The sequence below is a fragment of the Populus trichocarpa genome, chromosome 7 (assembly GCF_000002775.5).
Source record: "Populus trichocarpa isolate Nisqually-1 chromosome 7, P.trichocarpa_v4.1, whole genome shotgun sequence".
Lineage (NCBI taxonomy): Eukaryota > Viridiplantae > Streptophyta > Magnoliopsida > Malpighiales > Salicaceae > Populus > Populus trichocarpa.
Window position 1 is genome coordinate 9,939,962 of NC_037291.2, and position 70,750 is coordinate 10,010,711.

The 70,750-nt window shown below is 35.1% G+C and overlaps 7 protein-coding genes and 1 pseudogene across 13 annotated transcripts; 3 read left to right on the top strand and 5 right to left on the bottom strand.

Annotated features, from left to right (window-relative positions):
• The first annotated feature begins 1,241 nt into the window (after positions 1-1,241).
• LOC7457161 (GEM-like protein 4) lies at positions 1,242-4,842 on the top strand. Of its 2 annotated transcripts, XR_002982847.2 has the most exons (5): positions 1,242-1,605; positions 1,692-1,772; positions 1,873-2,147; positions 2,234-2,513; positions 4,201-4,842. XR_002982847.2 is itself a non-coding variant. In XM_002310018.4 (4 exons), exons 1-4 carry the CDS (start codon positions 1,461-1,463, stop codon positions 2,438-2,440), a joined length of 708 nt encoding a protein of 235 aa, XP_002310054.2. In that variant the 5' UTR covers positions 1,243-1,460; the 3' UTR covers positions 2,441-2,581. The 2 variants fall into 2 exon arrangements, 1 of the variants encoding a protein (XP_002310054.2); XM_002310018.4 differs by lacking the exon at positions 4,201-4,842 and having other exon boundaries at positions 1,243-1,605; positions 2,234-2,581.
• A 7,459-nt stretch (positions 4,843-12,301) lies between these two features.
• On the top strand, positions 12,302-13,770 carry LOC18100999 (senescence-specific cysteine protease SAG39). The gene is made up of 2 exons (XM_006380431.3): positions 12,302-12,871; positions 12,963-13,770. The coding sequence occupies exons 1-2, from the start codon at positions 12,379-12,381 to the stop codon at positions 13,550-13,552; spliced, it is 1,083 nt and encodes a 360-aa protein (XP_006380493.2). The 5' UTR covers positions 12,302-12,378; the 3' UTR covers positions 13,553-13,770.
• Positions 13,771-14,151: 381 nt separating this feature from the next.
• On the bottom strand, positions 14,152-18,895 carry LOC7456290 (uncharacterized). Of its 2 annotated transcripts, none has more exons than XM_002310020.4 (6): positions 18,705-18,874; positions 16,789-16,916; positions 15,754-16,506; positions 15,545-15,650; positions 14,776-14,981; positions 14,152-14,636 (listed from the first exon to the last, which is right to left on the bottom strand). In XM_002310020.4, exons 3-6 carry the CDS (start codon positions 16,503-16,505, stop codon positions 14,369-14,371), a joined length of 1,332 nt encoding a protein of 443 aa, XP_002310056.4. In that variant the 5' UTR covers position 16,506; positions 16,789-16,916; positions 18,705-18,874; the 3' UTR covers positions 14,152-14,368. The 2 variants fall into 2 exon arrangements, with proteins under 2 accessions (XP_002310056.4, XP_052310723.1); XM_052454763.1 differs by having other exon boundaries at positions 14,488-14,636; positions 14,714-14,981; positions 18,705-18,895.
• Positions 18,896-19,542: 647 nt separating this feature from the next.
• On the bottom strand, positions 19,543-22,499 carry LOC7457162 (FAD synthetase 2, chloroplastic). 5 transcript variants are annotated; one of them, XM_024605115.2, is made up of 5 exons: positions 22,154-22,499; positions 21,600-21,648; positions 21,353-21,488; positions 20,316-20,491; positions 19,543-20,199 (listed from the first exon to the last, which is right to left on the bottom strand). In XM_024605115.2, the coding sequence occupies exons 1-5, from the start codon at positions 22,430-22,432 to the stop codon at positions 19,673-19,675; spliced, it is 1,167 nt and encodes a 388-aa protein (XP_024460883.1). In that variant the 5' UTR covers positions 22,433-22,499; the 3' UTR covers positions 19,543-19,672. The 5 variants fall into 5 exon arrangements, with proteins under 5 accessions (XP_024460883.1, XP_024460882.1, XP_002310055.2 ...); XM_024605114.2 differs by having other exon boundaries at positions 21,600-21,678; XM_002310019.4 differs by having other exon boundaries at positions 21,600-21,652; positions 22,149-22,498.
• Positions 22,500-32,130: 9,631 nt separating this feature from the next.
• LOC18101000 (F-box/LRR-repeat protein 3-like) lies at positions 32,131-34,575 on the top strand (annotated as a pseudogene).
• Positions 34,576-36,279: 1,704 nt separating this feature from the next.
• On the bottom strand, positions 36,280-37,588 carry LOC18100997 (GEM-like protein 4). The gene is made up of 4 exons (XM_024605872.2): positions 37,248-37,588; positions 37,081-37,161; positions 36,707-36,981; positions 36,280-36,620 (listed from the first exon to the last, which is right to left on the bottom strand). Exons 1-4 carry the CDS (start codon positions 37,390-37,392, stop codon positions 36,417-36,419), a joined length of 705 nt encoding a protein of 234 aa, XP_024461640.1. The 5' UTR covers positions 37,393-37,588; the 3' UTR covers positions 36,280-36,416.
• A 16,124-nt stretch (positions 37,589-53,712) lies between these two features.
• Positions 53,713-55,024, bottom strand: LOC7456287 (senescence-specific cysteine protease SAG39). The gene is made up of 2 exons (XM_002310017.4): positions 54,516-55,024; positions 53,713-54,424 (listed from the first exon to the last, which is right to left on the bottom strand). The coding sequence occupies exons 1-2, from the start codon at positions 55,006-55,008 to the stop codon at positions 53,835-53,837; spliced, it is 1,083 nt and encodes a 360-aa protein (XP_002310053.2). The 5' UTR covers positions 55,009-55,024; the 3' UTR covers positions 53,713-53,834.
• Positions 55,025-67,342: 12,318 nt separating this feature from the next.
• LOC18100996 (senescence-specific cysteine protease SAG39) lies at positions 67,343-68,595 on the bottom strand. Its single transcript, XM_006380428.3, has 2 exons — positions 68,124-68,595; positions 67,343-68,032 (listed from the first exon to the last, which is right to left on the bottom strand). Exons 1-2 carry the CDS (start codon positions 68,554-68,556, stop codon positions 67,443-67,445), a joined length of 1,023 nt encoding a protein of 340 aa, XP_006380490.2. The 5' UTR covers positions 68,557-68,595; the 3' UTR covers positions 67,343-67,442.
• Between the last annotated feature and the right edge of the window lie 2,155 nt (positions 68,596-70,750).

The window sequence follows — 70,750 nt, forward strand, 5'->3', positions numbered from 1 at the left end:
GAGATAAATAAAGTGCTGATGGATCTGTGCTCTTGTCATTTCCCAACTGTTTGATTTCCAGGCAGAGAAGTCTTCTACCCTTTCCCTCTCTTCTTTCTTGCTGTAGTCAGCTTTGTGCTACGCTTGAAAGAAGACATTTTTTAAGTTAAATACTTCCATTGACAAAGTGAGAAATGAAGGCAGCTGATGTGGATATGATATGGCAGTTGCCTTTCCTCAAACGTGAAGGCAATACATATAAAGGTAAAAATTGTATAGAATGCCATATGAATTTTGAAATAATAAAAAATATTACAGTCAAAGAAATACATTATCCACTCACTAACACCTCAGCATTCAAGAGTAGAGGTAGGTAAGAAGAATGGAGAAAAAGAATCCATTCCCGATAAGAACAAGCTAGAGAGGAGTCTTATTCCATTTGATCAATTCACTTTTCCTTTGCTGGTTTTTTAGGGTTTTTCTTATCCTTGCAAGTCATCAACTTCCACGATCAAAGAAAAAGTGGCAGCCCATCTTGGTCGTCTGATGTTACAATTGACATGCTATCCAACAGCTTTTAAGATTGTAGTGACCACCTTACAATTTGGTTGATCCAAGACAAATGACATGTCTTTTTAGTTATAATAAAAAAGAGAGGGATGGCATCAGAAAGCTATCATTCCATCTCAAAAAGCTTTATTGGCATACCCACACACAGTCAGCATATTGAAGGAAAGAAGCCATATGGTGCTTGTCGGGATTTGTGACTAAGAAATGTCCCAACTAATCAGGAGAATTTTCTTTATTTCCTTCGTCCCACTTGAAAAAGACGAAAGATTTTCCAAATATTTCAAAGGAATATATTCTGTGGAAGCAAACTAATTAAGCAAAACAGGAAGAGACCTTTCACCTCCCTGAAACCAGTTTATTCATGAGTTTAATTTACATGTTCTGTGAATAGTTCTGTCATTTTTAATGATACTGTAACAGAATGATCCCATTCCCAGTTTATTGTAGAAGAAAACGCCTTGATCCATGATCAGCTAGCATATTTGAAAAATGGATTTCAGGAAATTTAAAATTTGACAGTCAAAAATATATTGTTATAGTTACTCAACAGAAAATCAAAATTAGGACCCCACGATATCTTTTCTTAAAGCAATCGAACATGCCATCATTTCTCCATCTTCCCTTAAAATATATATATATATATATATATATTTATTTATGAGCCCATTTGTATGCCATAGTCCTTGTCGATCATGAGCCATAGGTGAGTCATGCAACCAAAAAGTTAAAAGGTTCACCAACTATTGACACCTCTTTATATACACTTGCGGAATGCTAGATTTGATCAATCTAAGCATCCTCTACATATCTCACAGCGAAATACACTAGTCTGCAGAAGTTTGCAGCTGCACCGAAAAGACAGTTCGAGTCATTAAGTCCAGAAGTTATCAAATCTTCCCTGCGCATAAATTATGAAGACTTCACAGAAACAAGTTATTGGAATTCCAATCAGAACAGCATCATATGCAGTTGAGAAGATGCCGAGACTGTTACTTGAAAATGCTGAGCAGCGCTATATTCCAAGTCCTGCAAATAAAGCTCTCGCATGCAAGCAAAGTATATCATTCTTTTCCTCCTTTCCACTCTTTCTCAACCATAAATGACATGAGGTTGTTTTACTAATCAGCTAGTCTAATTTGCAGATAAAATAGATTCGATGCTTAAAAGGATGAACAAGCTAGGGAAAAAAGCTGACAAATTTGCTCATGGAATCCGAGAGCATAGTAAGTTATTCAAAGTTTGATTTGTGATTAAGAAACGTCAAATTTCTTCTCAATCAACGCTGGAAGGATGCTAAATTCATCTCAATTTTTGTAACTGCAGTGAGGTTGGGGACCAAGATCACTGAAACTCTTGTAGGGAAGCTGAGCTTGGGGGCTAGGATCCTTCAAGTAGGAGGGGTGAAGAAAGTTTTTAGGCAGTTATTTAGTGTTAGTGAAGGAGAAAGATTGTTGAGAGTTTGTCAATGTTATTTGTCAACCACAGCTGGTCCTATTGCAGGCCTCCTCTTTATCTCTACTGAAAAGCTTGCCTTCTGCAGTGAGAGATCAATTAAGTTGTCTTCTCCAGAAGGAAAATTGGTCAGAATTCATTATAAGGTAACAAACAAAATAACATGACGTCTCTCTCTCCTTCCCCTCCCTCTCTGGCATCTCTGATCTCTAAATAATATCAATTTATGCAGGTAGTTGTCCCATTAAGAAAGATAAGGACAGCCAACCAGAGTGAGAATGCGAAGAAGCCATCAGAGAAGTACATAGAAATAGTTACTGTAGATGATTTTGATTTCTGGTTTATGGGTTTCTTCAGCTACCAGAAAGCTTTCAAGTCTCTTCAGCAGGCAATAACGCAAACTCAGACGAATACAAGTCATTCAGCTCCTCATTTGTAATCAAAATATAGGTTTTTCTTTGCACTTTCAGAAGTGGCAGCCATGATGGAAGGAATCTCTCAGCTAATAACTGGTATATTGTTCTCCCTCTTAGAGCAAGAGCTTGTTGATTGCAACATCAAAGGTGAAAATCAAGGCTGTAATGGTCAATAGGACTAGGAGGACTTGTCCAACATCAACAGGCGTGGTTCTCACCTGTAATGGAAGTGGTTTTCACCTCAACATCAACAGGCGGAGACACCTCGGATGGAAGGTGTGAGGACCATGATATGAGTCCAAGTTCAGACCGTCTCATGACGACAGGCGGAGACACCTCGGATGGAAGGTGTGAGGACCATGATATGAGTCCAAGTTCAGACCGTCTCATGACGACAGGCAGAGACACCTCAGGAGAAGGTGTGAGGGTCATGATAGGAGCCCAATTTCAGAACGCCCTAAAGACCGATGTGATGGCTGGATATAAGTAGACAAGTGTATAGCCAATGAAGAGGCTATGATAAGTATGGAGACAAATGCAGGATTGACTTTCATGGATATTGCCCCCATGCTAAAGATCAATGAGCTAGAAGACATTTGCCTTGGACAATAAGTGGATGACTTGTGGAACATTAAGTCGCGACTGCTATGAAGGAGCAGAGGGCATGCGCAGGTTCCAGGAACAAGTTGACTCTTGTCAAGGTGGTGAGCTCAGTAATGACATTGTAATACTCAGAGTATGAAGATAGAGATGGATCAACCTTTAATGGGTTGTCCCCATGGTTGAAAGGGAGAGCCACCTGGACTCTTGAGACTAAGAGCGGGAGACTCACGGAAAAGTAAGGCGTGGTTCCTAGGGAGGAACAAAGGGCAGACGCAACTCCGGGATGAGTAGACTCTTGGAAGAGTGGTGAGCTCGTGATCACATTAAAATATTCAATGACTGTCGCACTTGGAAATATCCGTTTGAGGGGGTGTTGTAAGCCTTGGTGTAAGGCTTGATAAATCATTCCGGGCCAAGCATGGTTGATATGCTTGAAGGGGGATGTTGTTCCAGAGACAAGCGTTAAACACTCTTCAGATGAGATATGACAAACCATCTGGTTGAAGTGATCCTTTGGAGTGAGCAAAGGGGTGCTTGGATGACTCTGGTGATTGAAAGGTTTGGCAAGTACCTGGAAACTTGGCCAAAGACGCTCTCGGAATGGTAAGCTTGGAAGAGCTGCAGAATGCAAGCCTGTGCTGAAGAAGCAAGAGGACAGTTGCCCCACATGAATGGCAAAGGGGGTGATTGTTGGGTTGTTGCCATTGCATGTGCAGCAAATGGTTGGCACCAACCATTGACTATTGGCAGCCACCATTGTTGAATGAGCTGGAGACGGTGGCCACCATTATTGACCAAAGAACAAGTGGAGCAGCACCATGGATGCCTATAAATAGAGGCATACGGTTGAGAGCAAAATGAGAGAGTTAAGAGAAGGAAAGTAGAGCCAAAGATGTGAGAGATGTAGGAGAGAGTGGGCTGCCAAGGCAGCCAGCAGTAGCTGCCATTGCAGCACTGAGAAGAGAGAAATAGAGTGAGGTTGAGAGTTGCTAAAGAGGGGATAATTCCTCCTCCTCTATTGTTGTAAATCTTGTTCTCTCCCTATATAATCAAATGGCTTCTCCCGTGGATGTAGGCGGTTTGCCGAACCACGTTAAATATTGTGTCAGTGTGCTTAGCCTCTAATGGGCAAATATCAGAACATCACCGATCGGAATCCCCAACAGTTTTGATTGATTAGGCTTTTAAATTCATTGAGAAAAACAATGGCCTAACTGCTGAGGCCAACTACCCAAACAAGGGAACGGATAGCACTTGCCACGCCAACATGGAAGCTAGCCATGCAGCAAAGATAACCCGGTTTGAAGATGTGACTGCAAACGGTGAAGCTGCATTGTGAAGGCTTTTGCTAAACAACAAGTTTCCGTTTCCATTCATGCTGGGGGATTTTGAGTGCCAATTCTACTTAAGTGGCATCTTTACTGAGAACGTGGCACTCAACTTGACCATGGTGTTACAGTCGTTGGTCATGGAGTTAGCGAGCGAATAAGGTATTTGTTGCTGATGAACTCGTAGGGTGTAAAATAGGCGGAGAGGGATACATCCGAATGCAGTGTGATGTATCTGCCAGGGAAGGACTTCGTGGCATGGCCATACAAGCCTCTTACCCTACTTCCTGAAGTTTCCATATCTCAAAACATGCCATCACCTGCTGTTGGTTATTTCTATCACCTATCAAACGTGTATGCTTGTTTTCCACATTTTCTTCTTTTTTTGCAAAATATCCCAGGAAGAACTCATAATAGCATCTCAAACGAGTCTGTAATTCTGTACATGGTGTCTATTTATGTTATAATATAACTTTCTCGCATTGTTCCAGAAACTTGCATAATGCTTATCCTAGCTTCTATCAAGGGATCACCATTATACTATGATGCAATGTCGCTCTAGACTCGAGAGATTTGTATATAATCAGAATCTTAGGAGAGAGATCACATTTGCTTTTGATCCGAATAATATATGTTGCCAATATTACCTCCATACAATGTAATGCAAGATTTAAGAAGGTCAAGATTCAAGCTTAAGTAGAGTATTAAAAAGACTGCAGCTTTCAATGAACTGTATGCTACTTTGAAAACACAGTATGTTCCAGGAATTCCTAAGGACCGGTACTCGAAGCGGAAGATGGTGATATTAAAGCAGTTGAAGCAGCTATGTTTATTGTTGCAGTTGCAGAAGCAGCACTTTTAGACTTTTAGTTTGTGGCATGCAAATTATACTTCAGCTTACGAAACGAAAGCAAAGAAAGTTCCTGACTGGGAGATATCATTAATTTCATAATTTATGAGCTAGAAAGCAGGACTAAAAGATGCAGCTACAAGGATTCCTAAATTTTTCAAACTGGGTTTTTTTTTTTTTTAATTGCCGAAGAAACTCTAATCTAGTTTAACCAAGGATACATTCCCCATTCAGGATTTCATACCTATGCGAATTCAAATTTATATACGAACTTATTCTTTAAATAATTCAATTAGAGTTCAACACAACACTAATAACAAAATTAACTTCATAATATAATTTGATTGTCTTGATACAAGAGTTAATACAAACCTCTGTAATTATGGAGCATTAACTAGACATAACATAATAATGTTAATTACAACAAAAAAACAAATTCTAAAGATCCAACAAAAATGACCTACTAACAAGCTATAAACCTGGAAAAAAAAACGAGATGATAAGTTCAATATACATACACGAGGTAACACAACAATGAGGAATATATATACAAATATGGCTTTAGGTTCTTATAGAAAAGTTTCTCAAATAGACCCGTAACAAGAATATCATAAGGTAAAGCTCGTCAAAAAATCAAAATGCAATGAGTATGAGGCTCCATACTGTGGGATGATCAGTTCACACAGATTGGTGACTCCCCCGACCAACTAGGGTTTCAAATATGATGTGCATAAAGACTAACACTACCATGTTATCATAGGAATTCTGACTGGAATACCATAGATTCATATCATAATCAAACAGACAGATTCATATCTCAAGACTTAACTCGTGACATCAATAAATAAGAGCTATCAATTGAAATGTACATAATAGTTCATATCAAAGATTTAGTTTCAATAAGTTAACATGTTTAATCATAAATAAGAAATAAATAACAATATAAGAATTACTAAGAAGCACAATCAATTCCATATTATAATAATTCAAGTATTTATATTAATTCTCTAGTATATGAAAAATTATCCACTCACCTGACTCAAAAATGAAAGATCTCAAAAGCAGATGTTCAAAGGAAACCTACTAATGTCTCGCATGTAAAATATCAAGATTATTTGAATACAAAAGATGACATATTCAAAAATGACTCGAAAGGAATGTACAATCTATTTAATATACTTAACTTTTACATTTAGGAATAAAACGTAATTATAAATTGGAATTAGTCTACCCGATTGATCCCAAACATAACCTAAATTGATTCAGCCTAAAAGAATTATCTAACCGGTCTATTGGTTCAACCCAACCCGTCAACCAAAATCATCCAGGATAAAGTGTCTACCAAAATACAACACACCAACTGCTCTACAAGTTCTACCTAACCGGTGGACCAAAATCAGATAAACCAAATGGTCGACCAGTTCATTGGGATTCTAGATACCCGATCACCATCCTCTAAATGACAGATCTCCAAATCAACTCATAATCTTACACTACCAGAAATTCGCTTAACACCAATAGAATTATCGACAGAATAATTCTGTCGGTAACTTGCTGTGATAATTACCGATGGACACTATTCCGTTCATAATTCAGTCGGTATATACCGACGGAATACTGCGGTCAATATATCCGATGGAATTACAGACAAAATATTCAGAATTTAAAAAAAAAAAGGCGGTTCGCGTGGAACTTTTTACAGGCGATTTTACCAATGGAATCACTGAGGGATTCAAACCTGAATCTCCATGCAGTGACGTGACCAATTCTCCATCAGAATTGTCGATGGAATCACCGACAGAAATAGTCCGTCAGTGATTCCATCTACAAAAGTGAATATATCACCACTTAGCCGACTCTCTCCTCTCCAATTTCTCCTTCTTCTTCCCCGTCCCAACTCTCCCATCCCAAACTGCAAACAACCACCCCCAAAAAAAAAATCCCTCTCTTCTCAACACAAGGTATATTTCTTTAAGTTTTGTGGTCACAGCATCCGTATTTTGATTTATTATGGATTTTATCATTTTCTGTAAGTAAATCTATCTTTTTTAATTTTAACATTTAAATGTCAATTTTATTGTTTTTTTTAGTATATGTATTTTGTTAGTGTATGTACATGTTTATTGTTATTTCTCAAACAAACTTGTAGTATGAATGTATAATTTTGTACTTGTTATGGTTTGTTTTAGATTTTGTAAAATTGTATTTGTTTGTAACTTGTTGAAACTTTGTTGAATTACCGAATTACATGTGTTGTGGTGAAATAATTAATAGTTTGTTTAACGAGTTCGTTTTAATTTTTATCAATGTTATTGCGGAGTTGTAATTTCTATAAATTTATATGTATAAATTTGTATGGATGTTGATAATTGATAATGAATATTTATGAGAAGTTGTAATTAGCTTGTTGGATAATCTCGAGGTAAACCAATATTTTTGCAAATTTATTTACCTAACATAGTTAATTAATACATGTTGTCATCATAATTTTATAGAGGTTCAATAGAAGTCATGGATGATCGTTCATGGATGTAACGAGATTCACCCTAAGGATTGCGGAGGATGGATTATTGTAACGGAGTTCAGGGTTTTATTAATTTCGCAACATCTATTCCCAGAAATTTTACTGGAGGCAGTATTAGGTGTCCATGCAGGAAGTGTCAAAATAAAAAGTATTTGCATCCAAATGTTGTAATGATGCATCTTCTACACAAAGGGTTTATGGAGAATTACATGTGTTGGTATGCACACGGAGAACTATTTGCTCGTAATAATAGTATGGGAGAAAGGGTGGTTGGGTCAACTTCTAGTGCTAGCAACGTGCATGGAGTTGCAAATGACAACAGTAATCATTACAGGAATATGGTTATGGATGCAATGACAATGAATCAAGGTAATGTCAGTCAATGTCCAATCGAAGAAGAAGAACCTAATGCAGATGCAGCTAGGTTTTTTGATCTGTTGAAAGATTTTGACGAACCATTATAGGATTGTTGCACGAACCACAGTAAATTATCGGTTGTAGCACAGGTGTTCACCATCAAGTCAAATCACGGGTTGAGTGAGACCGGTTATGACAAAATTATCAAATGGCCGTAGCACAGTTGCTCCTTCGATTGACTTGGAAGAAAATTCAAATTTTCATGTTTTCGATGATAGTCTTGTTGATGTTAACACAGAGGAGTTGAATGTTGTTTTGAGCTCTAGCGGACAAGCAAATGTCGATGAAGATGATATCTATATTGAAGATTGCGATGAAGTTGATGACTATTCAATTGACGACGAAGAAGAAGAAAATTCTGACTAACTATCATAATGAAGCAATGTGTAAAGCTTTTTTTTCATGTAATATATATTATGGATGATATTTTGTAACATGAAATATTTAATTTATTTGTTAATTGTTTTTATTGTTTTTTGCGATAAACAGTTTGTAATTTAAGTGTTTAGAGAAAGGTAAATAGGCAATACAAACATAATCTTTCATGCACAGAGCACGATCATCGACGTCCATACCGACGGATTACATGTCCGTCGGCACTTCATAGAGAGTTGAAAAATATTTACTGGAAATGTCACAATCATCGATGACACTACCAACGGATGAAGTCTGTCGGCATTTCATAGAGAGTTGCATTTACTGGAAATGCCACAATCACCGACGACTCTACAAACAGATACAGTTCGTCGGCATTTCACAGAGAGTTTCAAAAATATTTACTGGAAATGCATCACTGACGTTGATACCGACGGATACAGTCCATCGGTATTTTTCAGCGGTCCAAAATTACCGATGGATGGTGTGAATTCTAAAGGGCGGACATTAATGCATCTCTATCCTCGTGCACTTGCCGATGGAATTACCAACGGACTGCGAAAAATATGGAGGGTAATTAAAAAATTCTGGTGCGAAATTCAAACTTTACCGAAAGATTTTCGAAAAATCACCGACGGAATAATTCAAATTAATATTATTTAAATGTCCATCGGTGAATCCGTCGGGAAAACTGCGCTATAAATCCCAACGACCGCCCCTTCAGTTTATTTTTTCATCTCCTTCGTTTCAAAGCTTTACTTTTCATTTTTGTTTTCCTCTCATTTCCTTCAAATCTTTTGTTTTTTTAGCTTGTAATCTCTACTTGAATCTTCAGCAAATTAAAAGGTATGTATTTCCATTTAATATGCTTAATGATTTTATTTTTTTATATTTTCTTTGTTTTAGCTATTGTTATTTTTGTTGTGTTTTTTATTTTGGTGTATTTTTATAATGTAGATAAAGTCTTAAAATAAACACATTATTAAGGTAAGCATTTTTCATTCCTAAAGTCTATAGTTTTTTTTTTTAATTTGTTCAATATATTTTATTGTTTGTATTGCCATCATAATTGAATACTTTTTGAATTTCAATTGTTATTGTTGATTTTATTTTTTTATATTTCTTTGTTTTAGCTATTGTTATTTTTGTTGTGTTTTTTGTTTTGGTGTATTTTTATAATGTAGATAAAGTCTTGAAATAAACACATTATTAAGGTAAGCATTTTTCATTACTAAAGTTTAAAGGTTTTTTTTTTAATTTGTTCAATATATTTTATTGTTTGTATTGCCATAATAATTGAATACTTTTTTGAATTTTAATTGTTATTGTTGAATTTACCTTGTAATTAGTAATTGAATATATAGGAATAAATTTAATTATTTTATCTCAATTTTACTCTATTATTGCATGATATGTGCTTAATTATTTCCATTAATTTTAATTGTTATTTGTATAGATGTTAGGTTATATACAAGATTTTTGAATGGGGTCAAGTGGTTGTGGCTATTGTTAATATTTGCAGGTTTGAAAACTTTGGATAGTCTCTAGTATAGGGGAGGTGCTGCTAAAAATTTTTTTAACAATCGAATTTAATTATATAATTATTCGTATAAAAATGTGTAGATGCGTAGAACGAAATCAACAGCTCGTCGCTCACATATGGTCGCAGCTAGTTCTTCTAGCAACGAGGATAACATGTCCTTAGGTGTCAATCAAGAAGAGGTACCTGCGCCGCCTACTGATGCTGCCTCTTCCAGCACGGTTTCATAGTGCAAAGGTGGTGTGCCTTCACAGCGGAATCAATTCACCCGCAAGTACGAGGCACAGTGGAAGGATGACCTTTCAATGTAAGTTTGTTTCGGTTTTAGTTTTTTTTTTAATTATAACATAATTTATGAACAACTAATCAATATTTCATTAATTTAATTTATTTTCATGTTCACAAACATTGAGGCCGCCCGAGTACTATCATCGGCGTTTAAATCATCGATGGAGATTTCATTATTTCAATGGAGTCAGGTATCCAGATATCATGAATGGATACCGAATATCGACGCATGGTTTGACAAATTTGAGGTTGGTGTTAATTTCTAATTTCCAGCTTATTTTTAATAAATTATTAATATAATAGTAAATAAATTATTATTTTTATTTTAAATAAATTATTTATACATAACACAAATTCGAGTGGGATAACGCGTTTGACAATGTTGTGAGGAGGGTGTGGGAAAATCACGCGACAACTTGGTAACATCGAAAACAATACGATATTGTTTTTTTAAAAAATTATGTTTTAAAATCTAATTTGTCACTATGGAAGTAGGTTGCGTGATTTTTGGTATGAAGTACAAAAAAAGGCAAAAAAAAAAACGATAGAAATAACGATCTCCAAGGCTAAAACGACGTGGCGGTTTGGAGGGATTTCAAACTGCTAGACATCCTGGGAGATATATGGCCACAATATATTGAGCACGTGATGTTTGAGCGGTTCACACGATGCTCACAGTTCGGTGCTGGCAACCGGAACCGGCAAATTCATGGTTTGGTGACAATGCACACCGGCAGCTTCGTTCCGTTTGCTGCACATGCAAAGCGGATGGTAAGATTAATTTAAATGAAATATATCATTTAATTTTTTGTTACTTAATTAATTTTTTTTCTTACAGGCTACGTCTCTTGGATGTGAGTCGAGCCCAATGGAGCTGTTTGTAGAGACGCACGTGCGAAGTCAAAACTGCCAAAAGTGGGTGCAACAGTTTGTTGACAACCGCGCTCAACACTTTGTGGTATGTTCGTTCAACCATTTTATTTCGTAAGTTATTATTTTTATTGAATTAAATATGATGATTTCTTTTTTCATTTTCAGGAGACCTATAATAGTCAGTTGAGGGAGAGATATGGGGATATGATCCTTCGACCCATCCGGATTTCGATCCGGATTTGTGGATGGAGGTAGGATCATCTGGTGGACCCGATAAAATTCGGTTGTACGGGCTCTCCAACACTACGGCCGAGAACTTGCGGGCGACTCGTAGTGTCTCAGCCGTTGGGAGCTCCCAATCAGTATCGAGCAATTTATCAAAGGAGTTCGTGGCTTTGCAGCAACACACAGCTCATCTCACCGAAAAATACAAGCAACTATTGGCGAATTATGAACATAACATAGCTCACACAGCTCATCTCACCGAGAAATATGAGCAACTCTCAGCGAATTATGAACAACTTTGCTAAATGGTCATGATCATAACATCACAGAGTGGTGATACATGTGCGACCCCTTTTTGGTTGTATGGTCCCGGGAACAACCAGCCTCCTCTTCCTCCAGCTCCGTCATTGTGCTAATTTAATATTTTTTTGGAAACACATTCAATTTTTTTAATTTTTTTATTTAACATTTAATTTTTTTTATTTCCAATGGCATCAGACTACCATTTTTTTAGTTTTTTCTCCGATGCAGTATTAGGCCGACTCTTGTTACAATCTGAAAGTTTATTTAACGTATGCAAACTATTCACTTTGTGAATCTAACGGCACGGCAAGAGTATTTCTGTCTGCTTCTAAAATTATAGGGCATCTGATGCCATAAGATGGGACTAAAATCACTGCACGAAAACCATTTATTAGCTTACTAAATACAATACTCATCAGCCATTAGAAAATATACTCATGAAGGGAAAGTTTGAACTGTCTGAATTCATGCTGGCTAAAAAACACAACACTATGTCAATTAAAATCAGTTAATCATAGGGGTCAAAATTAGAACATTTTGAAGGGCACGCATAGTTGGAAGGCCTGTCTTGTGGAGCATACGTATTGACAGGAGCAGAGTCCCTATAAAAACCTCAAAGGGTGCGTGAAGATAGTATGCCTACCAGCTTACTCATTGCTTCCCTAATATACCTGCTACTAATACCAAAGGCTGCCATGAGATTCACTAAACAATTCCAATTTGGTTGTTTGGCCTTGCTCTTCATTTTGGGAGCTTGGCCTTCTAAATCCACAGCTCGAACCCTCCTGGATGCACCCATGTATGAGAGGCATGAGCAATGGATGACTCAGTATGGGCGTGTATACAAGGATGACACCGAGAGGGCGACCCGTTACAGCATATTCAAGGAAAATGTTGCACGCATAGATGCTTTTAACAGTCAAACCGGCAAATCTTACAAACTTGGTGTCAATCAATTTGCAGATCTTACAAATGAAGAGTTCAAAGCTTCACGCAATAGGTTCAAGGGCCATATGTGCTCTCCACAAGCAGGTCCTTTCAGATATGAAAACGTTTCTGCAGTGCCTTCTACCATGGACTGGAGAAAGGAAGGAGCTGTAACCCCTGTCAAGGACCAAGGACAGTGTGGTAAGTGCCTATCCTTGTGTTTATAAGAATGAGATCTTACAGAGGGATACTTTTCTAACCTTTGTTTTGTTTGTGCTGAATCAAAACGTAGGTTGTTGTTGGGCATTTTCGGCAGTGGCAGCCATGGAAGGAATCAATAAGCTTACAACTGGTAAATTGATCTCCCTTTCAGAGCAAGAGGTTGTTGATTGTGACACTAAGGGTGAGGATCAAGGCTGCAACGGTGGTTTGATGGATGATGCCTTCAAATTCATTGAACAAAACAAGGGTCTAACAACTGAAGCTAACTACCCATACAAGGGAACAGATGGGACTTGCAACACTAACAAGGCAGCCATCCACGCAGCAAAGATTACCGGGTTTGAAGATGTGCCAGCAAACAGTGAAGCTGCACTGATGAAGGCTGTTGCCAAGCAACCAGTTTCTGTTGCTATTGACGCTGGTGGATCTGATTTCCAATTCTACTCGAGTGGCATCTTTACAGGAAGTTGCGACACTCAACTAGACCATGGTGTCACTGCTGTTGGATATGGAGTCAGCGATGGATCAAAGTATTGGCTAGTGAAGAACTCATGGGGTGCACAATGGGGGGAAGAGGGATACATACGAATGCAGAAAGATATATCTGCAAAGGAAGGACTATGTGGCATAGCTATGCAAGCCTCTTACCCCACTGCCTGATCAGATGTTCCAATATCTAAACACATGTGTCGTCTACTGCTGTTGATGGCTATTTCTACCATGAATTATAACGTGTATGCTTGCTCCCTGTAATTTCTCCTTTGGCTATGTACTATCTCAGAAAGAACTCGTAGAAGCCTCCGATGCTAATAACGAGTCTGTATATGATATTGTTACTGTGTAACATATACATGAAAACTATCTGATTTTATGTCTTAGCATAATTTCTTCAAGGGAACCATCCTTTACATTCTCTACCTTTTTCACTTTGTTCTACAAACTTGCACTTCCATAAATAACAAACAAATAATTGAAAATCCTAAACCATACAGACAAACAAGACTTGCATTGATATACACCTAAGCAAGCATAATGAAATTCTTAAATCTTGTACATAATTTGCCAGAATGAAATGAAGATGGACTAGCTACCAAAACAGCATATAGAAGACAATTTGATCTCTGTAAAAGTTGTAGCTTAGTGGTGTACTATAACAAGATGTTGAATTGTCGCTTGTAACCAATTCTATATTGTAAGAAACGAGATCATAGAAAATGTGAAAAGTGAAGCAGCAAAAACTTCCATTCAGACCAAAACCAGAAAGCAAACTTGTATTTAGTATTGAATAACCTTTTTTAACAGTTTGTATAACATTGATTGTATGTAAAGAACAAGTACAGATGAAAAAATGAAAGTAACTATTTTCCGGCTGTATTTGACATCTATTGAATAAAAATGAATTAATTCTATGAGCTGTATAATGTGATTCATGGAGAAAAATAAGCTGGGCTAAAATAATTGCCTCCATGGTTTCAGTTAAGAATGCTTGCAATGAGTAAGCACATAGTCATCTAAAAACTGGCTGAGCTGAGTAGTATACAGTTTTGGATCATTTCTGAAATGATCAACATGAGGTGTGAACACAAAGTTGCAGGCCCTAACCTCATGCCCAGCTCTTCGCTGCTTCTCTATAAATGATTCCACAGACCCTGCAGGAATGACTCTATCTGCAGAGCTATATATATACAACTGTGGACAGCTTGGTTGTCCTGATGATAATAAGCTTAGCACATCCGAGAGCCTCCTGCAATGTAATAATGAAAAGTTATATAAGCTTCCAGTCATGGAGAATCTATCAATGGTAATAATGATAAGAATTACATTATTAAGCATTTATCAACGTATGGTTTCAGATGTTTCTTTTTTTGGTGAGAGGGTATAACCTGTTCACCATAGGAATGTTCAAAATCACATCAAAGAACTTCTCCAGAACAGCTAATAAAGCTGATTCAGCTATGGCAGGCTTGGGTTCCATGAATGTTTTGCTGCCAACTAATACCTCCATATCTGACTCTTTTGAGCTTGCATGCACTTTCGTAGCAACACTATGCTTTTTCAGAAAAGCTGCAGAGAAACCTGATGCCCAAACCTAAACAAAGGGGAAAAAAACCTTATGGACTCAGACCCGGAAGACTACAGAAGGAGAAAGAGAGTATCCCAAATAATGATTTAAACTGAACATGAATAACATTTTCATCATATATTTGAATTTTGATCACCAATAACATGGTCACATGAAGGAAAGCACAGACCCTGCAGATAATATATAATCAGCCAAATGATAGTTCAATAACTATACAAAAAGGCTACTGATAAATTAGTCTGCAAATCAAAACACCATCTCCTACCCACAAAGCAAAGATGGAGGTGGTACAGAGCGTGTGATTATCGGTAGCATGGCTGTAAAGTGTAAAATGACAGTTAATTCATGAACTTAATGAGTAAAAAGAAACGATTCAAGGTTTTCAAAGGTTTGCCAGCTACAACAACCATAATCACAGCCAACAGTTTCATTAAGCGCAGCTAAACATGCTTGAAATAATACAAGACATGCAGAGAGGATAAAAATAAGAATTCCATCCCCTTCCTGATACCAATAATATGTTCTTGTTACTGTCAAAAACAACAAAGACAACTGCAACCAGCATTTACCTGAGGGTCAGGGGCAGCAACAGGGGCAGAATCCACGATGCAGCCCCTGATCCTTCCCATTAAAGAAAGATCCTGCTTCTGAAACTTCTCAAGTATAGCTCCATAACTGCAAAAAAGTGCATCACACCAAGCATGTCAAGCCAAATGGTTTCACAAGGAACAAAGAAAACAAAATGGTTAGTGCAGAAGCCTGAGAGAGAGAGCTTTACGTTAACCATCCAGTATTGCTGAAAGTGTGGAAAACTAAGTTCTTTCCATCCTCTTCCAACCAATCAGCCAGGTGGGTCGCAAGCAAGTCAATGTCCTGTTCTGTTTTCCCACCAACTTGGTAACTAAGAATCTCGGCCAGTGGAAAAGTAAAAGTAATGACATGGAATCCCCTCGAAGTATACCACTCAGCATATTTATTTAGATGTTTCTGCTTTGATCCTAACCACCCTAGCAAAACTACCACTGTCCTAGACTTTTCTGATGAACAATCAGATGATCCAGAAACATCAATAGTACTCAGCTCGGGCAAATGCCATCTATATAATATATCAGGAGAGGATGGAGGAATAGTGGTGGTTTTAAATGCACTTGATTTTGGCCCTTTGGCCAACTCCGCAGACCGATACAAATTAACAAGAAAAGGAGAGGAAGCAACAGAAGAGCCTAAAGTATTGGGAACAAAATTTTGGCTCACATCCAGAACTGGGAAGCTAACATTAGGAACAGGCACCCGATTCCTAGTTACGAATGACAAATTTGCAAGCTTAGAAACTGAAATGTGAGAAACCCAAGAAAATTTTGAATCCTGAACTGAATTAGACAATAAAGAACTTGACTGTTCGGAGGTAGAACAAGTATCAGATGATCTAAAAGATTGGAGTTCATCGGAAAATTCAACAGAAACAGAAGCTAAAGCTGCCACAGCTGCTGCGATCACTGGTCTTTGAATGATTCCAGACAAGGAGCCCATACTGAATACACAAGAAGAAAATCTCTCGTAAACAAACAATCCTATATCACAACGATCTAAACAAAACAAGGCCAGGAATTCAGTTAAGGAACTGAATTTCAATTTTGGTCACAACCCAGATAACCAAACATAGAATGTTAAACAATCAATCACCTGCACAATACTTAGAGCAATTCAATGAAAACCAAAACCAACAATACCGAACACAGATATAAATATCCACATTCAAATTCACGAGAAAAACATGGAAGCAGACAAAGATGGAATATTCTATGTTGTTTACCTTATTCTTTGTAAAGGGTCTTTGAATTTTTTTCTCGGGCTGTCAAAAATTGTTCTCTTTTGACAGCCCGAAAGATCAAACGTTAGACACCAGCCAAGAAGCTTCCTTTACCAATACAAAACGCGTTCCTGCTAGCACAAAATAGACAATTTCAACATGTTAATTATTACCTTAAACCAATTAGCAAAACACTAATAAGTGACAGCATGACCAGATGGGACTAAACTATGTTTCCAAATTTGGACAGACCAATAAGAGCATGCCACGAGGTACTACATCGTGTCTTTTTGCAGAGATGGTGATTGATAGATAAGTAGTGATAGATTCCTTCCGGTGGTCTATGAGACCAGGGATTTTAAAAAAAATTATAACAGTAAGTTAAAAAATTCAGTAAAATAGTTATATTTGAAAAAAAAATTATTAAAAACCACTATTTTTAAATGCAACAGGATATAATTATTGTATTTCAGAATACTAATATTTAAACTTGTAACCTCACTGTCACATCTGACTCAACCGATTAGTTAGTTAATTTAATTATATAAATCAATTCACCATTTCATATCCAAATCCAAATATATATATATATTTTATGAGTGACAAAGATATAGTCAGAGTTGCGATAACGGATGATTTTGAATAATCAGATATAAATTTGTTATAACTAGATGAAAATCTATCCAGATATATTACATGGATATTTAACAGATGTATTTATAAACTAATGGAACATATTTAAATCCAAGAGAAGATCTAATTGTGTCATACTAAAATTATAACTAAAAAATATCATAATTTTTTATGTAACCGTTGAATTACTCTCAAATTTAAGTTTCTGGAGGTCAGACGCCGTTTTATTTATAATAACTATGAAATTACTACAACCATCAAATCTTTAGATTTCAAAAATATCACCATTTTGACAATTTTATAATTTTTTTTATTATTTTTAATTGATAAACCAGTTTAATTAATTATTACGAAACAGTTAATTGGATAGTCCTAAATGTAATTAATATCAGGATTTAGAACAACGAAATTCAAAAATATAATATTTTACCAAAATAATTTGTTACTGTGTTAATTCATTATTATTTTTTATTTTGTATGTTAACTCTCCAATATGTGCACCAAAATGAGAATGATGAGAATGATTAGGGCATTATTTGAAATTACATTTTAAATGGTATTTCATTAAAATTTTAAAACAAATTAAATTTATTTTTTTAAAATTATTTTAATACAGTAATATTAAAAATAATTTTTAAAAATTAAAAATATATATTATTTTAATATAATTTCAAATTAACTGCTCATAAACTTTGTAAGATATATTTTTATCTCTATAAGAATCGGAGAAGGGGAGGGTGAGAGGTAATAAGGGTGATGCGTCTGGGGTAGGATTGGAAAATGAATTAACTTCCGCCGGTGGACCTAAAAGGCGCTAAGGAACACGAGGATGCCATATAAAATGACAGGTCAAGACTCAGAAGACAAAGAGACCAGAACATGAAAACGACTCTTTTGCCCTTAATTAGCGTAATTGAAAGCAAGTCAACTCGGCCTGACTCGGATGAATAACTCAGAATTCTTGTTTAAAACGAACTCAGAATTCTTGTTTAAAACGGAACTTTCTTTCAATTAAAGAAAACAATAAAAACCCAATTGGAAATACAATAAATAAATAAAAAACTTTAGTTCTTTTGCTAAAATCAAAAGCCAATGCAGGGCCATTGAAAGTGATGATTAATTTTTTAAAAAAAATACGAAAACAGATTGAAATGTTAGTTTTCTTCGTTGGATTTGCTAAATTTTGCTCAAATTTTAATAAAGATCCAAACATTCAAAAAAAAAAAACCAATCAACACAAACAAGAAAAATAAAAGAAAGAAATAGTATAGAGAGAGAAAACTGACCTGAGAGAGGCAATACGAACGGCAATTTAGTTTCCTTCTTGTTTTATATAAAAGGGAGAGAAGAGAGGAACGAGTGCCCTTCCGTGAGAGATTTCTTGTTTTTATTTTTCCAGATGTTTTTGATTTATGGGGATGTTGGTGGCTTTGCTTTAAATATGTTTTTATTGGATGCTTTGAGGTGGGTGGAGGCTTGTAAGATGGGAATGGTCCATAGAATATCCAAATTGGATATTCCAACAAAAGATTCTGAATGGAAAGATGAATTGGAATATGAAAGGAGGAGAAGGTTCTTTTCTTTTTTGCCTTTTTATTAGTTCCCATTAATTTCTTGGAATCCATTCCTTCCTGTCTTGTAGGAGTCGGATGACAATAAATTTTATTACTCTTCTACCTTTCAACAACCATATATTTTTGTGTTTTTAAAAAAATTAAAAATATTTTTTTATATTTTAATATATTAATATCAAAAATAATTTTTAAAAAATAAAAAAATATTATTTTATTATATTTAAAAATAAATATTTTAAAAAATAATCATTACTACATTCTCAATCACTTCTAAAATTAATATAAAATTTCTAAAATTAATATAAAATTTAAAATTTCAATAATTTCTTTCGACATTTAAAAATAAAACAAATATCTTAAAACATGTTTGTTTTTATATTTTAAAAATTATCTTTTTTATTTTAAATTGATATTTTTTAATATTTTCATATTATTATTCGAATATATACTGATATTAAAAATAATTTTTTAAAAAGCAATATCATCACTCAAAATCCTCTTAGCCATGTCCTGGAATCAGCAAATAGAATTCCAGTTTTTAGCTAAAGAATGGAATTAACATTATGTATGTATATGTAAATTATTAAGCAAATGTGAACTAATGAATAGTTACAAAGGGCTCCAACTCGATTGGATGAAACTACTTCAATGAACAAAAACTAATGCGAGGACTGATATGCTTAATCTTTATCAGGTCTGGAATCACCAAATTCAATGCCCAAGAGATGCTGCTCTTGATCGGTCTCGAAATCAAAAGGATCTGCCTCGTCCGTTTCTAAATGGATATGCGTTGTATCCATGAATACTCTACATGTTACTGGATTCTTATTACCGAATAGGAGAGAACAGTTCTCGTAGAAACCATCCTTTGGGGGTAGATTCAATAGATAAGACTTTGGAGCTGAGACCCTCCATCCACTGCTAGTTTTAGCACGTTCTTCCTGGTCTTTCAACATCAATATGAGACGATGATGACGACCTAGAAGTTCTGACACATATTTCATATCCCCTACAGCTAAAGCTTGACGAACACGGGTAGATGAGACTTGTCCTCTATCTTTTAGATCATTTGAGTTCATGCTTCTGTAATCTTGATTGTTGTCCATCACAGAACTTATAATGTAAGCCCCCATACCATGCTCCTTGCACAGTCTCACCAGCTCGGAGGCATCACCAGCAGCTTTATATCCAAATCTGTAGTTTTCCCCTGACAGAGTCAGTCATTAAGATTTGAGACTTCAATTCCATAAAAATCAAATGCAGGAATTTACATCAGTGACAGGAAAAAAAAAAAAGATGGGCAGCAAATTGATTTTAGTTTACCTGCCACAACCCCAATTACTCCAAGCTCCTTAGATAACTTCTCAACAAATTGTCGTGGGGTGAGATGTCGAACGCATGAAAATTCAATTTGGACCTCTTCTGGGACCAGATTGCCACAGTATGGGGCCCAAGAAGAAAGAACTCTACTTCGGTCACATTTGGCAACTATGGGAGCCCTGTCCAGGAAAGTGAAAATTGTCACTTAAATCAGAAAAAACAACGTGTCTTCAACTGATCGAACACCATTGAAAATTTCTTCTGCAACAGAAGTGGTGAAGTTTATTCTCAAAAAGTTGAGACATCTGAGAAAGAAGAATTGTAATATGTATATAGCTGGCAGACTTATGAAAATATGTCAATTTCACATGTAAGCAACTGATCTTCATTCTGCAAGAGAATAATTCTCTTAACCACAATAAGACAAGTCAATAACACATCTGCACAATGAGTTACCAACCATCATTTTTCATAAAATCCTCCAGCTTATGCATGTTTCAGCAAAGTTTACCAATACTCTCTCCTTCACTAGTACATTGATTCCAAGCAACATGTGGCAAAAAATTCACCCCAGAACACCATGGTACATCATGTGCATATTGGACACTAATTCATAAACTATTTATGAGCTTCACTTTAGACTTAGTTTTAACTCAAACTTGCTTTGCTTCAAATTATCCTAGACTTCTTTAAAGATGGAGAAATTTAAGACACCAAGCATATCCTAATAAGATTAAAAAAGTACAGAGTACAGGAAGGAGACATGTTGTTGGCTCCATAAGATTCATTCTACAGTACAAACAAGACAGCCATGATGAAGATTGCAACCTTCAAACTGTCAAAGAACTGTAATGCTTTGGAAAAAGCAAATAGAATTCCTTGTAAAAAAGCAACCAACTTAATTCACAAGGCACAAAAATAAAGAGAAAGCCTCTCGAACTCAACAGGTAGATGGATGCAAAATTGAAAGGATTGGAAAAGTTTCCATATATCCAAACACACAAGTAAATGTGCACTCAAACAAAAGAATAAACTGTTACCTAGGCTCCCAACCAAGTATTTCTGCCATTCCCACAAATGATAGAAGACTTGGGGCTCCAACCTTTGATGCTTGAATTGCAAGTTCTCGATGGCCAATGTGAAGGGCGTCAAACTTTCCTAGTGCTACTATTCCTCCTGCAAAAATCATGAAAAAGCAATCAATAATCAACAAGCACGTAAGGCAGTCTAAAAATAAATTTTTTGATGTATTCAGCATCAAATCTAATAAAGGACAGGCAAAGAAACCTGCTACTGAGGCCAATCCTTCAGAGGGAAGCTCACAATCGTTATCTCGCTGGCTTTTGCACAAAGAAAAACTCATCAGCTAATTGAACAAAAATGAGATGTATTAGACACACATATTGAATGACAAACAAATATTAGTTCATCTGAATTTTTAACATTATAAAAAAAGTGTTGATATGTACATTACATCAATCAAACATCTGGTTCCAATAAGAGAGTAAATAACTGAACCCGATTAAATTAAGCGTTCCAATCATAAGAATTCACAAGAATTTTGATCTTTTTCGTGAAATCTCTGAAATTTTCACCTAAACCAATCACTTAGCAAGTAATTAACCAGCAAACATTAAACTCTTAGCAACCAAAAGGATTGAAATTGCACGAATTGTATAATTAAGCTTCCGCTGAACTTTCATTCATGCATGATCCTAAAACACAAACAAAACCCATATAAACAAAAAGCACAAAACTTTACAGTATTTTCACTTTCTTTCCTAGAAACCAATGAGAACCCGGAAAATGAGAACTTTAAAGAACAGAATTACAAACCTTACACAATCAGAAAGAATGGGAGTTTCTCCTGAGGATGATTTTGATTGAAGACTTGATAAAGAAACAAACCCATGCTTACAATGACTATAATTATTATGCCTATAATTATCACCACCAAATATCGTTACAAAAGAGGGAGGTTTCAACATGAAAAGAGAGAAAGAAAGGTAGGAAATTTTGTGAATTTTTGTGTTGCAAAACCCTAACCCTAAATGGGTTTTCTGATTGTAGTGACAATTTGCCAAGTGCTGTGAAATACGAGAGCCACTACTAGCTAACATTATCAAGGTTTTAAGTGAAGAAAAGGAAATAACTTCGGCTTGGTGCTTTCTTTTTATCTTCTTAACAATACAAATTACAATATGATGAAGTGTGTTTGGTACTTCTTGAATAATACATGTATTTTAAAGTATTTTTTATTTAAAAATATATTAAAATAATAATATTTTTTATTTATAAAATTTATTTTTTATATTAATACATCAAAATAATTTAAAAATATTTAAAAAATCATTTAAAATAAAAAAATCATTTTTTAACAAAAATTCAATTCAACCTCAATATCAAATTACCCTTAAAATAATTTGTTTTGAAGGTACCAGCCCATGCTTCCCTTCTAATACCATAAGGTATTCTTGGATTGTTTTTCATTTTTATTTTCTTCACTAAATTCTTCTGAGTAGGATGTCAGATGGCATCTACAGCTAGATTGGTGCAAAGTTTTTTTAATTCTCTCATAACCTCTACTTATAACGTCAAATTAAATTGGTCATCTAATTTTGTAAAAATTACTCTAACCTCCAAAGCGGAAACAATTAACAGAATAATTTGAAAAAAATTATAATTGCCATTAAAATTGAATTAATAACTAAAAAAACTCTTATATATTATAATTTTTCCAACTAATTAAAAAAATAAAAAACATTGTCATCACCGTGATCATTTTTTCCTTGCTGAAATTCAGTCATCCAAACCTAACAAATTACACCGAAAACTAAAAGGGTCTCGTGTTACACAATAGACACATTATGTCTTATGAACGAGAACACAATGAAATCACACAATGTTTTATCTCTCTTTTTTTCAATTTGGTTATCAAAAAAATTCCTTCAATTTCATCATTTAATGTTGTGTTGATTGGTATTTGGGGTTAATTATTTTTTATTAACATTTTCTATTGTTGGGGCAGACTTGGAAAAAATATATATATTAATATTGGGTTGGTGCTCGATTTCTCAAAAAAGAGCTCAATTTTGTTTTTATTTTAGGAGTTAAAAGTGAGAGGACCACAATGAAACAAAGAAATGACGGCATGCCTTTTAAAAAATAGGGTGTCAATTTCAGTCCTCTTTCTTTTTCTTTTTCTTTTTCTTTTTCTTTAGCCATTAGTTAACTCACAAGTAGTTGCGGCCATAGATCGATAATTCGCTTCTGCGGATGAACGAGCTACTGTAACTTGCTTCTTGCTTTTCCAGGACACCAACGAGTTTCCAAGGAAGATATAATAATCAGTCACTGATCGACGTGTGATAGGGCAATGAGCCCAATCTGTGTCACAGTAACCAATTAAATGTAATTCACTTTGGGAAGTAAACATCAAACCTTGCCCAAGAGCTCCTTTGAGGTATCGAAGAAGCCGATACGCTGCATCAAGATGATGTCGTTGTGAATCTTGCATGAACTGACTCAATGTGTTGACAATATATGTTATTTATGGTCTTATGATGGTCAAATAGATCAATTTTCCAACTAAATGTCTATACCTCACAAGTTCGTGAAGTGAACTGTTACCTGCAAGTGTTGGTACCAAATCTGCCTCAATTGGAATCTTTGTGGGTTTAACACCAAATAATCCAGTCTCCTCTAATATGTCCAATGTATATTTTTGTTGGCAAATTATGATTCCAACTTTTGAACGTGTGACCTCGACTCCAAGAAAATACTTCAAAGGTCCGAGATTTTTAATTTGAAATTGACTGCTAAAGAAAGCCTTTAGATTCTTAATTTCTACCTCATTATTATCTGTAATCACCATGTCATCAACATATAACAATACTTATGAGTGAAGTGCCTTAGACTTGAGTGAACAAAGAGTAATCTGCCTTAGATTGGCAGAAACTAATGGTATGTATTGCTCAAGAGAACTCTCAAAATTAACTTCTGGACATCTATTTAAGACATATGAAGATTTATGGAGTTGACACATGATATTCTCCCCCGTCGACGACAACCCAGGGGAGGCAACATATAAACTTCCTCTTGAAGTTTTCCATAAAGAAAAACATTTTGGACGTCCATTTGATGTAAGGGTCAATTGCGGATAGCAACCACAGTCAATAGGCAATGCACAGTAATGAGTTTGGCCACTGGTGCGAAGATCTCCTTATAGTCAATACCTTTATGTTGGGGTGAAACCTTTGGTAATGAGACATGTTTTGTAGCATTCAAGAGTGCCATCGAATCTGTACTTAAGTTTGAAAACCCATGTGTAGCCGATAGGTCATTATCTAGGCGGAAGAGGAACAAAACTCCAGGTTTTATTTTCTGCTAGGACCATGATTTTGGCCTGCATCACGGCAATCCAGTAGGAATTTTGACAGGCCTACTCATAGGTAGTAGGCTCCACAAAAAAAAAAGATATGAGAAATAAAATGTTGATATCCAAAAGATAAGCATGAATAAAAAACATATTAATATAGTGGATGGCGTATGCTGAACATGGCCCGCGAGAGGGCCTTCATAGGCATGAGTAAGGTGGAGTGATAAGCCACATAATCTTTAAAGTGAGAAGGTGGTTTGGTGCAATGAGTAGAATGGTGGAGTAGGGATTGATGAGAAATGGGTGGTGCAGATGGTTGAGGAAGAGAGGTGTTAGAAATGACAGGTTCAGGCGGTGTGTTGGTGATGACAGGTGCGATGGGAAGGCTGGAGGTGTGTGAGGAAGGCTCGAAAATAGGAGAAATGGGGACCATTGTGTGTGGTAAATCAAGCACCATTTGATGTGGACTAAGATTGGAGTTGATGTGGTCATGAAAGTTGGAGTCGCATGTTGGATAAATAATATGCATGTCAGTTTGGTCTATAGTTGGTGAGGAAGTGTAAGGAAAGATATGCTCATGAAATATGTCATCACATAAGGTAAAAAATTTATGTGTGGCTAGATCATATACCTTATAACCTTTCTGGCCAAAAGGATAACCAAAGAAAACACAATGATGAGCATGAACATCATGTATGAAGATTTATGAGAGAGCAAGGGTGTAGGTAGACGATTGATGAGATAACATGCAGTATGGATACTTTCCCCTTAAAATTTAAAAGGTAAGTTGGCCTGAAACCTGAGAGCACGACCAATATTTAAAAGGTGCCTATGTTTACGTTCAACCACCCCGTTTTGTTGTGGTGTGTAAGGACAAGAATGTAGGAAGGAGGTTTCATATTAGTCTAAGTAAGGACGCATGGAAAGAAATTCACTACCATTATCCGCACGAAGAGTTTTAATATCACATTGAAATTGTGTTTCGACCCAAGAGAAAAAGGATTTCAAAATTATTTGTGTGTCAGATTTGAAATTCATAAAATGCACCCAAGTAAAACGAGTGAAATCATCCATAATAGTAAGAAAATATCGTGCCACATAATGTATTTAGTTCCTATGAGGTCCCCAAATATCACAATGGATTAAGTTAAATGGTGTGGAAGTTTTAATTTCACTATGATGAAAGGGTAAACGAGTTTGTTTTGCTAAAGAGTAAATGTCACAAATGTGTTTGGAATCAAACATTATTTCAACATTATTCTTGGCTAATGAAAGTAAAAAATACAGATGATGGGTGCCTAAGGTGCCGATGTCATAAGCTAGTGGTATGATGGATGTGGTTGGTGAGGTGAGGGTTTTGTTTTGGTGTAAGATAGTAGAGCCCATCAAAATGCTTTCTTAGGCCAATCACCCTCCTTGTATCCATGAAAATCCGGATAAAATGTCAACATACAACGCAAAGCTCTTGTCAATTTACTAATAGATAACAAATTAACACGAAACTTTGGTACATAAAAAACTTTATCAAGAGATAGATCATATGACAATTTTATAGAGCCAATATTTTTTATTTCTGTTTGCCCCCATTTGGTAAACCAACGGAGTTATACTAAGCATCAATGATATTGTGTGTTGGTGGTTAATGCGATATATGGTTAGTTGCTTTGCTTTCAACAATCCAATATAAAGTTGAGTGTGGATTTGTTTATGCTATATTGTATGTAGGCAAGAAGATACCTGTTGCATTTGCAAGTGGTTATATATTACCATTGCAGAGCATGACAATGATATGATTATACTTCTTGGTAGTGAACATAGAACAGTTAGAAGCATGAGGCTTGGTGGTTGTAGCAAAGTTGATAGCCTCAACATTGTTGACTACCGATCTCTTATTCTTGGGCTTCATGTTCTTGCCATACCATTTATGTGCTTCTGGAAACCCAATAATGTAGTAGCAATGGTCCACCAAGTGTCCATTTCCATCGCAGTAGGTACATTTAAGTGACTTACATGAAGATATGTTGGAGGGCTGCTTGTTGAATGACAGCAGCATTGGGGTTTGCTGCACTTGTATTGTGTGAGAGTTTGTCCCCATACCTCGGTGGCTAGCCACATCTATCTGCCTTTAATGTTGGAGAATATGAACTCATTGTGTGTCAAGGAACAGACTCATCATCAGAATCGAGCTTCGTATAGTCAGGTATGAGTTGTTCAATCCCATAAAAAAATTGCATAGTTCTTTCCTTTTCTTCCTATTCAGCCAGTCCTCTCAAGCCTGCATAAGTGCAAGTAAGTGGGTTATGGAAAAATGCTAACTTAACCCATAGGGCTTTCATTTAGGTGTAATAGGAAGAAACCAAAAGCTACCCTTGATGATTTTCGACGATTTCTTATCGAATCTGGTAGATCCTTGAGTCACTGCTTTGTGAAAATATGTCCTTGATATCATTCCAAATTGTAGCAGCAAATTCAGTGTACATGATGTTGCTAGCAATGTTTAAGTGGAATGAGTTCACAATCCACAGTGTTACCATATCGTTGCATCTTTTCCAAGCTGTATATTTTACGTCCAGGAGTGATGAAGTTGTAATGGTTCCATCAATGAACCCAATCTTGTTATTTGCATTGAGACCCATGCACATGGCATAACTCAATTGCCCATAATTGTTCCCATCAAATGATTTGAAAGCTATGATAAGTCTAGTATGATCCAAGTGGTGTATGACATATGGATATGAGAATTCCATGGAATTCTTATTTGGTTTCATGTTTTTAGTTGGTTCTATCATGATGTTTGTTCCCATCAAATGATTTGGAAGCTATGATAAGTCTAGTATGATACGAGTGGTGTATGACATATGGATATGAGAATTCCATGGAATTCTTATTTGGTTTCATGTTTTTAGTTGGTTCTATCATGATGTTTGTTCCCATCAAATGATTTGGAAGCTATGATAAGTCTAGTATGATACGAGTGGTGTATGACATATGGATATGAGAATTCCATGGAATTCTTATTTGGTTTCATGTTTTTAGTTGGTTCTATCATGATGTTTGTGAGAGATTTGTGGTGGTTATGGGAGGACTACAATGGTTATGGTGGTGGAAGTGTGATAAAGTCACCAAGATCGGTACTTTGATACCAACTTGAATTGAAAATTTAGATATTGTATTATATTGAATATTGGTACATAAATAAGAATTTATACAGAACTTATGTGCTATTCTAATTAAACAAATCTTAAAATAAAACTAATTACATTTACATCCCATAATCACTATATTCCAAGAGTTGGCAATTTTAGAAGCTATAATCACTCTTAATCAAATTGTGTAATTACTTTTCTTTTAACAGAAAGCACTTTAGTAACTGAATCTCCTACCTGAGTTCCATATCACTTGAGCTTTATAAATTTCATCATAAGATTGGGTCTTGTCCAGATCTACAAATGACAATGTTTATCTAAAAAGATGAACCAGTGATTGTTTTAGTCATCTTACTTCTTGATGGTTTCAGTTTTGATTTTGCTTTTATTTGTGTTTGATTTTTGTTAGTAGAGAAGTAGAGAAGAAAATTGAAATTTGTGAAATGATAGATTGATTTGTTGTTTGGGTAATTGTGTGATATTATTTAAAAAAATATTTTGTGATTTTATCTGATTTTAAATTTTAGATTAATTAGGTATGTGAAATTATGGAGTGAAAGTATTTATAATGCGAATATTGAAAAGCTCAAAGTAATTTTTTTTTATTTTAATACCTTCAAGATTTTATATAAAATCTGTGAAATGATATATTAATTTGTTGTTTAAGGTGATATTATATAAGAGAGTATTTTTTTCATCCTTATTTGATATTAAATTTAATGTTAACTAGATATGTAAGTTGTAATTTATGAAACAACACAAGGAAAGTATTATAGAGTACAAACCTTAGAGTCTCTAGAGTAATTTTATTTTTAATTTAATATCTTATAGCAATTTTATATATGAGTGGAGGAGAAGGGCAATTAGCAAAAATTAGATGCCTTGAATTAAAGAAGTAAGGTGTCGAACATCTACCTGGTATTCCGATCACGCGAGCTTCTTGTACAAAAGTTCTAGCTACAAATGCATCTCCTCATTAACGATAGGTATCCTTTCATTATACTAGCAAACTCATTCCATGAATTTATAACCATGCAAACAATATCATCCATATTCAACATTCTATAATTCCTAACACTCCAATTTCAAACTTTAACACAATCAATCAACTTGACATGTAATTTCTTTAACTTGCATGCTTAATTTAACTGAATCACATTCGTAATTACCATCATATATCAAACATTTAAGACAATGCCATTGTAATCAATTAACCATGGTTATCTTTTTAAATCTTCCTAAATTCACTAAATTAGAAATTTGACTAATTTTAGCAAAACTCATAATTTGTCATATCTACCCCTAATTTATTACTTGAACATATTAATTTTCAATGGAAAAAAATATAACACACAAACCATCTCAACAATTGATCACTAAAATGAAAAAAAAATCTCTAATTTCCATAAATGACCGAGCACTTATAAATCATGAAACCCTATGTCCTTCTTTCAATTTTTGCTTCATTTCATCAATTTTCTTTATTGTTAACACAATTTAACCCTTATCTCTATCTTGTTAAATTCATATTTACACATTAATGTCTAAAGTTCAAAAAATATAATATACAAACCATATCAACAATTGATCACCAAAATGAAAAAAAAAATCCCTAATTTCCATAAATAATTGAGCACTTATAAATCATGAAACCCTATGTCCTTCTTTCAATTTTTGCTTCATTTCATCAGTTTCCTTTATTGTTAACACAATTTAACCATTATCTCTATCTTGTTAAATCCATACTTACACATTAATGTCTAAAGTTAAAAAAATATAATATACAAACCATATCAACAATTGATCACCAAAATGAAAAAAAATCCCTAATTTCCATAAATAATTGAGCACTTATAAATCATGAAACCCTATATCATTCTTTCAATTTTTGCTTCATTTTATCAGTTTCCATTATTGTTAACACAATTTAACCCTTATCTCTATCTTGTTAAATCTATATTTACACATTAATGTCTAAAGTTCAAAAAATATAAAATACAAACCATATCGACAATTGATCACCAAAATGAAAAAAAATCCCTAATTTTCTTAAATAACTGACCACTTATAAATCATGAAACCCTATGTCCTTCTTCCAATTTTTGCTTCATTTTATCAGTTTTCTTTATTGTTAACACAATTTAACCCTTATCTCTATCTTGTTAAATCCATATTTTCACATTAATGTCCTAAAGTTCATTTCTTATACTTTCCATGATGTAAACCTAACATGAAAATCACACATCATACTAAAAATCTCATTCAATCCCCATCCACACATAAATTATTGAAACAATACAATTTAACCAATTTATCAAGGTTATCTTTCTAATTTTCTTCCAAAATTCTTTAACTAACCATCTGACTACTTTTGTTGACACCCTTAAATTTTTCATACCTCTCTTACTTTTATTTTTCAAGTGCATTTATTCAATACCAAATCCTACTGAAACACCACATACACAATCAAATCTTAATCATCATTTATACCTTTTAAACAACAAAAATCTTAACTTCCATACATGCCATTCATTTCTTCAACCACAATTCTATTGGCATTTAGGTAATAGGAGCGATCATTTTCGGTTCGGTTCAGTTTTCAACCACAATTTCATCCCACAATATTTAATTTTTATAAACATCAACAAACCCTAAAATTCTAAAAATTGGAGTTTTCTTTACCTTTTCAATAAAACTCAATTAAATGAAGTAAAATAATATATTTTATCAACAATCAAACTCACTTAATGAGTTAGAAAGCAAATTCTCTCACAAATCTACCTTTTCCTTTAAATCCCTAACAATAAAATTTCCATCTTAATTTATTATTTTTCAATTGGAGATTTTCCTATTTAACGCTATTTTGTAATTTTAAGCCGGAAGTTTACACTTTTCATCAAAAGGAGCACATTTACATCAAATTTAGCTTTTTTTTATTAACAAAATTTGAGCAACTAACCTCTTTCTCTCTCCTCCATTATTTTTTGGTCTCTCTCTCTCCTATCTCAAACTTAGGGAATAAAACGTGAACTAAATGAAGTTTTGAACTAAAATGTAAAAATTTAAACTAAAAAGACCAAAAAGAAAATTTTTTAGCCAAATATTTTATAATGGCACCCCAGGAACATTGTTTGAAAAAAAAAAGCCTTCATTTTTTCCTAACTCTCAATTTTGATCCCTGTATTTTTATTTTTTCACAAGCAATAAAAGTGTTTTTTTTTTTTTTTTTGCAAAATCAAGAATCAACCCCATATTGAAAAAGTTTTTTGACACCACCATCAATTTTGTATAAGGCGAATTGAAACAAATTATTAAATTAAAATCTCAATCAATATAATATTGAAAGATAAAATTTAATAATAGAAAGTTCGATGACGAAAGTTAAAAAAACATAAAGAACAAAGAAATAAAAATAAAAAAATGAACATACTATTGAAATCCATAATATTATCTCTCACATTGAATAGTGAACAACATAAAAAAACTAACACATCTATTAGTTTTTTGTTTTAATTTAATACGAGGATATTAGTAGAAGCATGAAAGCCAAATAATTTATAAAATAACGTGTGATCTGTAACAAATAAATTTTAATAACTTATAATTATTCAAATCTTTGAATATCTAAAATGTTTATAAGCTCCGTCCATAAGTTAATATTATATTAACAAAACCTACAAGTAATTAATTTTCTAATATACATTAAGATATAATTATTATAAATTAAAATAATAAAATGATTTTTTTAAAAAAATATCATTAAACTTGTTGTAGAGGATAATATAGTTTTTTTTACATGATTATTTATTATTTTCAAGTTAAACATATTAACAAGGTTCTTTATTATTTTAAAATATATTAAAATAATTAATTTATTTTTAAAAATAAATTTTTTTTAACGAGTATCATTTAATTTTTTTATCTTTTCAGGATGATTTTTTTTATTATAATTACTTTAATAAAGGAAAATTTTAATTATTAAATAATATAAAATATTATTTAAAAAAATACTTAACACGTGGGCCGTGGTTATGCCATTAGAATGACTCATGAACATAGTTTTAAGATCTGGTTTGGTTCAAGACCCGGGTTCTGGATTTTGATCGGGTCACTGGGTCGGCCGGGTCAGTTTTTTTTTTAAATTAAAATGATGTCGTTTTAGTAAAAAAAAATAAAAGTCAACAGGGTTGTAACCGGATCTTAACGGGTCAACCGGATCGCCTGATCAACCAGCCAGGTCAGCCAAATTTTTTCTTCTCCTGTTTTTTCTTCAACCCGGTCTGGTTCCAACATCAGATCGGCCGGGTTCCGGATGGATCCGCCGGCCGAACCAGGTTTCAAAACTATGCTCATTTAGGGAAGATGCGGCCGCCAAACGGTGGCTTCCAAGGAGGTGTTCGAATTGTCACTACGGTACCTCCATCCCTGGGCGAGCTGAGACAAATATTATCAAAGCTAGAGAATGATAAGGACAAGGAGATATTTGGGTTGGTTTCCAAGAGATGGCTAAGGTTGCAGAGTACAGAAAGGAAGAAACTTGCTGCTAGAGCTGGACCTCACATGCTTCAAAAGATGGCTGCTAGGTTTTCTAGATTGATCGAATTGGACTTTGTCTCATTCTATTTCAAGGTCTTTTTATCCTGGTGTTACTGATTCTGATTGCTGTTATTGCTGGTTTTAGATGCTTAAGAGTCCTTAATTTGCAGCATTGTAAAGGTAAAAGCAATTTTTTTTTGTTTTTTACAATTGGATATAAAAAGGGTTCGTTTATTTCGATGCCATGGAGTCGTGGAGAAACTATGGTGCTTTTGTGGGTTTTTATGTATGAAAATTTGGTTATGATGAAAAGAGGGTTTTGTGTTACTGAATTGAACTGCAGAACTGTGAGGGTAAAGTCAATTGTTTGGGTAATTTTTGAGATATAATTAGAGGGTTTAGGTGGTTATATATTATTATGTTTGATGGAAAATATCATATTGTGAGAAACTTTGAAGTTATTCTTTTGGTATATCTTTTAACATGGTGATCTGATTGAAAATTCTTTAGATTGTTTGAAGATGCTTAATATGCACATTGCAATGATAATTTAGATTCCCATGATGGGTTTACTGCCCAAATTGTGAGATAAAGACTAAATTTGGCCAAATCTGGAGCACTGTTGACTTTGCCTTTTCTCTTGATAGCCTGCATTGTTTTGGCTTTCATGTAATGGATGTAACAGTTAGAGATTGAGTTTACAATATGGAAAGCTGAAAATTCAGTTAATCTTATGTTTGCTGAGTTATTGTAATGTTTTGTTTGTGAAATCTTGCAAGGCATTGACTAGTACTGGGAATATAAAAGTTCCCATTTGGTGGCAGTCTCACTCATATGGTGTTATTCTGCCCTTTGCTGCATCTTCAGTATGCTGTAATACTAATTGCAGTGTTAAGCGTACCATTTAGCCTTGGATTATCTTTCCAATTAGTATCTCACAATAGCTTCTTTCTAGCCATGCATGCTCATTCTGCATACTGGCTAAGCTGTTTAATCATTGTGATACAGGTATTTCAGATAAGGGGGTGATGTCAATTGGAGGTGGTCTTTCATCTCTGCTGTCCTTGAATGCATAATATTGCAGAAAGCTAACAGACAAGGGATTGTCAGCTGTTGCTGAGGGCTGTCAAGATCTGCAAATAGTTATTGATCCTGCATCTTGATGGATGCAAATTTGTTACCGATAAAGTACTAAAAGCTCTTTCTAAGAACTGTCCAAATCTACAAGAGTTGGGCCTGCAAGGTTGCACCAGTGTGACTGACTGTGGACTTGCAGTTCTTGTGAGTGGATGTCGGTGGATCCACTTCTTAGATATCAATAAATGCAGTAATGTGGGGGACAGTGGGATTTCCAATGTTTCAGAGGCATGCTCATCTTCCCTGAAGACACTAAAGTTGTTGGATTGCTTTAGAGTTGGGGATGAGTCTATTTTATCTTTGGCCAGGTTTTGCAAAAATCTGGAAACCTTTATCATTGGTGGTTGCCGAGACATCTCTGACGAGTTTATAAAATCCTTGGCCACTTTGGAAGCCGTTTGAAGAACTTGCAAATGGACTGGTGTTGAAATGTCTCGAACTCTTCATTAAGCTGTGTCCTTGCTGAGTGCAGAAACCTGGAGGCTCCTGATATTGGGTGCTGTGAGGAGGTTACAGATGCTGCCTTTCATGGGCTAGGACTATGGGAACCAAAATGAGGCTGAAGGTTTTGAAGATCAGTAACTGTCCAAAGATCACAGTGACTGGGATAGGCATGGTTTTGGATAAATGAAACTCTTCGGAATATCTTGATGTAAGGTCCTGTCCATACATTACCAAGTCAGGTTGTGATGAAGCTGGATTGCAGTTCCCTGATTGCTGTAAAGTGAATTACACAGGAAGTCTAAATGAGCCAGATGTTCTACTATGGGATCCTCGATTTCAACAGTTTAGAATTCTGTGGATATTCATTCCGCGATAACTCCTATATAATGAATGCTCTCCTACACAGTTTAGTTAGGATACAAGAATGAAGACCCTTATACGATCTTCGCCAGAATGATTGCATGCATGCACACGTTTCTTCGATTGTTAGTGTGTCCTTATCCTCTTGTTTTCTCTTTCCCTTCTTCTGGCTGTTTAAGATGGCTGTTGTATGATGTTTCCTACTCTCCAGAATTATGGATTCTGATATGATTATAAGATTCTGTATTTGTCGATCCCACAATCCTCTCTATCCTGATGCTAAATATTGGAGATCTCTTTGCTTTTGAAATGACTGCAACTATGAAGTTCCGCGTGTGTTGTGTGGGAATTTCCATGGAATCTTTTTTCGTTTTTCATTTGTTTTTCCTTTGCTTTTAAGATGAACTGAACTGAAGGTTGAGGGTTTGGAAGTTTAAATAAGTTTGTCATGATATAAAACTCAAGCTTGGGTGGACTCGGTGGAAGTTACTGAATGTAGGACATGAATCAGTTGGTTTGTTTAGTTTAAATTAATAGTTGATAACAGTCATGGTCATACCTTAAATTATCTCGTGTTGGGAAAATCAAATAATGTTTGTCAACAAAATGATTTTTGAGGCAATGCTGTGTATCATGGGCGTTGCCTAGCTGCTTATGCAAGATCCCATCTGATTTATTTCCTGGAATGTCCGCTTCCACTTTCTTGGATCTTCTTTTAGTAGCTTCCGTAGTTTGCAGATTTACAGTGATTTGCAGCCATGATGGAATGTGTGGGTCCTAATGTTGGAGTTTGTAAGAGATTACAATGCCAGTAGTGTTTATGCCTGCCATGTGAAAAAAATTAAAAGGTGTCATGGTCTGCTCTTGATCGTGGAAACGACCATAAAAGAAATCGGAACCATTTTGTCCTTTGGCTCTCGTGGTAGTACCAACTTAACCTCAAGATTAAGGATTCATTTAGGACTAGTGTACTCAACCTGCTTTTGCATGCCCCCGAAGGTGGGTTTAGGTGGTTAAGGTGCTCGTTCATCCTCGACGAGGTCTTGGGTTCGAGTCATTTTCACCGGTCTTTGATGAGGTGGTATATCTACGTCCCACAGCCGTGCTCGCGGAGGTACCCTTAGCTTCGGCCCGACATGGGTGCGGTGAGATCTCTCCAGATGTGTGTGGGGTTCTGTGCGCAATGTTCCCTGCCGGGTATAGGGTCAACCCATCTTCATACCCATTTTTATTACCACAAAAAAAAAAAAAAAAAACCCCTGCTTTTTCATTGCCTTGCATACTTTACCAGACAGGTACTTTGTGGATCTAGGACTAATTAATGGCTTGAGAAACCACTTCCAGCAAAGTTGCTTAATCCTGCTGGAATGTCATCTTAGGACTAGGAGGACTTGTCCAATGATCCACAGTTAAGGCCTAAGGGCATTATAGCCCTTCAAATATATTTCTTATGAAGTCAATAGCCATAAATATTGCAACTTGAGGATCCAATGGACCACTTAGTTAGGTCTTCGATGAGGTGACACACACACTCTTAACCAGTTCTTCTGAACTTGTCAAACAGCTTAGGAGTAGATGCAATCTTAACTCTTGCTCTGGTCCAAAACAGTTTTTTTTCAATATCAAGCTGCGTCACCTAAGTAACCCAGCTGCCAAAAGTTGTTACTGGAATTTAATTTCAACCTCAGATAACAGGATAAGTTCACTGAAGATGTCACTAAACTTGATTGTTTGGTAAAGGATCTTCCTTCCATGTAATGCTCTACCAGTGAATCCACAAAAAGGAAAAAAGAAGAAGCTTGCACCAGTCAAGTATCAACTGATGTACAGAGTTGCAGGGCTAAGCTGATGGTGCTTATTACACATCAGAAAGCATTAAGTGTGACTAATCACCATATGAGGACTAGCTTGGTAGACGTGTTGTCATTTGGCCAATGACCATGTGCAATGTTTAAAGCCCAGAAAGTTGAAAAATCAATAACCATTAATTCTCATATTTATAGGAGCTTTCTAGCTACAGGTACTTTGATCAACTGATGATGTTGACCCCTCTTCATGTCATTAATTTACATTTGATGAAAGAAAAGAGGGAAAAACTTATGTTTACATCAGAGTTGAATGACTTGTATTCATCTGAGCTTGAGTTACTGCCTGCTGAAGAGACTTGAAAGCTTTCTGGTAGCTGAAGAAACCCATAAACCAGAAATCAAAATCATCTACAGTAACTATTTCTATGTACTTCTCTGATGGCTTCTTCGCATTCTCACTCTGGTTGGCTGTCTTTATCTTTCTTAATGGGACAACTACCTGCATAGATTGATATTATTTAGAGATCAGAGATGCCAGAGAGGGAGGGGAAGGAGAGAGAGACGTCATGTTATTTTGTTTGTTACCTTATAATGAATTCTGACCAATTTTCCTTCTGGAGAAGACAACTTAATTGATCTCTCACTGCAGAAGGCAAGCTTTTCAGTAGAGATAAAGAGGAGGCCTGCAATAGGACCAGCTGTGGTTGACAAATAACATTGACAAACTCTCAACAATCTTTCTCCTTCACTAACACTAAATAACTGCCTAAAAACTTTCTTCACCCCTCCTACTTGAAGGATCCTAGCCCCCAAGCTCAGCTTCCCTACAAGAGTTTCAGTGATCTTGGTCCCCAGCCTCACTGCAGTTATAAAAATTGAGATGAATTTAGCATCCTTCCAGCGTTGATTGAGAATAAATTTGATGTTTCTTAATCACAAATCAAATTTGAATAACTTACTATGCTCTCGGATTCCATGAGCAAATTTGTCAGCTTTTTTCCCTAGCTTGTTCATCCTTTTAAGCATCGAATCTATTTTATCTGCAAATTAGACTAGCTGATTAGTAAAACAACCTTATGTCATTTATGGTTGAGAAAGAGAGGAAAGGAGGAAAAGAATGATATACTTTGCTTGCATGCGAGAGCTTTATTTGCAGGACTTGGAATATAGCGCTGCTCAGCATTTTCAAGTAACAGTCTCGGCATCTTCTCAACTGCATATGATGCTGTTCTGATTGGAATTCCAATAACTTGTTTCTGTGAAGTCTTCATAATTTATGCGCAGGGAAGATTTGATAACTTCTGGACTTAATGACTCGAACTGTCTTTTCGGTGCAGCTGCAAACTTCTGCAGACTAGTGTATTTCGCTGTGAGATATGTAGAGGATGCTTAGATTGATCAAATCTAGCATTCCGCAAGTGTATATAAAGAGGTGTCAATAGTTGGTGAACCTTTTAACTTTTTGGTTGCATGACTCACCTATGGCTCATGATCGACAAGGACTATGGCATACAAATGGGCTCATAAATAAATATATATATATTTTAAGGGAAGATGGAGAAATGATGGCATGTTCGATTGCTTTAAGAAAAGATATCGTGGGGTCCTAATTTTGATTTTCTATTGAGTAACTATAACAATATATTTTTGACTGTCAAATTTTAAATTTCCTGAAATCCATTTTTCAAATATGCTAGCTGATCATGGATCAAGGCGTTTTCTTCTACAATAAACTGGGAATGGGATCATTCTGTTACAGTATCATTAAAAATGACAGAACTATTCACAGAACATGTAAATTAAACTCATGAATAAACTGGTTTCAGGGAGGTGAAAGGTCTCTTCCTGTTTTGCTTAATTAGTTTGCTTCCACAGAATATATTCCTTTGAAATATTTGGAAAATCTTTCGTCTTTTTCAAGTGGGACGAAGGAAATAAAGAAAATTCTCCTGATTAGTTGGGACATTTCTTAGTCACAAATCCCGACAAGCACCATATGGCTTCTTTCCTTCAATATGCTGACTGTGTGGGGGTATGCCAATAAAGCTTTTTGAGCTGGAATGATAGCTTTCTGATGCCATCCCTCTCTTTTTTATTATAACTAAAAAGACATGTCATTTGTCTTGGATCAACCAAATTGTAAGGTGGCCACTACAATCTTAAAAGCTGTTGGATAGCATGTCAATTGTAACATCAGACGACCAAGATGGGCTGCCACTTTTTCTTTGATCGTGGAAGTTGATGACTTGCAAGGATAAGAAAAACCCTAAAAAACCAGCAAAGGAAAAGTGAATTGATCAAATGGAATAAGACTCCTCTCTAGCTTGTTCTTATCGGGAATGGATTCTTTTTCTCCATTCTTCTTACCTACCTCTACTCTTGAATGCTGAGGTGTTAGTGAGTGGATAATGTATTTCTTTGACTGTAATATTTTTTATTATTTCAAAATTCATATGGCATTCTATACAATTTTTACCTTTATATGTATTGCCTTCACGTTTGAGGAAAGGCAACTGCCATATCATATCCACATCAGCTGCCTTCATTTCTCACTTTGTCAATGGAAGTATTTAACTTAAAAAATGTCTTCTTTCAAGCGTAGCACAAAGCTGACTACAGCAAGAAAGAAGAGAGGGAAAGGGTAGAAGACTTCTCTGCCTGGAAATCAAACAGTTGGGAAATGACAAGAGCACTGATCTATCAGCACTCAATTTATCTCTAAAAACCATTTACAGCCTATTGTGTGGCAAATCAATAAAAAGCAAGTCTTGTTAGAAAATAAATCTGTGATCGCTTAATTCTAAAAAGGAGTTTCACTAGATAGATACCACGGCTTCAATATATGTTTTAGGTTCATTTCCAAATAAAGAAAATATAAAAATTAGCACCAAACTATTTTGCTCTTTTATTTATTTTTACTCTTCGTAATTTCATTAAAAGCATGATTATCAATAACATCTACTTTTGTAGAAAACTTTTAGACAAAAATATTTTCAAAAAATATTACGATTCAATAATTATATTATTTTTAATTTCAAAATTAAAAAGTAAAAATCTATAAATAGTACTATTAAAAGAATATCCAACAAATGCATAATTTATAATTTTAGGATCTATTTTTCTTTTCTTTTTTAGTAATTGAAATATTTACCTTTACTCGACAATCTCATACTTTAAAATATTTTAAAAAATATTTTTTATTATTTCAAAATTCATATGGCATTCTATACATTTTTTTTTATAAGGAACTCTATTAAAAATATTTTTAATATGACAAGCAGAACATAAATCTTTATTGTTACGATCCGATTTCTGGATCTATGGCCGGCATATAAACAAGGTCTCCTTCTAAGATTTCATACCTATGCAAATTCCAAACTCACAAACGAACTTCACTTTAAATAACTTAATCAGAATTCAACGCAATAGTAATAACAAAACTAACTTTATAATATAATTTGATTATTTTAATACAAGAGTTAATACAAATTCATAATTGTAGAATAGTAACTAGGTATTAAAAAAAAATACAAATTATTTTTGCTGTTAGTTTTGTGGTTGGTGTTGCTCTCTATTTCTGTAGGAGGTCCTTGTGAATTTGTCTTGATGTGGTACTGTTGGTTGCTAGCTCTTGGTCGTTTGCTTTGCTGTTCCTGCGTTTGGATTTGAAGTTGGTGGTGTAGTCCTCCCTTGATGCAGAGCTTGGGCAGGTTGTGTTTTGGGTTTTGCTGTTGGTTCTTTCTGATGTTTCGTCTTCAGTTTTGGTTGCTTGGTTGTTTGGCTATGCTGTAGCCTGGTGAGCCCTGCTGTGGTCTGGTGGAGGTGGTTGTGGTTGGGGCAGCCCTCCTATTGGCTGAAGCAATTTACGTTGCTCTCCAGTTCCTGTGCTGGATGCCTCTGGTGTTCCTGGTTTGCTTTGTGCTGTTTGGTTGTGCTCTGCTGTTTGCTGTTTTTGAGCCTCCTTTTCTGGGGTCAAGGTGTTGTTCTAGTTGTGGATGGTCAGCGAGATTTGGGGTTGGGCTGGTATGCTGGTAGTCAGCTTGCTGGTTTGTTGGCAAATCTGGCTGCCTCCCTTGGTTGGTTAGCTGCTGTCTGTTCCTCTCTGTGGATCGAGAGGGTTGCCGATGCTGTTTATTTCTTTCAGGCTTTTCATTTGTTCAAGCTCCCGTTGGGTTCTTTGTTCACGTGCTTTGCCTGCTTGTTCTCTTGGGTGTTGCTGGCCGGGTGCTTCTTGCTGCTGCTTGGGTGCTTTTGGCTGATTATGCTGCTTCCTCTGTCTTTGTTGATGAGTTAGCTTGTGTCACTGGCTCGTCCGCTGCAGACAAGCTGGGCTCCTGTTTCTAGATTAGTTTCTAGTTCTTTTGGCTTCGGTTATTTGTAGCCATTGGGGTGTTTGTTTTTCCTATGTACAAGGAAGCCTGTTCCGTTTCTATTATTGTATTTGTATATATTTTTAATTTGATGTTTTCAGCTTTGTTTTTTTTTTTATCTATATAATTTTTTTACATTTGATAAAAAAAAGTACAAATTACAACAAAAAAAAAAAGTTCTCAAGATCCAATAACAGTGACCTGCTAACAACCTATAAACCTGAAAAAGATAAATAATGAAAGGGTAGGTTCAACAACTCAGTGAGTAGTTAACGTTCAATATACATCCACGAGGTAATATAACAATAAAGAATATATATACAATTATGGCTTTAGGTTCTTATAGGAAGGTTTCTCAAATATGTCAAAACAAAAATATCATAAGGTAAAGCTCGTCAGGAAATCAAAATGCAATGAGAATGAGGCTCCGTACTGTAGGAAGATCGGTCCACATAGGTTGGTGACTCCCCCGACCAACTAGAGTTTAGATACCATGTGCACAAAGACTAACATTACCTTATTAGCATGGGTATTCTGACTGGCATACCATAGATTCATATCATAATCAAACAGACAGATTCATATCCCAAGGCTCAACTCATGACATCAATCAAATAGTTATTAATTCATAAGTCAATTCAAAAGTATATATTAGCTCAAATCAAGAATTCAAATTCAACAATGGATCATGCTTTATCGTAACAAGAACAATAATCAGCATATATATTATCAAGAAGCATGATCCAATTCGTATTAACAATTCAAATATTTATACTATTTCTCATGCATATGAAAAATTATCCATTCACCTGACTCAAAAACAAACAAAATTCGAAAGCAGATACCGAAGGAAATCCTACTGATGTCTCACAAGTAGATATACCAGGATTATTTGAATACAAAGAAGACATAAATTCATGACTATACTGGAATTTTGGCCATAATTCATCCTCAGTTCTGTCCAGAATCTCAAATTATATTCTAGGGACCATTCTGGAATTTTATCAAATTTTTAGGGTCAAATTGAAGGACCAAACTGAAAATGTCATAAATTCATAACTATACTAGAAATTTGCCCATAATTCTCCTCAATTCTCTCTAGAATCTCGAATTATGCTCCAGAGACCAACATGTAATTTTTCCAAAGTTCGAGGACCAAACTGAAATTTTCACAAATTAAGGGACCAAATTGAAATTTCATCATCTTCAACCTCAAACTCAGATTTTTTTCACATATCACCTACTGATTTCCCAAAACATCTAACTCAAATTCATCATTCAAACCAACCATAACTCAAAATCATCATCCTTACCTACAATCTTTCAAAATTAACTAAATAACTTATTACCCATAACAATTAACTCATAATATTCAAATTAATTCATCAATCAAACCCAAAAAAAAAAAAATTCTTCAAAACCCTAATCTTCAACAAAATATAAAATCAAAGCTAAATAACACATTTATACACATCAAATCATAAATCTTACCTTTTAAACTTATTTTATCTAACTCCTTCTCCTTCCTTTGTTTTTCCCTCTTTTCTATTCTTTTTCTTTCCCTTTTCTTCTCTCCTGTCGATTCTCACCCTCAAATTTCAGATCCCTCTTTCTTTTTCTTTTTTTTATGCTTATACTTATTATGTTTTATTCAATTACCACAATACAAGGGCTTTACTGCCTTTTCCTATTCTCTTTTATTTTCAAAACATCACATTAACCCCATAAGTTATTATTAGACAAACCAAAACTATTTAACATTGGATTAACCATATCCATTAAAGTTCTATTTTTTCTTTCCGTTAACTAATTAAAATATGGTGAATAAAGAGGTATTACTTGGTATATAATACCATGCAATTAAAAAAAATTATTCAGTTAATTGGAAGTATACTCACCACATCTTCAGATCATGAGACTTTTATCCTTCTTTCTAATTGATTTTGTACATCTGCTTTAAAAATTTTAAACTTATCAAACAATTAACTTTTAGAGTTAGTCAAATAAATATAACAATATCTTGAAAAGATAAAAGTTGTAAAGTATCTTTTACCACCATGAGTCAAGACATTATTAGTATCACAAATATCACTATGTATTAACTCCAATATATTTATTTTATTTTCTACTATATTAAAAGCATTTCTAGGTTCTTTAATTAGCCTGTATTCACACATTTTTCTTCTTTATTAATATGTGACTTAGAAACCAAATTTAAATGCATCATTGTTTTAATAATGTTAAAGTTAACATGACGAAGCCTATCATGTCATGAATCATAACATTCATCATTTGTAATAGATGAAGATGAGAAATACAAAGCAGTATTAGAAAAAGACATTATACTTAACTTATAAATACCATTTAACAAATAACATTTTTCAATATAAGATCTAACACTACACCATTAAACAGTTTTACCGACGGACTAATTTCGTCGGTGACAGGAATGAAATCCGTCGGTGAAATAATTACCGACGGCCTCACCGACGGACCACGTCCGTCGGTATACCAGTCGTCGGTAACTCCCATTTCCGTCGCTAAGTCTGTCGCAAATAAAAAAAACACTCACCAACGGAACACCGACGGTCTTACAGACGGATACGCGCGCGCCAAAAAAAAAGTTTCCCGCGGGAACATTACCGACGGAATAAATCCATCTGCAATTTCAATGGTAATTACCGACGGCATATCTGTCGGTAATTATGGCATGGCTGGTAATTGTTTGCCAACCCTCTGTGAAATACCGACGGATATTATCTGTCGGTAAATCCGTCTGTATTGAATCACCGACGGATATATTTCGTCGGTAATTATGGCATGGCTGGTAATTGTTTGGCAACTCTCTGTGAAATACCGACGGAAATTATCTGTCGGTAAAGCCGTCGGTATGTATTTAAAATATATATAAAAAATAATTTATTAATAGTAAAAAACCTTAATAAACAAATAAAAATGGATTAAACATTAAAAATATAAAAGTAATGTTAAATAATATTCATTACAAATTTAATGTGTTTAAAAAACAAAATTAAACTAGAATAGCGGCGGAGCTTGAGGAGGAGGAGGAGGAGGATGCTGGTTGTTCCCGAGACCATACGGCCAAAAAGAAGCTGCACAAGTATCGTCACCCATCTTTGATCTCATCTCCATGACTATTTGACGGAGCTCATCATAATTCGTCGAGAGTTGTTGATATTGTTGTTTCAATGCAATGAACTCCTCAGACTAGGTGTTCGATACTGATGGAGAGCTTTCAACAGTTGAGACACTACGAGCCGAACGCAAGTTTTCAGCCGTAGTGTTGGAGAGCCTGTAGACCCGATTTTTATCGGGTCCACCAGATGATCCCGCCTCCATCCACAAATCTGGATCGAAATCTGGATGGGTCAACGGATTGTCTCCATATCTCTCCCTCAACCGGCTATTATAGGTCTCCTCAAAATTCCGTCGGTAAAAAAATCATCAAATGCAATTCAAGATGCAATTCAAGAAAATAATAACTTACAAAATAAAATGAATGAACGAACATACCACGAAGTGCTGAGCACGGTTGTCCACGAACTGCTGCACCCCCTTTTGGCGGTCTTGACTCCGCACATGCGTCTCTACAAACAGCTCCATTGGACTCGGTTCACGTCCAAGAGACGCAACCTGTAAGGAAAAAATAGGTTGAAAGTTAAATATATTATAAGGAACGACAAATTAATTAACGATATATTTCATTAAAATTAATCTTACCATCCGCTTTGCATGTGCGCTGAATGGGACGGATCCGCCAGTGTGCATGGTCACCGAACCATGAATTTGCCGGTTTCGGTTGTCGACGCCGGACTGTGAGCGCCGTGAGAACCGCTCTGAGGTCACGTGCTCAATATATGCCATCCATATTTCCCCCGAGATGAATGGCGGTTTGAATTCCTGCCAAACCGCCACCTCATTCCATTCTTCAAGATCGTTATCCCTCGCATGTCTTTTTGATTTTTTTTGGGTGTCATACCAAAAATCACGCAACCTACTTCCATAGTAACAAATTAGAATTTAAAACATAAAATTATAAAACAAAAATAAATATTATTTTCGATGTTACCTAGTTGTCGCGTGATTCTCCCATACCCTCCTCACAACATTGTTGTCCGCCCTATCCCACTCAAATTTGTTCTGTGTATATAAATAATTCATATAAAATAAAAATAGTACAAGATATAAAATTATAAAAATCATTTATTAAAAATAAGCTGGAAATTAAAAATTAACACCGACCTGAAATCGCTTAAACCATGCATCGATATTAGGTTTCCACTCAGGATGTCTGGAAACCTGGCTCCATTGACGATTTAAACACCAATGTTATAGTCCTTGCAGCCTCAATGTTTGTGAACCTGAAATTAAATAAAAGTAGTAATATTAATTAGTTGTTCATAAATTATGTTATAAGTATATATATAAAAAAACTAAAACCTAAAAAAACTTACATTGAGAGGTCATCCTTCCATTGTGCCTGATACTTGCGGGTGAATTGACCTCGCTGTGAAGGCACACTGCTTCTGCGCTGTGAAACCGCGCTAGAAGAGGCAGCATCACAAGTTGGCGTAGATTCCTCGCCGTGATCAGCACCTAAGGATACGTCCTCCTCGCTGCTAGAAGAACTAGCTGCAACCATCTTCTGACGACGTGCTATAGATTTCATTCTACGCATCTACATAAATTTATATGAATAATTACATAATTAACTTCGATTATTTTAAAAAAAATTCAACAGAGTTTTCCCTATACTGGGGGGTCCCAAGTTATCGACAAAATCATATTACACTTCCAATTTTATTTCACATCCCGATCCAATCATCCTGGATCTCAACCCAACTCATCATCGTCAACACAACATTTTATTCAATAACATCATATAATGATATTCAAGTAAAAGAATCAATTTCAACTATGAACATTCATTGTTAAATTGGTACTTAGAGTTACAAACATTAGATTAAAGTCATACATTCAAATTTACGGATTAATATTACATTTCATGTTTTAGGAGACAAGACTCTTAATTTATAAATAATTACATGGTCAAAAGCAAAAGGTAACTAAATCAATATCATTCCTAACACGATCGACCCTAATGGACCTCAAAATAGAAATTAACGTGTACACATAAATATAAAAATGTAATAACAAGCAATAACAATGACATGTAAACAATAATATCCTAAATTAAGATAAACTAATTAAATGTAATTCTATATATATAAATTAACATTTTTAACATAAATTCAACAATAACAATTATAGCAATACAAACAATAATATCCTAAATTAAGATAAACTAATTAAATGTAATTCTATATATATAAATTAACATTTTTAACATAAATTCAACAATAACAATTATAGCAATACAAACAATAATATCATAAAATTAATAAATAAAATTAAAAAACTAAAAAACACTACACAAAACAACATAAACACAAAACAAACAATACACAAAACTAAAAAACACTATATCAATTCAAAATAAATTTGGGAATAAAAAATGCTTACCTTAATAGTGTGTTGAATTTAAGATTTTATCTACAAACATTACACAAAACAAAGAACACCAAAAAAAATAATCATAATTAAAATAAAAAAAATACAAAGATAAAGAAAAAAGAATACATACCTTTTAAAACTACCACCAAAACAATAAAATCCCTTCTAAAAGCTAAATATAAACCGAGAGGAGAAGAGAAATGGAGAAGAAGAGAAACGGAAGCAGAGAAGAAAATGAACCAAGTGGGGGGATGGGGGGGTTATATATAGCAATTTTTCCGACGGTATTACCGACGGAAATTAATTGTTGTTGGTGGCATTAAATTCCGTCGGTAATACCATCGGAAATTAATTGAAATGCGCACCAAAAAAAGTTCGAAAATCCCGCCAGACTTTTCGATCCGTCGGAAACTCTGTCGGTATTTGTGCAGACGGACACGTGTCAGACATGCGTGTGATTCGGGATGTGCGTAAATCCATCGGTGATTCCATCGGTATTATACATTGGTAAAGCCGTCGGTATTTGTGCAGACGGACACGTGTCAGACATGCGTGCGCTTCGGGATGTGCGTAAATCTGTCGGTGATTCCGTCGGTAAGGTACGTCGGTGAAATGTCGACGGGTTATTTTCCGTCGGTATATCCGTCGGTGATTGTGGCACAATCCCGTAATTTTTTTGCAACTCTGTGAAATACCGACGGGTTATAGTCCGTTGGTATACCCGTCGGTGAAACCGTAAATTTTTCTTATTTTTTTTTATGTAACCCTGTCACAAAATCTTGAATTGCAATCTTACAGCACACACAACACAATAACAAGGGCTGACCATTAAAGAAGAATAAATATTTCATGTTTCAAATTATTACATTATAAAATAAGGCTTTATAACATGTTTAGTTAGTCGGAATTTTCATCTTCGTCCTCTATTGAATTGTTATCATCAGCTTCATCGCACTCTTCAATTTCGTTATCATCTTCTTCAACAACATTCTTTTTTCCACTAGTAGAGCTCAGAATAACATTCAACTCCTCTGCGTCAACATCAACAAGACAATCGTTGAAAACACGAAAATTCGAATTTTCTTCTAAGTCAATCGACGAAGCAACTCGGTATGGTTCAACCAACTCACTAGCTTGAAAGACTTCATCTATCACACTTGTGTCTTCGTTCTCATCCTGAACAACCTCGACACGACCCTTGGGTTTTGTTTTTAAAATGGATAACCAATCAACTCTTGATCGGTCCTTTCTAAAGGAAGGGTGTATGTGTAATAAACTTGTTGCCATTGCTTTGCGAAAACAAAGACGTCGTTTACGTTGCGGTGTTAGCTTTTGAGTTGATTTCAACGAGACCATAGTGAGGATCTACTCTGATTCCTCTGTCAGTTGTGTCATACTAATAGCATTTGAACAAAAACACTCTATTTTGCTCGCTATGATATTGCAGTTCGATGACCTCTTCCAATCTACCGTAGTAGTCAACTTCAAACTCACTAGAAGTCGATCCCTTAATACAAACACCGTTGTTGTATGTCTTTCTTCCATGCCCGTATTCTTCAGTATGAAAGACATATCCATTGACAAAATACCCGTTATAGCACTTGACTTTTCTTTCAGGGCCCAGACATAGTAAAAACAGTGAAATAACAGCACTACCTCCCATTTGATAAACCTAGCTTGTAAATTAAATACAACAATAATCAATAAACGGATATTATGTAACATTGACTACAATTAATTACATTGCAAGAGATAATGAGTTTGTGATAGGACTTACATGTGTTCTAAACCATGTGGCAAATTGTTCATCTTGTAATTGAAAGATCTGGGATTCGGTCAGCTGTGAGTTATTGGATAGTAAGTATCGTCGATGTTGCCTGCAAGGTTGTTCCAAATTATATGAGTGTATGGTATCACAAAACATAAATAGTACACTCTTGACAAAGTTTAAGTCGAACATCTACTTACTTAATAAAAGGTCTCAGCTCATCACAGTTAAATAGAACATAATTGTGTGCTTGTCTGAACTCTATTTCAGACAAATATCTTCCCCTCACGGCATTTTTAGGTGTGGGTCGTCCAGGATTGGAGAATATTGACAAGTTCCCACTTGAATGCACTTCACCACCATCATCATCCTGTGGAACACGGTTTATCCTCGTTCTCAAATGAGGTTTGAAATAGTATGAGATAAATGTTGAGATCTCCTTAACAATATACGCCTCACATATTGACGCCTCAACATGCGCCTTGTTCTTAACATTTTTTTTAAGATTGAACAAGTATCTGCATATATATATATATATATATATATATATATATATATATATATTAATAAAAAATTATCAATTAAAAACATTAAAAAATAAAAACATTTAATTATAAATGTCATAGCAACTGTAATATCTAACCTCTCGAATGGATACATCCATATGTACTGGACCGGTCCTCCAACTTTTACCTCAAACGGTAAATGTACGGGTAGATGCTCCATTGAGTCAAAAAATGATGGAGGGAATATCATCTCAAGTTTGCATATTGTCTCGACGATATTCTTTTCAAGCCTTTCAATGTTATCAACATTCAACTTGCTGGAGCATATATTTATGAAGAAATGACTAATCTCCGTTAGTGCATCCCATATCCCCTTTGGCAACAAATCACGAAAAGCTAATGGGATGAGTGTTTGCATAAATACATGGCAGTCATGACTCTTCATTCCATATAATCTGCATTCCTCCGTATTAACCAGCCTTGATATGTTCGAGGCATGTCCATCGGGGAAACGCAGACTCTTAAGCCATTTGTAGACTAGTAGTTGTGCGTTTTTCTCTAGCACGAAGCTTGCTCTTGGTTTTGCGACCCGTGACCCATCACAAACCAACTCCATATTTTTACGGTTACAGAACAGCGCTACATCCAATCTAGCCTTAATGTTTTCCTTTATCTTCCCCTTCACATCCATGACGGTGTTGAAAATGTTCTCAAACACGTTCTTTTCAATGTGCATGACGTCAAGGTTATGGCGGAGAAGATGGGTCTTCCAATAAGGAAGCTCCCAAAACATACTTCGCTTTACCCAATTATGGGTCAAACCAAAACCAGGAAACTTCTGCTTACCTGATTAGAGACCAAACACAATTTCACCGTACTCTGACACAACATCAAACAATTCTTCACCAGAAAGACGCGGGGGTGCAACATCATTTTCAACTCTGCCAACAAAGAAATCCTTTCTGTTCTTTCTGTACCTGTGGTTATGTGGCAAGAAACGACGGTGACAGTAAAAAAAAAAGCTTTACCCCCGTTTGTTAGCGTGAATGCCTTGTTGTTCTCCATACAGTATGGACATGCTAGCTTTCCATGCGTGCTCCAACCAGAAATCATTCCATAAGCTGGGAAATCATTGATAGTCCACATCAAAGCCGCTCTCATAAAAAAATTTTGTTTCCTCGAGATGTCATAAGTCAAAGCTCTAGAGGACCACAACTGCGTCAACTCATCAATCAACGGACGAAGACAAACATCTATATTCCGACCCGAACTGCTCGGACCTGGTATGACCATAGATAAAAACATGAACTCCGGCCTCATATAAATCCCCGGTGGCAAGTTATAAACCGTCAGTATGATCGGCCAACAAGAATAAGGAGCAGCAAATGACCCGAATGGGTTGAATCCGTCTGTACACAACCCAAGACGCACATTCCTTGATTCAGCTGAAAAGTGAGGATGCATACTGTTAAAGTGTTTCCAGGTTTCACCGTCAGAAGGATGAACCATCACTCCATCAACCGCATGGTGTGATTGGTGCTATGTCATGTGCTCAGCAGTCCTTGGTGACATGAATAACCTCTGCAGTCTAGGTGTGATTGGGAAGTATCTAAGTTTTTTATATGCCATGAGAGTCTTCCCTCTACCAGTTCTGGGTTTGTAACGGGAATGCCCGCATGTCATGCACTCGGTCATCTCAGCATTTTCAAGGTAGTATAACATGCAGAAGTTAGGGCATATATCAATTTTCTGGTATCCTAAACCGAGGGGTTTCATCATGGACTTGGCAACATAGAAGTTCTCTTTCAGCCTGTTCCCTTCAGGTAAAATGCTTCTCGCCCATTCAATAATCTTGTCATAACCAGCCTCACTCAACCCGTGATCTGACTTGATGGTGAACACCTGTGCTACGGCTGATAATTTACTGTGGTTCGTGCAGCCATCCCATAATGGTTCGTCAGAATCTCTCAACAGATCAAAAAACCTTGCTACATCTGCATTAGGTTCTTCTTCTACGATTGGACATTCCCTGACATTACCTTCACTCATTCTTATTGCATCCATAACCATATTCCTGTAAGGATTACTGTTCTCATTTCCAACTTCATGCATGTTGCTAGCACTAGAAGTTGACCCAACCACCTGTTCTTCCATGCTCTCATCAGGAACAAATAATTCTCCGTGAGCATACCAACACAGGTAATCTTCCATGAACCCTTTGGTTAGAAAATTCATCGTTACAACATCTTGATGTAGGAACTTTAAATTTTTACATTTCCTGCATGGACACCTAATACCGCCATCAGTAAAATTCCTCGAAATAGATGTTGTGAAATTAATAAAACCCTGGACACCGTTACAATAATCCATCCTCCGCAATCCTTGGGGTGAGTCCCGATACATCTATGAACGATCATCCATGACTTCTATTGAACCTTTATAAAACATAACAAAAATATTGATTTTCCCCGACATTATCCAACAAACTAAAACAACACTTATGTTAAATATTCATTATCAATTATCAACTATCAACGTTCATACATACAAATTTATACATATATAAATTTACAGAAATCACAACTTCGAAATAGAATTGATAACAATTAAACAAGACTCGTTAAACAAGCTATTAATTATTTATTTCATCACAATGACACATTTAATTCGGTGTAATTCAAACAAAATTTCAACAATTTACAAACAAATATAATTTGACAAAATCTAAAACAAACTATAACAACTATAAAATTATACATTCATACTACAAGTTTCTTTAAAAAATAACAATTAAACAAGTACAAACGTTAACAAAATAAATATACTACAACAATAAAATTCACAATTAAATATTAAAACTAAAAAGGATAGATTTACTTACAAAAAATGATAAAATCTACAAGAAACGGATATTGTGACCACGTACAAGATATAAGAAATTAACTTGAGTGTTCGTGTTGAGAATAGTGGAGAGTTGGGATGGGAGGGAGGTTGGCTGCAGTTTGGGAGGGGAGAGGTGGGATGGGAAAGAAGAAGAAGGAGAAACAGAGGAAGAGAGTGTCGGCAGATGGGTGGGTATATAATGGTTTTTTTCGATGGAATCACCGACGGATTCATTCCGTCGGTGATTCCATTGGTGCTTCCATCGGTGAAAGTGCCACGTCACTGTACGGCTATCTCAGTTTGAATCCCTCGGTAATTCTGTCGGTAAAATCGTCTGACGTCACCAAGTCGTTGCATATTTTCAGACAAACTGTATACCCCGTCGGTGAAATGATTGGTATATACCGACAGATTTTGAGACGGAATTATGTCCGTCGGTAATTATTACCGACGAAATCTTTCCGTCGGTAATTCCGTTGGTTTTCTCCGGTTTTCTGGTAGTGTAAATATACTAATAATTATTTTATTATGATGGAGAACAACTTCTAACTAAAGATTGAACTCGAGGACGAGTTTCTTCCAACCTGAAGAGACTAACGCATGAGCTTTTTTAAAAAAATAACTATTTTTGTTAGTTAATTTTTTTTTATTTTTTATTATGATGCTTTTCTATTTTTTTTCTATTTGAATATAATATTTTTTTAGTTTATTTTTCTATTCAATATTATTAGGGTTTTCTACTTGTTTTTTTATATAAAAAATTGTAATAACTCTTCAAGTGGAGACATCGTAGGAGAATAAAATTAATTACTTTGAGAGTCTTTTTATTTATAGAGTTTTTGGTCTTTAAAGGTTTTTTAACTTGTAGCAAACCTCTTATCCTTAGCTCGTGTTCGCGTTAAAAATTAAATGAAAAAAATTAAAAAAAAAATAATACAACCAAGGTTTTATAATTTTTTTAAGAATTTATAATGATGGTGAAAATTACGTGTTTTTCATCTTAAACACATGTTCCACACACAGGATATCAATAACGAAATATATTTAAAACAATTAAGTATAGTAAATTAATTTAATCATAGATGTTAGCCCAATAAAACAATTAAATATTAATTATATTGACATTAATCATTTAAATTTTATACAACACCGTTAAGAATTTAAATGGTTAAATTAATAAAATTTATTAATAAACTATCATTATAATTTTAAATCAAGATTCTAACACAAACCGGCAATCTTTGCTGCGTGGATGGCTGCCTTGTTAGCATTCCAAGTGCCATCTGTTACCTTGTATGGGTAGTTAGGCCCTTGTTTTGTTCAATGGATATTTGACGGCATCATCCATCAAACCACCGTAGCATCCTTAATCCTCAGCCTTAGTGTCGCCATCAATAAACTCTTGCTCTGAAAGGGAGATCAATTACCAGATGTTAGCTTTTTGATTCCTTTAATGGCTGCCACTGCCGAAATGCCCACCAAAAACCTACATTTTGATTCAACAACAAGGAAAAAAAAAGTGTTAGAAAGTATGTCTTTATATATAAGCTTTCAGTATTATTTTCACTAGGATGAGTGCTTTCCACACCGGCCTTGGCCCTTGACAAGGGTAACAGCTCCTTTCTTTCTGCAATCAACTGAAGCTGGCACTGCAGAAACGTTTTCATACCTGGAAGGACCTGCTTGTGGAGAGCACATATGGCCCTTGAATCTATTTCGTGATGCTTTCAACTCTTCATTTGTAAGATCTGCAAATTGATTGACACCGAGTTTGTTAGATTTGCCGGATTGACTGTTAAAAGCATCTATGCGTGCAACATTTTCCTTGAAAATGTTGTAACGTGTGGCCTTCTCAGCATCGTTTCTGTATACATGCCACTCATACATTGATGCATCATGGAGGGTTCGTGCAATCGATCTAGAACGCCAAGCTCCTAAAGTGAAGAGCAAAGGCAAAAAAATTAATTGGAATTGGTTGCTGAACCTAATGGTAGGACTTGGAAGCGATGCAGTCACGCTGGCTATCCACACCCTTCGAGGTTTTATATGGTGATATGCTCCTTCATTTGTATTTTTGATATTTCAAGGCATGCCTTCCAAATCTATTCGTATTTAGCGTAATCTATTCGTATATTCGTATTTAGATTACATATAAATGTTATTTTGTGTTGTATGTTTATATAATTTTACGTTTTGTTTGTATTGATTTGCTGAATTATTTAATTTAATTGCACAAAGAGGAAAGAAAATTAGAATTTAGGAACTTTGAAATTGATTAAATTGGTGACTTAATCCCACAACCTTTTTGAAGTTGCAAAATACATGTTATGTCGATTTCCAAAGAGATTAAATTAATCTTTCTGCAACTTATTTCTTGCACCTCAATATTCTATTAAAACTAGTAATGTATGAAGGCACCGATACTTTTAGTCCTTTTCCTCTCGATGTAGTAACTTTGTAATAGCAATAACAGATATAATGTACAGAATTACAGACTCGTTCTCGTATGATATGCTTGTACGAGTTCTTTCTGAGATAGTACATAGCCAAAGGAGAAATTACAGAGAGCAAGCATACACGTTATAATTCATGGTAGAAATAGCCATCAACAGCAGTAGACGACACATGTGTTTAGATATTGGAACATCTGATCAGGCAGTGGGGTAAGAGGCTTGCATAGCTATGCCACATAGTCCTTCCTTCGCAGATATATCTTTCTGCATTCGTATGTATCCCTCTTCCCCCCATTGTGCACCCCATGAGTTCTTCACTAGCCAATACTTTGATCCATCGCTCACTCCATATCCAACAGCAGTGACACCATGGTCTAGTTGAGTGTCGCAACTTCCTGTAAAGATGCCACTCGAGTAGAATTGGAAATCAGATCCACCAGCGTCAATAGCAACAGAAACTGGTTGCTTGGCAACAGCCTTCATCAGTGCAGCTTCACTGTTTGCTGGCACATCTTCAAACCCGGTAATCTTTGCTGCGTGGATGGCTGCCTTGTTAGTGTTGCAAGTGCCATCTGTTCCCTTGTATGGGTAGTTAGCTTCAGTTGTTAGACCCTTGTTTTGTTCAATGAATTTGAAGGCATCATCCATCAAACCACCGTTGCAGCCTTGATCCTCACCCTTAGTGTCACAATCAACAACCTCTTGCTCTGAAAGGGAGATCAATTTACCAGTCGTAAGCTTATTGATTCCTTCCATGGCTGCCACTGCAGAAAATGCCCAACAACAACCTACGTTTTGATTCAGCACAAACAAAACAAAGGTTAGAAAAGTATCCCTCTGTAAGATCTCATTCTTATAAAAACAAGGAAAGGCACTTACCACACTGTCCTTGGTCCTTGACAGGGGTTACAGCTCCTTCCTTTCTCCAGTCCACGGTAGAAGGCACTGCGGAAACGTTTTCATATCTGAAAGGACCTGCTTGTGGAGAGCACATATGGCCCTTGAACCTATTGCGTGAAGCTTTGAACTCTTCATTTGTAAGATCTGCAAATTGATTGACACCAAGTTTGTAAGATTTGCCGGTTTGACTGTTAAAAGCATCTATGCGTGCAACATTTTCCTTGAATATGCTGTAACGGGTCGCCCTCTCGTTGTCATCCTTGTATACACGCCCATACTGAGTCATCCATTGCTCATGCCTCTCATACATGGGTGCATCCAGGAGGGTTCGAGCTGTGGATTTAGAAGGCCAAGCTCCCAAAATGAAGAGCAAGGCCAAGCAAACAAATTGGAATTGTTTAGTGAATCTCATGGCAGCCTTTGGTATTAGTAGCTGGTATATTGGGGAAGCAATGAGTAAGCTGGTAGGCATACTATCTTCACGCACCCTATGAGGTTTTTATAGGGACTCTGCTCCGGTCAATTCGTATGCTCCACAAGACAGGCCTTCCAACTATGCGTGCCCTTACAAATGTTCTAATTTTGACACCTTATATTAGCTAGGCTTGTGAGTATAGTATTTAGTCCCATCTTTAATTTTAGAAGAAAACAAAAATACTCTTACCGTGCCGTTTGATTCACAAAGTGAATAGTTTTAAATAAACTTTCAGATTGTAACAAGAATCGGCCTTCCTTTAAGTTACTGCATCGGAGAAAAAACTAGGAAAATGGTAGTCTCTCTGTAACTATTAGTAAACGTGCTCGTCGGTATTACGACATGGATTTTGATAGGTTTTTGAGTTTAGTGATTCAAGAAGCCAACAATTTTTTTTCCAACAAGGAATAAAATCTACAGAGTCCGCATAGTACTCAATGATCAGGTTAAGTTGTATTTGCAAACTAATTTACTTGTTGATACAAAAAGAAAAAGAGTTTGAGAGAGTAAAAATTCTGCAATTGGCAAAATTATTGAATAAGAAAAACCTTAATGGGAAAATGTCAAATAACATTACTATTCCGTGCAAGATTATTCTGTCAAAATCAATCTGTTGCTACCATGCATTGCCTTCTAGAAAGGTGGTTTTTACTTTGATAGATCAACGGGACTGTATCTTTAAGATATGTGGCTAGACTCTAGAGCATGACACTAGCTAGGTAGAAACTAAAGTAGAGACTGGCTTTTTCAGAACATGAATTTGTCTTACAATTTTGTCCAAAACTTAAAGAAAACTGTTTATGAGCATGCTTCACCTTTGAGTTCCAAGCAAACTGTGATGTTTTGAAAAATAAAAAGAAAGAATAAATAGGAAAAAGGCAACAATGCCCTTAGAATTAGGTGTATATGGATGAAGGGTATTAATACTATTAATTGAGGTAATTGAATAAATACTTAATAAGTATGAAAGGGAGGTTAAGAAAAAAAAATTGACTTGAGAGAGAGAGAGAGAGAGAGAGAGAACCAACAATGAGGAGAAGAAGAAAAGGAAGAGGAAGAGGATTGTGCAGATTAAGTGTTTAAGGTAATGTTTATGATTTAATGTGTGTAATTATGGTTTTTAGCCTTGATTTCTTGGTTTTGTTAAGGTTTAGGGTTTGAATTTGTATTTTTAGAGGTTACATGAGGAATTGAATGTGTGTGATGAATTAGTTGATCATAATATGATGGGTTGAAGTGTTATAGATTATTTGATATGGGTTTATTGATTTGTTATGAGTTTTTAAGATTTTGGGTTGAATTGGGGATTTGCTATTGTTGAGGTGGTGATCGGGAATCTGGAATCCCGATGAACAAGTCGACCGCTTGGCTTGTCTGATTTTGGTCCACCGATTGGATAGAAGCAATAAACTAGTTGGTGTGTTGTATTTCAATAGACCGGTTTGTCCTGGATGGTTTCAGTCGACCGGCTGGGTTGAACTGGTTGATTAGTTGACCTAACAGTGAGCTTAGATAATTCTTTTAGGCTAAGAAAGTTTTTAGGTTATATTTGGGATCAATCGGGTGGACTAATTCCAGTTTGTAATTATGTTTATTCCTAAACATATAGGGTTATGGGTTGGACCCTAAGTTAAGTGTATTAAATTGATTGTACATTCCTTTCGAGTCATTTTAAGTATGTTCTCTTCTGTATTAAGATAAATAGCTTGTTAGTATGTCACTTTTGTTGGACCTTCAGAACCTACTCTTTTGTTGTAATTAATATTATTCAATTATGTCTAGTTAGTGCTCCACAATTACAGAAGTTTGTATTAACTCTTGTATCAAGATAATCAAATTATATTATGAAGTTAATTTTGTTATTAGTATTGCGTTGAACTCTGATTAAGTTATTTAAAGAATAAGTTTGTATGTAAGTTTGAGTTCACATAGGTATGGAACCCTAGGTGGGGAAACCTTGCTTATGGTCCGATCATGGATTCAGGAATCGGGTCATGACAAACTTGGTATTGAAGCTTTAGGTTAAAGAAATAGTAGTATAAGTAATTTCATAATATATGGAGCATTAGGATCTGTATCGTCTTCTTTGTTGCCTTTTAAATTCTGAATTCTCATCGAGTATGTCTTCTTCGACTCTTTGCATTTTGTGATAAATATATTTTCCTATAATTCCATGATAATTATCATGCTATTGTTCTAGCATGATTTAAGTGTTCTTGCTTTTTAAAGGAAATATCGAGGAATACACAAATAAAGGGTACTAGTAGAGTAGGTGACGATCAAGATGACATCCCTATTATGCAGTTGAGGACTACAAGACAGAGGAGGAGGGGTGTTCACCCGTACCTCGACACGTTAAGGAGCTACCTCTACCAGTGGAAGAGGAGGCTTAGTATTTAAAAGAGGAAAATATGGTTGGTGAAACAAGTATAGGGATAGCAGACCCTGAGCTTGTTATAGAGTTTCAACTGCTTAACCAAGCTGTGAACCTGGATATAGTTTACTATAGAGAGAGATAAGAGAATGGATAGAGATGTAACATCATCATCTCATACTGTTCAGGGAGTCAATGTGTCGTTGAATGACTTCATGAAGTTGGCACCTCTTACCTTTACTAGGATGGATAGTTTAAAGGATCCTCAAAGGTTTTTAGATGACATCTAGCGGCGATGTGAAGCATTGGGATGTACAGACCAGGTTGTGATTTTGGCATCGTTGGTTGGAAAGAGATGTGGCAATTTTTTAGTCTGAGTCTAGGAATAGAGCAAGGTCAGCAAAGGCTAAGTGGACATGGAAGGCATTTAGCACCATATTCTTAGATAGGTTTTTCCCTCAGAGTGTTAGGGATGATTGACTTTATGAGTTTGAAAGGCTATCTCAGGGGAGCATGATAATGGATGAGTATGATATGAAGTTCACTCAAATGTCCTAGTATGCAAAACATCTTCTACCCACTAAGAAGTGAAGGGTGAAGAGGTTCATTAGAGGATTGAAATCCTTGATGTATGTGGTGATGGTATGTCAGCTGTTTCCATACTACTCCTCAGCTATTGATAGTGTTAGGTTGATAGAGGCGCGAGAATTAGAGGACATGGCTATAAGCCAGTCTAAGAGGCCTAGAGAAAAGGGTCAGTCTTTTAGACAACAAGGATCGAGTGCAGGTTCGTCTAGAGGATGAAGTGGTCGTCAAGGCTCATGGGATCATAAAAGGTTTAGACAGAGACCTTTAGCTAGTAGCTCAGGTAGTTAAAGTAGCAGTAATGGTGCTCAGAACTATAGTCAGAGTTTGGTTCAAACTGCACCTCATAGCTCATTTGTTCCATCCAGGGACAAATCTTCATGTTAGCACTGCGAAGGAGGTCATACCAGTGTAGAGTGATATAGAAGGACTAAGGCTTATTTTGGTTGTTGTCAAATAGGTCATAAAATCATAGAGTGCCTTAGGAGACAGTCGTCAACTTTATGGGCATCTGCTTCAATTCAACCTTCTATTGAGGCACTATCGACGAGCCAGTCTGTGGCTCATGGTGGTAGAGGTTTTGGTGCCTGTGGTCAAAGAGGCCGGGGTGCAGGTGACAAAGGCCAGATATAGCAAGGCTAGAGGCATGCCAGGGTCTTTGCCTTGACTCAGTAAGATGGATAGGCATCTAACACAATTGTTTCATGTTTTTTTCATATTTGCTCTTTTAAAGCAAAAGTTTTATTTGATATGAGTGCAACTCATTCATTTATGTCTTTATTTTTTTCCATAAGGTTAGATAGGTAACCAACTCTGTTAGGATCCCCTAGATAAATTAGTATTACTGGAGTATGTGTAACCGGATTGTAGAATAGAGATTGGAGATATGATCTTTATAGGAGACTTAAAAGTCTTAGATATGGTAGAATTTGATGTGATTTTAGGAATGGATTGGTTGGTAAAGCATCGGGTTTCAGTAAATTGTTGGGGTAAAAATGTAGTGTTTGATCTAGATGAAGAAGTTAGGTTAGCATTTTAGGAAGATAAGATTGCTTCTCCATCAATTATATGGTCGGCTATCTTGAGGTGAATGGCACGAAAAGAATACAATGTTACATAACATATATAGTGGATGTAGAGAAGGAAATTCCCTAGTTAGACAACATAAACCCTGGTTGAAAATTAGGCAGAAAAGCAATCTAAATGCTTGTAGAATAGATTTATTAGAAGTACCAAATAAGTACTAGAACAAATCAAGTAAAACAAAATACATAAAAGTGAATAAAATACTATTAGGAGTGAGTTACCTGGAAATAAAATTATCAGTATGTAACTAAATGAAATTCGAATTCACCCGGGTAAAAAGTTTATATAGACAAATACCAGGATCCAAGAATTTTATCTCGGGAACAAGAAATTTACTATTTAGGATATAGAGGGAATTTAGTAAAAAGTTTATATATATATATATATATATATATATATATATATATAAGTGTGCAAGTGTGTGTGCACGGGTTAGAAGAAAAAAAAACAGAGAGAGAAAAAAGGGGAAACTACCATTTACATGTGAGAAAAACAAATGGTAAAGGAAACATAAAATTTTAAGAGGAGATCTTGAGGGAACATTAACCAAGCTTAGTGAGCATTATTTGAAAGGAAGAAAAATCTAGTGAAGGTGAATAGAAAAGGAGAAGGGAAGTTCGACCAAGATTAAAGAAGAGGAGGAGTTGGAAGCTTGAATTGGGTAGTGTTTAGAGTTTAATTACTTGCTTAGTAAGGCATTCTAAAGACTTTTGATCTGATTTTTTTTGGCTTAAAGTCCTTAATTGATTGAATTCTTGAAATTTAGAAAGTTAGGGTTCTTGAATGAAATAAAAAGGAATAAAAACTTACTGTAAATTGTCATGGGGAATAATGTGAAAGTTAGAGTAAAGTGATTAAATTATTGTAATTGAAGTAAACAATTTGATAATTAAACAGAGCTAGTGGTCGGCCAATGATGAGAGTCTTTCAATCTTGTTTTATGCTACTCTGTTAATGCTTTATACTCCATTATGTGAATTGATGAGTAATGTAGGCAGTAGAACCATTTTTTTTTTATCTCATTACAACTTCTTAAATTTCATGGAGATGTCTAATGAGGAATATAGTTGATTGCTGGTTCTTATTAGATTTTGTATGTAATGGATTATGAGATGTTAATAATTCATTAGAGATGTTAAAATTGGTGGCTAAAATCCATGAAATGCAACAGAACTATTACAAAAGGTGAGATATCTAAGACAATAACAGTTCATATTTAAGACAGTAATAGATCAAACAGTAACAGTTGAGGTTTAAGACAATAACAGTTCATGTCTAAGACAATAACAGTTCATGTCTAAGACACTAACAACAGACAGTAACAGTTCATGTTTAAGACAATAACAGTTCTGTCTAAGACAGTAACAGATCAAACAGTGACGGTTGAGGTCTAAGACAGTAACAAATCAGACAGTAACAGTTCATGTTTAAGATAGTAACAGATCAGACAGTAACTCTAAAAATACTATATGTATGTATATATAAGAACTGAGTCGTGCGCACACTTGTATGTTGAGATACTAACTCTAAAAATATACATGATATATGTATGTATGTTATGATAAGGAAATGAACATGCATAGAAAGTAACATATGTGTATTGAATGAATATGGATTCTCTATAACACTTGACTTGAAGGAATCATGACCAAAAACTTCCTTATGATTCAAGAAGAGCGACCAAGATTGGATCTTCTGTTGGGGAGGTCACGAAACAGACAGAGAAGGTGCGTGATTTTCCCTCCTCTTTGCACTTAGACAATTTAATGTTCTTCTAGTGAATGCAATTACAATAAATACCACGTTCAATGTAAATAAAGTCTGCGTATTAACAAGATTAACTTCGGCTAATGGCATCCATGATAGGATTGCCGGGAGTTGAATTAGAAGATTAGCTTCGGTTAATGGTATCCATGATAGGATTGCCGGGAGATGAATTACAAGATTAGCTTGGGCTAATGATGTCCGCGTTGGGACGCCCAAGATCGATTGATAAGACTCGATTTGTAAAAGGTATTCGTGTTTGAATGACTTGGGGAAAATTGATAAGTATAATTGCCTAAAAATGTACAGGTTGGACTATGCAAAGTCACCAGGTTCATGCAAATAAATAAGAGTATTCAAATTAAGAATATGCAAATGAGTTTTAATTGGGTTTAAATGATTTACAAGCAAATTATAAGTTGATTGTTAGAATCCCTATGGATTTGATAGAAAATTTATACTTCATTCGTATACATTACATGATCATATATATTTCTTTTATCAACATTATGGGTATGATTATTGGGTTATTTGTGTAATAGGTCCATCAAATGTCCAGGAAGATCATTAGTTTAGGACTCCACTTTGTTAAACTTATGTAAATATTTAACTTAAGCATAATGGAATTAACGCGATTATGCAGTATGTTTTTGTGTAAACCTTGATGTATATATAAAAGTCTTAGGCTCAGCATGCAGTACATTAGTTATCTTGTAATTAACCCTTTTGAAATGTTTAAGAATACTTGTTATACTTTAAATTCTCTCTTTATATGTTAGTATCTTTTTTTCTTTTAAATTTTATAATATGATTTGTAGGTTATGTTCATATTGAACTTATTCGTAGGATATATATATTCTTTTTATTCTTGTTATATTTAAGTATGCTCTGTGTTTGATCAAGGATCTTGACATTGTTGGTTTTGCCTTGTTCATTCGCATAAGAAATCTGTTTGTTTATATTCTTCTTTTCTTTGTTCTTGTTTTTTTTTTTTATAAAATCAGTATATAGGCTGGAAACCTGTGACCCGATCTTTTAGATCATTCTCAGGTATAACAACGTCATATACTGAATTCTGCTTTTTGTTTAGAACTCTGCTTTTCACATCTTGCAAAGTATGCTACTACAAATAAAGACCCATAATTATAACATGCTCGAAGGATCTATCCATGTTGCTCTCATATTCAAAATCCATTACAAAGCCATGTTCTCAGCCTTTGCCAGCAAACACAAATTCCAATCTCAAAAAGGAGAAACACTTCTACTACAAACAAATTTATCCTGCTCAAACACTGTTGTCCCTAAAGCAATCCAATGGAAAGACATAGACCAACAATGTCAGGATCCTTGATCAAACACAGAGCATACTTAAATATAACAAGAATAAAAAGAACAAGAACAGATATAACAAAATGTAGATAAAAATAAGATTATCTTACTTAAATTTGTAACGAAAATTAATACAGGAGATATTGGTTACAGAGAAGAACGGAGATAGGTTACAGATATGAGTTATAGGTGAGGGTAAAATTTTATAGGGAAAAAATTTTATATGTATATATATATATTGTGTGGATTGTATGAGGTGTTGAATTCTGATGATTTAAATAAGGTCCGGAATTATAGGACCTTGTGATGATGGGTTGATTGAGTAAATTGATAGTGGTCGATAACTTGGGATGTCCTAAATACAAACAAAACTCTGCCGAAATTTTGGTAGAATTCTTACAAAAAAAAGTTACCCTCAAATTGAGAGCATATGTTGGGATCTTTTAGCGTTGATAAAATCGTACATACGGGTTTGTTACAGACAAAGTCCCTACAGTCATCAAGTTCATCGATGTATTTCTTAATGACTTACCTGGATTTCTTCCATATAGGGAGATTGAGTTTTGTATTGATTTGATTCCAGGTACTGAACCAATATCAATAGCACCATATAGAATAGCGCCAACAGAATTGAGGGAGCTAAAGGAACAAGTGCAAGATTTGTTGGATAAGAAGTGCATCCGGCCGAGTGTGTCTCCTTGGAGAGCCCCGATATTGTTTGTAAAGAAAAAAGATGGGTCATTAAGATTATATATAGATTATAGGAAACTGAATCGGGTGATTATTCAAAATAGATACTCAGTCCCTTACATAGATGATTTGTTTGACCAGTTGTCTCAATTCTTTTCTAAGATCGATCTTCGATCTGGGTATCATCCGTTGAGGATAAGGAAGGAGGACATCCCGAAGATAGCCTTTAGAACTCGATATGATCATTAAGAGTTCTTAGTGATGTCTTTTGGATTGATGAATGCGCCAGCAACTTTTATGGACTTGATTAACTGGGTGTTTGGGTAGTTTATTGATTGATTTGTAATAGTTTTTATTGATAATATTTTGGTGTATTTGAGGTCTAGAAAGAAGCATGAGTAGCACTTAAGGATGGTGCTTCAAACTCTGTGAGATCATGAGTTGTATGACAAGTTCTCAAAGAGCGAGTTCTGGCTGGATAGTGTAGCATTTCTTGGGCACATAGTTGTAAAACATTGGATTGAGGCGATCCTTAAAAGATTGAAGCAGTTAAGAAGTGGCTTAGGCCTACTTTGGCGACAGAGATCAGAAGTTTCTTGGGTTTGGCCAGCTGCTATCGAAGGTTTGTAGAAAACTTTTCTTGAATTTATGCATCATTGACTAAGTTGACACAAAACAATGTTAAGTCTCAGTGGTCTGAAGCTTATGAGAAAAGTTTATTTAGAGTTGAAGCATAGATTGACTATAATGCTTATTCTAGCAGTACCATCAGGTTCTGGTGGTTACAAAGTGTATTGTGATGCCTTGAGAATAGGGTTAGAATGTGTTCTAATGCAACATGACAAGGTTATTGCCTATGCTTCACAACAATTAAAGAAGCATGGACAGAACTATCATACGCATGATTTACAGATGGCGACCGTAATTCTTGCTTTGAAGATTTGGAGGCACTACTTGTATGGAGAAGCTGTGAGATATTCACATATCACAAGAGTTTGAAGTACATCTTTCAGCAGGGGAATCTAAATCTGAGGTAGAGGAGATGGATAGAAGTGTCGAAGGATTATGATAGTACCATACAGTACCACCTAGACAAGGCAAATGTAGTTGCTGATGCTTTGAGCAGGAAATCATTGCAGACTTTAGCTCATATTTAGGAGGTACGAAGACCTATGATTAAAAAGATGTATGCATTAATGGATGAAGGAGTCAAATTTAACCTTAGTGAAGCTAGAGCAATGATTGCTCACTTGTAAGTTAAGTCGAACTTATTTGACAAGATAAAAGCAGCTCCGAAGAAAGATGGTTCACTTTTTAGGATCCGAAATCAGGTTGAACAGGGTAAAACTGCAAGTTTTGTCATTGGTGATGATAATGCGCTGAGATATAGGAATATGCTTTGTGTACCTGATGTAAATAATTTAAGAAGAGAATTGATGATTGAGGCACATCAGACAGTTTACGGAGTGCATCTAAGTTCTACCAAGAAGTATAAAGATCTTAAGGTGTGTTATTGATGGAACATGATGAAGGTTGATGTAGCAGGTTTTGTTTCTAGGTGTTTGACCTGCCAAGGGGTAAATGGTGAACACTAGAAACCTCCTGGATTGTTGCAACCATTGTTTATTCCAGAATGAAAGTGGTAAAGGATCACATTGGACTTCATGACAAAATAAAAGTGCTAAATTTGTTAATTAAAATAATGTTTTTATTCAATTAAACGATAATAAAAATAGACAACATACATTAAATTGATTGAATAAATTAAAAAAATTAAATATATATATATAGATTAATCAGAAAAACCTCCTCAAAAATTAAATGCAAAATTAAAACACTAACGTCATTTCAAATAGGATTTCTAAATAATATAAAAGAGAGAAGAGATATTGATCTAAATATAAATAAAAATAAGATTAATTAGAAAAAATAGAAACAAAAAAAAAAAACAAAAAAGCAAAGCCCAAGTGTTGTTGGGCCTGGAAAGATAGGCTAGCTCGCTTAACCCATTTCGTTGGGGTCCATGCCTGGGCCTTCCCTGGAAGGCCCGCCTAACCGGCCCTTATTTTTTTTTTTTTTGCAAATTGTTTGTAAAAAAAATAAGATGACGCGTCTCCTACAAGCCAAATATTTTTCTCTCATATAAAAAAAATTGTACATGCAGGCTTTTTCGATGCATTTTTGTACTTAAAAATAATTAATGTGTAATTGAAAAGTTTATGCATACATGTAATTAAATAAATCGAGAACTGTGTGAATTAATAAACAAAAAAATGGTATTAATGATAACTAAAAATAAAATGAGAAAAATCGAATGTGTTAATAAACATAACATTTACCTGGTTGTGTTTTCTGAATTTTTTTATTAAAATTAATCTTTTTATTTAATCAAATGATTTTAAAAATAAAAAAACATATTAAATTAATTAAATAAAATAAAAGTGGAAAACATATTATGCAAGGTTGCACATATTAGAAATATTATATGAAAATAAATATTTTTTATTTTTTAAAATAAAGTTCTTGTATACAAAAAGATATAAAAAAAATTATTAATGAATCAGAATAATTTTTCAAAAATTAAATACGAACAACACCATCAAAAAACAATCTTTATCCAAGAAAGGTTAAATAAGCAAAAAACAAAATCACAAATGAAGGATATTAATTGAAAAATAAATTTTAAAATTATTTTAAAAAAAGATATATATAAAAAAGATACCATACAAAAAAGCAATATCATAAGAAAAAAAATTGCTCGATTATTGTTACTTAACTTATCAAACTTGTGATCCGAATCATGGACTTAACCAGATTCAATATTTTTTTTCCTTAAAATAAAAAAATAATAAATTAAAACCGTGACCTAGATCATGAACTTAACCGAGTTCAATAATGTTTCACTTTAAATTTATATTCAATTTTTAAAAAAAATTAAATACCCACAACACCATAAAAAACAATCCCTATCTAAAAAAGGTTAAATAAACAAAACAAATCACATATGATTGATATTAATTGAAACATAAATTTAAAAATTATTTTAAAAATATATATAAAAAATAGTAATAAAAATGAAGCAATATAAAAAATCAATTTTCTGGTTGTTGTAGCTTAACTCGTTAAACCAAGGACCTGGGCCATGAACTGAATCGGGTTCAATATTTTTTCCTTTAAATTTATATTCAACCTTAAAAAAAAAAATTAAACACGCACAACACCATCAAAAAACAATCTCTATCTAAAAACGGTTAAATAAAAAAAATCACAATGAGACATATTAATTGAAACATAAATTTAAATATTATTTTTAAAAAAGATATATATAAATATATATATATATATATATATATTAAAAAAACGCAACATCAGAAAAAACAAATTGTCTAGTTGTTGTTGCTTAACTCGCTAAACTCGTGATCCGGACCATTAACTCAACCGGGTTCAATATTTTTCCCCTTAAATTTATATTCAACCTTTTAAAAAAAAATTAAACTGGTGACCCAGATAAAGGACTTAACCGAGTTCAATATTGTTTTTTCCTTAAATTTATATTCAACCTTTAAAAAATAATTAATCCCGTGACCCGGACCATAAACTCAACAAAGTTCAATAATTATTTTCTTTTAAATTTATATTTAACCTTTAAAAAAAATAAAAGATTAAATACGCACAACACTATTAAAAGACAATCTCTATCCAAAAAAAGTTAAATAAACGAAAACAAAATCACAGACGAGAAATATTAATTGAAACATAAATTTAAAATTATTTAAAAAATAAGATATATAAAAATAAGATACCAGTAAAAAAAGCAATATAAGAAGAAAAATAATTACCTTGTTGTCGTAGCTTAACTCGTTAAACTTGTAACTTGGATCATGAACTCAACCAGGTTTAATATTTTTTTCCTTTAAATTTATATTCAACCTTTAAAAAAAACCTGTAACCCAGATCATGAACTCAACTGGTTTCAATATTTTTCTCCTTAAATTTATAGCAAATCTTAAACAAATAAAAAAAAAATGAATAATGTCGTCCATAGTAAAACTTGTGGAATGAACCCAGACCATGAACTTAACCGGATTTATTATTTTTTATCCATTAAATTTATAGAAAAACTAAAAACAAAGTGAACAATATCATCAATGGTAAAACATGAATGGATGAACAGTGTGGCTATACAGCATCACCTCACATAGTTTTCTCTTAAATTTATAGCAAAATCTTAAAAAAAAAAAAACATTAAAATGTAAGGGGGTGAACAATATGTCTGTATAGTGTTCACCCCATACCTTTAATTTATTTAAAATGAATCCGGATGATAAACTCAACTAGATTTAATAAATATTTTTCACCAACTTATTTCTGGCACCTCAATATCCTTTTCCTCACGATGTAGTAACTTTGTAATAGCAATAACAGATATAATGTACAGAATTACAGACTCGTTCTCGTATGATATGCTTTTACGAGTTCTTTCTGAGATAGTACATAGCCAAAGGAGAAATTACAGAGAGCAAGCATACACGTTATAATTCATGGTAGAAATAGCCATCAACAGCAGTAGACGACACATGTGTTTAGATATTGGAACATCTGATCAGGCGGTGGGGTAAGAGGCTTGCATAGCTATGCCACATAGTCCTTCCTTTGCAGATATATCTTTCTGCATTCGTATGTATCCCTCTTCCCCCCATTGTGCACCCCATGAGTTCTTCACTAGCCAATACTTTGATCCATCGCTCACTCCATATCCAACAGCAGTGACACCATGGTCTAGTTGAGTGTCGCAACTTCCTGTAAAGATGCCACTCGAGTAGAATTGGAAATCAGATCCACCAGCGTCAATAGCAACAGAAACTGGTTGCTTGGCAACAGCCTTCATCAGTGCAGCTTCACTGTTTGCTGGCACATCTTCAAACCCGGTAATCTTTGCTGCGTGGATGGCTGCCTTGTTAGTGTTGCAAGTGCCATCTGTTCCCTTGTATGGGTAGTTAGCTTCAGTTGTTAGACCCTTGTTTTGTTCAATGAATTTGAAGGCATCATCCATCAAACCACCGTTGCAGCCTTGATCCTCACCCTTAGTGTCACAATCAACAACCTCTTGCTCTGAAAGGGAGATCAATTTACCAGTCGTAAGCTTATTGATTCCTTCCATGGCTGCCACTGCAGAAAATGCCCAACAACAACCTACGTTTTGATTCAGCACAAACAAAACAAAGGTTAGAAAAGTATCCCTCTGTAAGATCTCATTCTTATAAAAACAAGGAAAGGCACTTACCACACTGTCCTTGGTCCTTGACAGGGGTTACAGCTCCTTCCTTTCTCCAGTCCACGGTAGAAGGCACTGCGGAAACGTTTTCATATCTGAAAGGACCTGCTTGTGGAGAGCACATATGGTCCTTGAACCTATTGCGTGAAGCTTTGAACTCTTCATTTGTAAGATCTGCAAATTGATTGACACCAAGTTTGTAAGATTTGCCGGTTTGACTGTTAAAAGCATCTATGCGTGCAACATTTTCCTTGAATATGCTGTAACGGGTCGCCCTCTCGTTGTCATCCTTGTATACACGCCCATACTGAGTCATCCATTGCTCATGCCTCTCATACATGGGTGCATCCAGGAGGGTTCGAGCTGTGGATTTAGAAGGCCAAGCTCCCAAAATGAAGAGCAAGGCCAAACAAACAAATTGGAATTGTTTGGTGAATCTCATGGCAGCCTTTGGTATTAGTAGCTGGTATATTAGGGAAGCAATGAGTTATAAGCTGGTAGGCATACTATCTTCACCCACCCTATGAGGTTTTTATAGGGACTCTGCTCCGGTCAATTCGTATGCTCCACAAGACAGGCCTTCCAACCATGCGTGCCCTTACAAATGTTCTAATTTTGACACCTTATATTAGCTAGGCTTGTGAGTATAGTATTTAGTCCCATCTATAATTTTAGAAGAAAACAAAAACACTCTTACCGTGCCGTTTGATTCACAAAGTGAATAGTTTTAAATAAACTTTCAGATTGTAACAAGAATCGGCCTACCTTTAAGTTACTGCATCGGAGAAAAAACTAGGAAAATGGTAGTCTCTCTGTAACTATTAGTAAACGTGATGGTCTGTATTAGGACATGGATTTTGATAGGTTCTTGGGTTTAGTGATTCAAGAAGCCAACATTTTTTTTGGCCAGTTGTAAGGAGTTCAATTCTTTTCTAAGATCGATCTTCGATCTAGGTATCATCAATTAAGGATAAAGGAGGAGGACATCCTGAAAACAACCTTTAGAACTCGATATGATCATTATGAGTTCTTAGTGATGTCTTTTGAATTGACGAATGCGTCAACGACTTTTATGGACTTGATGAACAGGATGTTTGGGTAGTTTATTGATCGATTTGTAATAGTTTTTGTTGATGATATTTTGGTGTATTCAAGGTCTAGAGAGAATCATGAGTAGCACATAAGGATGGTGCTTCAAACTCTGCGAGATCATTAGTTGTATGACAAGTTCTCAAAGAGCGAGTTCTGGCTGGATAGTGTAGCATTTCTTGGGCATGTAGTTTCAAAAAATTGGATTGAGACAATCCTCAAAAGATTGAAGCAGTTAAGAAGTGGCTTAGGCCTACTTCGGCAACAGAGATCAGAAGTTTCTTGGGTTTGGCCAGTTACTATCGGAGGTTTGTAGAAACAATTTCTCGAATTTCTTCACCATTGACTAAGTTGACACAGAAGAATGTTAAGTGTCAATGGTCTGAAGCTTATGAGAAAATTTTCTTTAGAGTTGAGAATGGGGTTAGAATGTGTTCTAATGCAACATGACAAGGTTATTGCCTATGTTTCACAACAACTGAAGAAGCATGAACAAAACTATTATATGCATGATTTATAGATGGCGACTGTAATTCTTACTTTGAAGATTTGGAGGCACTACTTATGTAGAGAAACTTGTGAGATCTTCACATATCACAAGAGTTTGAAGTACATTTTTTTGCAGAGGAATCTAAATCTGAAGTAGAGGAGATGGATGGAACTGCTGAAGGATTATGATTGTACCATACAATACCACCTAGATAAGGAAAATGTAGTTGCCGATGCTTTGAGCAGGAAATCATCACAGACCTTAGCTCATATTTAGGAGGTATGAAGACCTCTAATTAAAGAGTTGCATGGGTTAGTGGATGAAGGAGTCAAATTTAACCTTAGTGAAGCTACAGAAATTATTGCTCACTTGTAAGTTAAGTCAAACTTATTTAACAAGATAAAAGCAGCTTCGAAGAAAGATGATTCGCTTTTTAGGATCAGAAATGAGGTTGAACAGGGTAAAGCTGCAAGTTTAGTGATTGGTGATGATGATGTACTGAGATATGGGAATTTTCTTTGTGTACCTAATGTAAATTATCTAAAGGCAGAATTGATGGCTAAGGCATATAAGATAGTTTACGCAGTGCATCCATGCTCCACCAAGAAGTATCAAGATCTTAAGGTGTGTTTTTGGTGGAATAAGATGAAGGCTGATGTAGCAAACTTTGTTTCTAGGTGTTTGACCTGTCAAAGGGTAAATTGTGAACACCAGAAATCTCCTGAATTATTGCAACCATTGTTTGTTTCAAAATGAAAGTGAGAAAGGATCACAATGGACTTCATGACAGGATTGCCTAGGAGTCAAGAGGGTTATGATTCGATATGGGTGATTGTTGACAGGTTGACAAAATCAACCCATTTTCTGCCAGTTAAGATTACTTATGGGTATGCTAAGTTGGCGGGATTGTTTATTAGCGAGATTGTGCGATTGTATGGAGTGTCAATCTCGATAGTTTTAGATAGAGGTTTGCAGTTTACATCACGGTTTTGAGTGAAGTTCCAAGAAGCTATGGGTACTAAAGTGCAATTGAGTATAAATTTTCATCCTCAAACAA

What these genes read in the sequence shown, in the direction of transcription:
- LOC7457161 (XM_002310018.4), top strand. Translation starts at nt 1,461, where the DNA reads ATGAAGACTTCACAGAAACAAGTTATTGGAATTCCAATCAGAACAGCA. An exon ending in AGCTCTCGCATGCAAGCAAA is followed by an intron (nt 1,606 to 1,691) that starts GTATATCATTCT and finishes TCTAATTTGCAG; the next exon opens with ATAAAATAGATTCGATGCTT. An exon ending in TGGTCAGAATTCATTATAAG is followed by an intron (nt 2,148 to 2,233) that starts GTAACAAACAAA and finishes CAATTTATGCAG; the next exon opens with GTAGTTGTCCCATTAAGAAA.
- LOC18100999 (XM_006380431.3), top strand. Translation starts at nt 12,379, where the DNA reads ATGCCTACCAGCTTACTCATTGCTTCCCTAATATACCTGCTACTAATA. An exon ending in CAAGGACCAAGGACAGTGTG is followed by an intron (nt 12,872 to 12,962) that starts GTAAGTGCCTAT and finishes ATCAAAACGTAG; the next exon opens with GTTGTTGTTGGGCATTTTCG.
- LOC7456290 (XM_002310020.4), bottom strand. Translation starts at nt 16,505, where the DNA reads ATGGGCTCCTTGTCTGGAATCATTCAAAGACCAGTGATCGCAGCAGCT. An exon ending in AGCAATACTGGATGGTTAAC is followed by an intron (nt 15,651 to 15,753) that starts GTAAAGCTCTCT and finishes ACTTTTTTGCAG; the next exon opens with TTATGGAGCTATACTTGAGA. An exon ending in TTGCTGCCCCTGACCCTCAG is followed by an intron (nt 14,982 to 15,544) that starts GTAAATGCTGGT and finishes CCCTTTGTTTAG; the next exon opens with GTTTGGGCATCAGGTTTCTC.
- LOC7457162 (XM_024605114.2), bottom strand. Translation starts at nt 22,432, where the DNA reads ATGTTAGCTAGTAGTGGCTCTCGTATTTCACAGCACTTGGCAAATTGT. An exon ending in AGGATTGGCCTCAGTAGCAG is followed by an intron (nt 21,489 to 21,599) that starts GTTTCTTTGCCT and finishes TGATTTTTGCAG; the next exon opens with GAGGAATAGTAGCACTAGGA. An exon ending in ATACTTGGTTGGGAGCCTAG is followed by an intron (nt 20,492 to 21,352) that starts GTAACAGTTTAT and finishes TTTCCTGGACAG; the next exon opens with GGCTCCCATAGTTGCCAAAT.
- LOC18100996 (XM_006380428.3), bottom strand. Translation starts at nt 68,556, where the DNA reads ATGAGATTCACCAAACAATTCCAATTTGTTTGTTTGGCCTTGCTCTTC. An exon ending in CAAGGACCAAGGACAGTGTG is followed by an intron (nt 68,033 to 68,123) that starts GTAAGTGCCTTT and finishes ATCAAAACGTAG; the next exon opens with GTTGTTGTTGGGCATTTTCT.
- LOC7456287 (XM_002310017.4), bottom strand. Translation starts at nt 55,008, where the DNA reads ATGCCTACCAGCTTACTCATTGCTTCCCCAATATACCAGCTACTAATA. An exon ending in CAAGGACCAAGGACAGTGTG is followed by an intron (nt 54,425 to 54,515) that starts GTAAGTGCCTTT and finishes ATCAAAACGTAG; the next exon opens with GTTGTTGTTGGGCATTTTCT.
- LOC18100997 (XM_024605872.2), bottom strand. Translation starts at nt 37,392, where the DNA reads ATGAAGACTTCACAGAAACAAGTTATTGGAATTCCAATCAGAACAGCA. An exon ending in TCATGGAATCCGAGAGCATA is followed by an intron (nt 36,982 to 37,080) that starts GTAAGTTATTCA and finishes TTATAACTGCAG; the next exon opens with TGAGGCTGGGGACCAAGATC. An exon ending in TGGTCAGAATTCATTATAAG is followed by an intron (nt 36,621 to 36,706) that starts GTAACAAACAAA and finishes CAATCTATGCAG; the next exon opens with GTAGTTGTCCCATTAAGAAA.